At 38.0% G+C, this 63,224-nt stretch overlaps 2 protein-coding genes across 3 annotated transcripts; one reads left to right on the forward strand and one right to left on the reverse strand.

Annotated features, from left to right (window-relative positions):
• Positions 1-16,413: 16,413 nt before the first annotated feature.
• LOC139714794 (uncharacterized) lies at positions 16,414-42,003 on the forward strand. Its single transcript, XM_071626449.1, has 5 exons — positions 16,414-19,679; positions 25,298-25,361; positions 26,287-26,385; positions 33,085-33,261; positions 40,757-42,003. The coding sequence occupies exons 1-5, from the start codon at positions 19,522-19,524 to the stop codon at positions 41,966-41,968; spliced, it is 1,710 nt and encodes a 569-aa protein (XP_071482550.1). The 5' UTR covers positions 16,414-19,521; the 3' UTR covers positions 41,969-42,003.
• Positions 42,004-54,962: 12,959 nt separating this feature from the next.
• On the reverse strand, positions 54,963-60,537 carry LOC139714793 (uncharacterized). 2 transcript variants are annotated; one of them, XM_071626448.1, is made up of 6 exons: positions 60,405-60,531; positions 59,665-59,713; positions 59,048-59,197; positions 58,215-58,571; positions 57,271-57,357; positions 54,963-56,761 (listed from the first exon to the last, which is right to left on the reverse strand). In XM_071626448.1, exons 1-6 carry the CDS (start codon positions 60,506-60,508, stop codon positions 55,925-55,927), a joined length of 1,584 nt encoding a protein of 527 aa, XP_071482549.1. In that variant the 5' UTR covers positions 60,509-60,531; the 3' UTR covers positions 54,963-55,924. The 2 variants fall into 2 exon arrangements, with proteins under 2 accessions (XP_071482549.1, XP_071482548.1); XM_071626447.1 differs by lacking the exon at positions 59,665-59,713 and having other exon boundaries at positions 60,405-60,537.
• Positions 60,538-63,224: the final 2,687 nt, after the last annotated feature.

The raw sequence follows: 63,224 nt of genomic DNA on the forward strand, positions 1-63,224 counted from the left end.
AGGCGCAACGGGCGCAACTGCAGGCAAAGTACTGGCAGCAACATCAGAAGAATGGCATAAAGATTAAATGCGAGCGAGCGAAGAGAGCGAGCTTGAAAATTTTACATTTTACAGTCTAAAAACTGCCGTTCTTAGCCATATTTTTTCGCTTTGGAAATTAAGGGGGGGGGGGCGCACCGGGCGCAACTGCAGGCAATTACTGGCAGCAACATCAGAAGAATGGCATAAAGATTAAATGCGAGCGAACGGAGCGAGCGAGCTTGAAAATTTTGACATTTTACATTCCCCAAACTGCCGTTTGTAGCTATATTTTTTCGCTTTGGAAATTAAGGGGGGGCGCACCAGGCGCAACTGCCGGCAATTACTGGCAGCAACATCAGAAGAATGGCATAAAGATTGAATGCGAGTGAGTGAAGAGAGCGAGCTTGAAAATTTTACATTTTACAGTCTAAAAACTGCCGTTCTTAGCCATATTTTTTCGCTTTGGAAATTAAGGGGGGGGCGCACCGGGCGCAACTGCAGGCAATTACTGGCAGCAACATCAGAAGAATGGCATACAGATTAAATGCGAGCGAACGGAGCGAGCGAGCTTGAAAATTTTGACATTTTACAGTCCCCAAACTGCCGTTTGTAGCTTCAAGTATATTTTTTCGCTTTGGAAATTAAGGGGGGCGCACCAGGCGCAACTGCCGGCAATTACTGGCAGCAACTCCAGGAGAATGGCATTACGACTAAATGCAAGCGAGAGGAGCGAGCAAGCTTGAAAATTTGACATTATTTACTGTCCACAAACTGCCGTTTGCAGCTATTTTTTTTTTCGCTTTGAAAATTAAAGGGGGGGGGGGACGCCCGGTGCGCCCCACCCCCTGGATCCGCCACTGGTAGTCAAGGGTGTGGGTTTATGTTCATGACTGGGGGAGGTATGACCAGCGAGGTGGCGTCGAAGTGACCAAGCGTTGAAAGGACGTCCAAAATCTGCACTTTAGAGCATCCCCTAAACTAATTGTGCGTGTTTGTTTGTGTGTGTGTATATTATATACATGGAAAAGTTAGGAATTAACCCAGGTCAAGTCTTTTTATTGGCAATGCAAGACATTTATATATATATATATATATATATATATATATATATATATATATATATATATAGACTAGTATGTAAAGCAACACTGCAAAATCAATGATCTAGCTTTGATATAACGAAGCGTAACGTACAAAGGTGTACATTCTACATCACATTGCGCAACATTGTAGCAGGGAGGTGGAAGCCCCTGATTGTAGCGACTCTTCGTTCGGAAGTACTGAGTACACTGCGCACATCCTGCTTATATGCAGAATGCCAACCAGGAATCACAATCTTTTGTCGGGTCCGGGCTTTTTGAACAATGTTTCACACTATATACCTATTTAATTATGGTTAAAAGAAATCATAGAAAGATATCTTATTTCTGGATCACCCTTTCATTCAAAAGCAGTTTACTAACACTTGAACTACTATTTCGGGAAATCCTTTTTTTTTTAACCAGCGCATTGGGAGGGGCCGCACCCCCCCCCCCCCCTCTCCGTAGTTACGCCATTGCTTTTGGGTGACATAATTGGACAGATTTCTTGAATTCTAACAAAAAAGCAAGAAAATCTTTTCATCGCGGGAATTATGATTATGTGGGGTGGGGCAAATGGTGCGCTTGCCTTCCAATATTTTCATGGGGGCAACATTTTTGTTTTCTTTCAAAAGCAAGAAAATCTTCTCATTTCGGGAATTATTGATTACGGGGGGGGGGGCAATTAATATGCTTGCCCCTCCATTTCTTTTTATTTTTTTTTATGAGGCTAAGGCTCGCTCTTGGGCTGGCAATATGGATTGGTCAGAAATAACGTACATAGACCCTACATACTTGTAAGTAGCACACGTACATGCAAACGTGTATAAGTGCTCCGTATCGTACGGATGTACAGTATGGTCGATAAATAGTAAATACTGTAGAATACTAATAGATAAGTATAAAATCAGTGCTGCCAGAACCAGGGGTGCGAATTGTTTTGTGTGTGTGTGTGTGTGTGTGTGTGTGTGTGTGTGTGTGTGTGTCCCTGGTGCAAAATATAAAAAAAAGTAGAAAAGAATAATTATTTAGCGTCCGGCGTTGAGGTCGCTCGCAGACTAATTTTTTTTTTATTTTTTTTTTTAAAGGATCTGAAGGGGGGTGCGTTCGCACCCAACGCACCCCCCCTGGTGACGCCCATGTACTAGTAATATTCTCAAAGCTGCGGCGATGAATGGTACATTTCCCCCTTTCATGGGTAGCCGTTGGCCGAAAAATCGGTCTGCATAATTATTTCTTTCTGCAAATTTCTTTGCAGAAACGCATGAAAAACAGCCCCATCACCCCAATATTTTGCATATGTTTAGTTCATGTCACGCACATTATTTCACAAAATAACTACAACTACTTGATCGGACACCATCTTGGGTATGTAAATTAGGGACAAAGGTCACAATTTTCTCATCCTGTATCTTGGTGAATACATGTCCTATCTCTCCCATATTTCGCACACGCAAAAACCATTTCACAAGAATCATCTCACAAAATAACTGCTTTTTGCACAGATGCCATCTAGCCTGTGCAAAGTGGAGTCAAAGTTCGACATACGTACTACACCAGGTACTTCTTTCTGTATCTTCATGATCGTACGTGTTATCTCTATGGGAAGGAATTTTTCCAGATATGAAAACTGACATGATTGTCTTTATCGAGTACTAGCTCACTTACCCTTAACTGAATTTCTCCCACATTTTAATATGTTGTAGCTGACACTTTGAGATGTAGTGTGAGCGTCCTCCGTGTTTTCACCCGATGTCGGGATTAGAAGTGAAAATTGACATGATCCCCTTTATCAAGCACTTGCTCATTCACCCTTCAGTGAATTTCTCCCAGATTTTAATATGTTGTAGCTGACACTTTGCGCTATCGCATGTGTGCCCTTCGTTTTTTCAAGCAATGTTGTGATCACGTTAGAAAACCTGGTTGAAATTAAAGCCTATCTTCGATGTACTGAGATATTTCTTTCTTTCTGCAACTTTCTTTGCAATAACTATTAAAAAACGGCCCCTACCACAACCATATTTTGAACATGTTTACTTCATATCATATACATTATTTTATAACGTAACAACTTCTTGATCGGACACATCTTGGGTATGTAAAGTATAGACACAAAGGTCATAAATGTTTCACCCTGCATCTTGGTGAACACCTGTCCTATCTTTCACATATTTTGCACACGTATAGACAATGCCCAAGAATCGTTTCACAAAACCATAGAGATTGTAATTTGTCATGACTGACAAATTAAGGTGTTCCGATTTTTTTTTTTATCAATGATTCGTTTCCTGATCGCAAAAGGATGACCATACAGGTTTCAAATGTGTCTAGAGACATTGGCCGTGTGATGTTTGCATTCTCATGTAGAAAAAGGAGTCATATCTGCCATTTTTCGGTATGTATAAATTAGGGTCAAAGGTGATAGATGTTTCATCCTCTATTTTGGTGAATACATGACCTACCTTTCTCATATTTTACACACGCAAAGACCATGTTACAAGAATCATTTCATAAAACAACCACTTTTTGCTTAGATGGCATCTTGTCTGTGCAAAGTGCGTTCAAAGGTGGTGTACTTCTTTCTACAGGTATCTTCGTTATGACGTACATACGGGAGGGAATTTTTCTGGATGTGAAAATTGACATGATTGTCTTTATCGAGCACTGCCTAACTTCAACACCCTCGGTGAATTTCTCTCAGATATTGATATGTTGTAGCTGAGGCTTTGCGCTATCGTATGAGTCTCCTTCGTTTTTTCACACGATGTCGGAATCGCGTTAAAAACTTGGTTAAACTGAAGGTTAACTTCGATGTATTGAGATACTCTTTCTGCAACTTTCTTTGCAGTAACTCAAGAAAAACAGCCCTTAACATCCCCATATTTTGCACATGTTTAGTTCATGTCACGTACTTTATTTCATAAAACACCACTACTTGATCGGACACCATCTTGGGTATGTAAATTAGGGTCAAAAGTCATAAATGTTTCATCTTGTATCTTGGTGAACACCTGTCCTATTTTCCCCATATTTTGCACACGTATAGACGATGTAGGAAGAATCATTTCACAAAATAACGACTTCTTCCTCAGATGCCAACTTAGGAGTGTAAAGTCGAGTCAAAGGTCATATGTATTTGTTGTTGTATCTTCGTTATTTAGTGTATACAGAATTTGGCACCAAAGATGGCAGATGTGACTCCCTTTTCTAAATAAGAATCCAAACATCACACGGCCAATGTCTCTAAACACATATGAAACCTGTATGGTCATGCGTATTGCGACCAGGACTCGAATCATTGATAAAAAAAAATCGGATCACCTTAATTTGTCAGTGATGACAAATTACAATCTCTAGTTTTCTTTATTTCTCCCCAAAAGTTGTGTAGAGGTTAGCTCAGAAAGTGCATTGCCTATGAATGTCAAACTTATACCATATATATATCGTGTCCAAAAGACGGCAATCGAACTAAAATCAGAGTGATCAGTCGACCGTGACGTCACTATGACGTCATTATATGAAAACACATTTTCATTCATATCTCATTATTGGAATGGAATTTTTCAATGAAATTTACGTCACATAAAGTTCAATTAAAGGGAATTCTACTCATGTTTTCGAAATTCATCCCATCGTTAAAAACGTGCGCGTACGCGCGCGTTGAAATATTTGTATGCTCAAATCGAGCTCAAAATTTTTTTGCACACGTTTCAGACCATTAGGAGCATTTTTTGAAAAATTGAAAAAATCGGACGGACGCGTACGCGCGCGCGCATATACGCACGCACAGCTCATATGCAATTGAAATTTCCAGTTTTTTCACTTTGATCGGATGTCTGAAATGTCAAGGAATATTTCTACCAAGTTTCAAGTCAATCCGACTCAATATGACGTCATACGGGCCCGTCAAAGTTGAAATTCCGCGCGCGCGTCAATGGCGATACACAGTGCAACTATGCCAAAAAACTGCCAATTTTAAATCCGATTTTACTCGTCAGGATGGACGGTGACCCCCCATTTTCTTTACATATTTTGAAAGCTGATGAGTTGTACATGTCATTTCATGGGATGGCAATGCTGACAAACTGATTAAAAGATATCAAATTTCTTAATAAAGTAAAAAAAGTAAATTTTCAAAATAACGTCATCAAATTTCAAGTTCATTCGAGTGTATCTCACTAGTCCTTTGTCAATTTTCACCCAGATTTCAGTATGATGTAGCTTATTTAATGTTCTTTCAAACATAAAATCACGACATTTTGATTGGATAACGGTATCACCTCGTAAAAATGGATTGAAAGTAACCTTGTCAAATTTGACCAGTTTACGTGTTATCTCTATGGGAGTGCAGTTTTTCTGGAAATGAAAATTGACATGACTATCTTTATCGAGCACTAGCTCACTTACCCTTCGGTAAATTTCTCCCAGATTTTGATATATTGTAGCTGAGACTTTACGCTACCGTGAATGTGCCCTTCGTTTTTTCATACGATGTCGGGATCACGTCAAAAATTTTGGTTGAAATTCAGGCTTATCTTCGATGTATTGAGATATTTCTTTCTTTCTGCAACTTTCTTTGCAATAACTCAAGAAAAACACGCCCTATCACTTCTATATTTTGCACATGTTAAGTTCATGTCACGTACATTATTTCATAAAATAACAACTACTTGATCGGACACCATCTTGGGTATGTAAATTAGGGTCAAAGGTCATAAGTGTTTCATCCTGTATCTTAGTGAATACATGTCTTATCTTTTCCATATTTTGCAAACGCAAAGACCATGTTACAAGGATCATTTCACAGATTAATCACTTTTTACTCAGATGCCATCTTGTCTGTGCAAATTGAGGTCAAAGGTCATATGTACTTCTTTTTGTATCTTCGTTATGACGTGTTATCTCTATGGGAGGGAATTTTTTTAAATGTGAAAATTGACATGATTGTCTTTATCGAGCACTAGCTCACTTACCCTTCTGTGAATTTCTCCCAGATTTTAATATGTTGTAGCTGAGACTTTGCGCTATCGTTAAATTTCATTTTGTTATTTCATACGATGTCGGGATCACGATAAAAAACTTGGTTGAAATTAAAGCTTATCTTCTATGTATTGAGATATTTCTTTCTTTCTGCAACTTTCTTTGCAATAACTCAAGAAAAACACGCCCTATCACCCCCATATTCTGCACATGTTTAGTTCATGTCACGTACATTATTTCATAAAATAACAACTACTTGATTGGACAACATCTTGGGTATGTAAATTAGGGTCAAAGGTCATAAATGTTTCATCTTGTATCTTGGCGAATACCTGTCCTATCTTTCCCATATTTTGCACACGTATAGACGATGTCGCAAGAATCATTTCACAAAATAACCACTTTTTCCTCAGATGCCATCTTGGGAGTGTAAAGGTGGGTCAAAGGTCATATGTATTTGTTGTTGTATCTTCGTTGTCTGGTGTATACGGAATTTGGTACCAAAGATGGCAGATATGACTCCCTTTTCTAAACAAGAATTCAAACATCACACGGCCAACGTTTTTAACAACAGACGAAACCTGTATGGTCATGCCTATGGCGATCAGGACTCGAATCATTGATGAAAAAAAAATCGGATCACCTTAATTTGTCAGTAATGACAAATTACAATCTCTAGTTAGGTGATCCGAGTATCCTCTCGGATCACCTATTGTATCTGTACGGATTCTTTCTTCTTCTTCTTCTTCTTTAGGTGATCCGAGTATCCTCTCGGATCACCTATTGTATCTGTACGGATTCTTTCTTCTTCTTCTTCTTCTTTCTTTATTTCTCCCCAAAAGTTGTGCAGAGGTTAGCTCAGAAAGTACTATGCCTATCAAGTTCAAACTTACACCATGTATGTATCGTGTCCCAAAGACGGCAATCGAACTAAAATCAAAGTGATCAGTCGACCGTGACGTCACTATGACGTCATTATATGAAAACACATTCTCAATCATATCTCATTAATGGAATGAAGTTTTTCAATGAAATTTACGTCACATATATTTCAAATTATGCGTATTCTACTCATATTCTCAAAATTCACATTTTCTCTTGGTACGTGCGCGTACGCGCGCGTTGAAATATTTGTATGCTCAAATCGAGCTCAAATCTTTTTTGCACACGTTTCAGACCATTTGGAGCATTTTTTGAAAAATTGAAAAAATCGGACGGACGCGTACGCGCGCGCGCATATACGCACGCACAGCTCATATGCAATAGAAATTTTCAGTTTTTTCACACTGATCGGATGTCCACAATGTCAAGGAATATTTCTATCAAGTTTCAAGTCGATCCGACTCAATATGACGTCATACGGGCCCGTCAAATTCAAAATTCCGCGCGTGCGTCAATGGGGATACACTGTGCAACTATGCCAAAAAACCGCCAATTTTAAATCGGATTTTACTCGTCAGGATGGACGGTGACCCCCCATTTTCTTGACATATTCTAAAAGCTGATGAGTTGTACATGTCATTTCATGGGCTGGCTATGCTGAAAAAATGATTAAAAGATATCAAATTTCTTAATAAAGTAAACAAAGTAAATTTTCCAAATGACGTCATCAAATTTCAAATTCACTCGAGCGTATCTCACTTAAATTTCGCCAATTTTCACCCAGATTTCAGTATGTTGTAGCTTATGAAATGTTCTTTCATCAATGTAATAACAACATTTTGATTGGATAACGTCATCACCTCGTAAAAATGGATTGAAAGTATCCTTGTAAAATTTGACCAGTTTACGTGTTATCTCTATGGGAGAGCAGTTTTTCTGGAAGTGAAAATTGACATGACTCTCTTTTTCGAGCACTAGCTCACTTATACTTCGGTGAATTTCTCCCAGATTTTAGTATGTTGTAGCTGAGACTTTGGGCTATCTTAAATGTGTCCTCCATTTTTTCATACGATGTCGGCATCACGTCGAAAAACTTGGTTGAAAATGGCACGAGGCTTCGATGCAGCGTCATTTTGCTTAATACACAGGGCCTATGGAGAATGAAATAGGTCATTGCGTAGCGCATCCGACTCGTAATCCTAAGGTCCCTGGTTCGAGGCTCAGCCCTGCCAATTTTTTTTTTAATTTTTTTAAACACTTTTTTCTTCTTTTTCTTTAGTTAATCTTAATCTCCCTTTCCTTACTTTATCTTTTTTCTGATTTTTTTATGCTTCTCCTTCAAATTTCTATAAAATAACATAATTTTTTCTTTATTTTTCTTTCTTTCTACTACTTTCTGTGCAATAGATGAACAACAGCAATGGCTATTAATCCCATATTTTGCACATGTTTTGTTCATGTCACGTACATTATTTCATAAAATAACAATTACTTGATCGGACACCATCTTGGGTATGTAAATTAGGGTCAAAGGTCATAAATGTTTTATCCTGTATCTTGGTGAATACATGTCCTATCTTTCCCATATTTTGCACACGCAAAGACCATGTTACAAGAATCATTTCACAAAATAACCACTTTTTGCTCAGATGCCATCATGTCTGTGCAAAGTGGGGTCAAAGGTCATATATTCTTCTTTCTGTATCTTCATTATGACGTGTTATCTCTATGGGAGTGCGGTTTTTCTGCGAATGAAGCTATGACAATCTTTTTCGAGCAATAGCTCACTTATGCTTCGGTGAATTTCTCCCAGATCTTAATATGTTGTAGCTGAGACTTTGGGCTATTGTATTTTACCCTTCGTTTTTTTCATACGATGTCGGGATCACGTTAAAAAACGTGGTTGAATTTAAAGCTTATCTTCAATGTATTGAGATGTTTCTTTTCTTTCTGCAACTTTCTTTGCAATAACTCAAGAAAAACAGCGTCTATCACCCTCAAATTTTGCACATGTTTAGTTCATGTCACGTACATTATTTCATAAAATAACAACTTCTTGATCAGACACCATCTTGGGTATGTAAATTAGGGTCAAAGGTCATAAATGTTTCATTCTATATCTTAGTGAATACATGTCCTGTCTCTTCCATATTTTGCACACGCAAAGACCATGTTACAAGAATCATTTTACAAAATAACCACATTTTGCTTAGATGCCATCCTGGCTGTGCAAAGTGAGGTCAGTGGTCAAATATACTTCATTCTGTCTCTTTATTATGACGTGTTATACGGAATATGGTACCAAAGATGGCAGATCTGACTCGCTTTTCTAAATGAGATTCCGAATATCACACGGCGAATGTCCCTAAACACAGATGAAACCTGTATGGTCATGCCTAAATTATATATTTGTTGCTGTATCTTCGTTATCTAGTGTATACAGAATTTGGAACCAAAGATGACAGATTTGACTCCCTTTTCTAAATGAGAATCCAAACATCACACAACCAATGTCTCTAAACACAGATGAAACCTGTATGGTGTTGCCTATTGCGATCAGACCTCGAATCATTGATTAAAAAAAAATCGGATCACCTTAATTTGTCAGTGATGACAAATTACAATCTCTAGTCTTCTTCTTCTTCTTCTTCTTTATTTCTTTCTCCTCAAATCTTGTGCAGCGGTTAACTAAAAAAGTCCCCCACCTATCACTTTCAAACTTATACCATGTATGTATCATGTCCTAAGGACGACAGATCTAGTGTATCAATGTGATCAGTTGACCGTGACGTCATTATGACGTCATTATCTGAAATCACGTTTACCTCAATATCTCATTAATGGAACGGAATTTTTGAATCAAATTAAGATATCATATGGTTCAAGTCAAGGTCTATTGATATATTTCATAAAATTTGGTCACGTTCATAGTAAACGAGCGCGTACGCGCGCGTTGAAATTTAAACATGCTCTAATCAACCTCAAAATTGTTTTGCACACGTTTCAGGTCATTTACAGCATTTCAAAAAAAATCGACGGACGCGTACGCGCGCGCGCATATACGCACGTACAGCTCATATGCAATAGAAATTTCCCGTCTTATCGCACGGATCGAATGTCTGAAATGTCAAGGAATATTTCTACCAAGTTTCAAGTCGATCCGACTCAATATGACGTCATACGGGCCAATCAAAGTTTAAATTCCGCGCGCGCGTCAATGGCGATATACAGTGCAACTATGCCAAAAAACCGCCAATTTTAAATCCGATTTTACTCGTCAGGATGGACGGTGACCCCCCATTTTCTTTACATATTTTGAAAGCTGATGAGTTGTACATGTCATTTCATGGGGTGGTAATGCTGACAAAATGATCAAAAGATATCAAATTTCTTAATAAAGTAAAAAAAGTGAATTTTCAAAATGACGTCATCAAATTTCAAGTTTATTCGAGCATATCTCACTAGTCCTTTGTCAATTTTCACCCAGATTTCAGTATATTGTAGCTTATTTAATGTTCTTACAAATAAAAAATTACAAAGTTTTGATTGGATAACGGTATCACCTCGTAAAAATGGATTGAAAGTAATCTTGTCAAATTTGACCAGTTTACGTGTTATCTCTACGGGAGTGCAGTTTTTCTGGAAATGAAAATTGACATGACTATCTTTATCGAGCACTAGCTCACTTACCCTTCGGTAAATTTCTCCCAGATTTTAATATGTTGTAGCTGAGACTTAACGCTACCGTAAGTGTGCCCTTCATTTTTTCATACGCTGTCGAGATCACGTCAAAGATTTTGGTTGAAATTCAAGCTTATCTTCGATGTATTGAGATATTTCTTTCTTTCTGCAACTTTCTTTGCAATAACTCAAGAAAAACGGCCTCTATCACTTCCATATTTTGCACATGTTAAGTTCATGTCACGTAAATTATTTCATAAAATAACAACTACTTGATCAGACACCATCTTGGGTATGTAAATTAGGGTCAAAGGTCATAAGTGTTTCATCCTGTATCTTAGTGAATACCTGTACTATCTTTCCCATATTTTGCACACGCAAAGACCATGTTACAAGGATCATTTCACAAAATAACTACTTTTTACTCACATGCCATCTTGTCTGTGCAAATTGAGGTCAAAGGTCATATGTACTTCTTTTTGTATCTTCGTTATGACGTGTTATCTCTATGGGAGGGAATTTTTTTAAATGTGAAAATTGACATGATTGTCTTTATCGAGCACTAGCTCACACGGCCAATGTCTCTAAACACAGATGGAACTTGTATGGTCATGCCTATTGCAATCAGGACTCTAATCATTGATAAAAAAAAATCGGATCACCTTAATTTGTCAGTGATGACAAATTACAATCTCTAGTTCTTTCTTTCTTTCTTTATTTCTGGACAAAAGTTGTGCAGAGGTTAGCTCAGAAAGTGCATTGCCTACCAATGTCAAACTTATACCATATATGTATCATGTCGCAAAGACGACAGCGCAAGTAAAATCATAGTGATCAGTCGACCGTGACGTCACTATGACGTCATTATATGAAAACACATTTTCATGCATATCTCATTAATGAAATGGAATATTTCAATGAAATTTACGTCACATATATTTCAAGTCAAGCGGATTTTACTCATATTTTCAAAATTCATTTTTATTTCAAAAAGCGCGCGTACGCGCGCGTTGAAATATTTGTATGCTCGAATCGAGCTCAAATTTTTTTTGCACACGTTTCAGACCATTTGAAGCATTTTTTGAAAAATTGAAAAAAATGGACGGACGCGTACGCGCGCGCACATATTTGCACGCACAGCTAATATGAAATAGAAATTTTCAATTTTTTCACAAGAATCGGATGTCGGAAATGTCAAGGAATATTTCTACCAAGTTTCAAGTCAATCCGACTCAATATGACGTCATACGGGCCCGTCAAAGTTGAAATTCCGCGCGCGCGTCAATGGCGATATACAGTGCAACGATGCCAAAAAAACGCCAATTTTAAATCCGATTTTACTCGTCAGGATGGACGGTAACCCCCCATTTTCTTTACATATTCTAAAAGCTGATGAGTTGGACATGTTATTTCATGGGTTGGCAATGCTGGCAAAATGATTAAAAGATATCAAATTTCTTAATAAAGTAAAAAAAGTAAATTTTCAAAATAACATCATCAAATTTCAAGTTCACTCGAGCGTATCTCACTTATCCTTTGCCAATTTACACCCAGATTTCAGTATGTTGTAGCTTATTGAATGATCTTTCATTCATATTCTTACAACATTTTGATTGGATGACGGCATCACTTCGTAAAATTGGATTGAAAGTAATATTGTCAAATTTGACCAGTTTACGTGTTATCTCTATGGGAGAGCAGTTTTTCTGGCAGTGAAAATTGACATGACTCTCTTTTTCGAGCACTAGCTCACTTATGCTTCGGTGAATTTCTCCCAGATTTTAGTATGTTGTAGCTGAGACTTTGGGCTATCGTAAGTGTGCCCTTCATTTTTTCATACGACGTCGGCATCACGTCGAAAAACTTGGTTGAAAATGGCACGAGGCTTCGATGCAGCGTCATTTTGCTTAATACACAGGGCCTATGGAGAATGAAATAGGTCATTGCGTAGCGCATCCGACTCGTAATCCTAAGGTCCCTGGTTCGAGCCTCACCCCTGCCAATATTTTTTTTTTAAATTTTTTAAACACTTTTTTTCTTCTTTTTCTTTAGTTAATCTTAATCTCCCTTTCCTTACTTTATCTTTTTCTGATTTTTTTATGCTTCTCCTTCAAATTTCTATAAAATAACATAATTTTTTCTTTATTTTTCTGTCTTTCTACTACTTTCTGTGCAATAGATGAACAACAACAATGGCTATCAATCCCATATTTTGCACATGTTTAGTACATGTCAAGTACATTATTTCATAAAATAACAACTACTTGATCGGACACCATCTTGGGTATGTAAATTAGGGTCAAAGGTCATAAATGTTTCATCCTGTATCTTGGTGAATACATGTCCTATCTTTCTCATATTTTGCACACGCGAAGACCATGTTACAAGAATCATTTCATAAAATAATCACTTTTTGCTTAGACGCCATCTTGGGTGTGCAAAGTGAGGTCAAAGGTCAAATATACTTCATTCTGTTTTAGCTTTCTCTCGCACTTGTCAATTATAGACCACAAAGCACAGTCGTTGAAATTATCTAAAAGCTGATCTTCGATGTATTGAGATATTTCTTTCTTTCTGCAACTTTCTTTGCAATAACTCACGAAAAACAGCCCTTATCACGCCCACATTTTGCACATGTTTAGTTCACATCACGTACATTATTTCATAAAATAACAACTACTTGATCGGACGCCATGAACCTATTGACTGTGTAGGCCTACATGGAATCTTCCTCGTCTAATTATGTGTGTTGTAATGAAATGTAAAATAAGTAGACTAGAAAAAAAAAATCATGGTTATGAAACATCAATTATTAAAAAAAAAAAGTTTGTATTTCATTGTCTCTCACCTTTTCTCCCTATCTCTCTCTCTCTCTCTCTCGCCCTGTCCTTTCCATTTATACCTGTCTCTTTCCATTCCTAAAATGTAATGCTGATAAAGATATTTTCCTATGTCATAACAGGCCACGTGATAATGACTTCTCACATTCATGTCTAAGGGACTTTCAATCAGTGAACCCTTTGACACTATAGTAACAACTTCATTCGTAGATTTTTTTTTTCTCCCAGTATATTTCATTCTAAGCAAGTTCACTTTTTAGGTGATCCGAGTATCCTCTCGGATCACCTATTGTATCTGTACGGATTCTTTCTTCTTCTTCTTCTTCTTCTTTATTTCTTTCTCCTCAAATCTTGTGCAGCGGTTAACTCAAAAAGTCCCCCACCTATCACTTTCAAACTTATACCATGTATGTATCATGTCCTAAGGACAACAGATCTAGTGTATCAATGTGATCAGTTGACCGTGACGTCATTATGACGTCATTATCTGAAATCACGTTTACATCAATATCTCATTAATAGAACGGAATTTTTGAATGAAATTAAGATATCATATAGTTCAAGTCAAGGTCTATTGATATATTTCATAAAATTTGGTCACGTTCATAGTAAACGAGCGCGTACGCGCGCGTTGAAATTTAAACATGCTCTAATCAACCTCAAAATTGTTTTGCACACGTTTCAGGTCATTTACAGCATTTCAAAAAAAATCGACGGACGCGTACGCGCGCGCGCATATACGCACGCACAGCTCATATGCAATAGAAATTTCCCGTTTTATCGCACGGATCGAATGTCTGAAATGTCAAGGAATATTTCTACCAAGTTTCAAGTCGATCCGACTCAATATGACGTCATACGGGCCAATCAAAGTTTAAATTCCGCGCGCGCATCAATGGCGATATACAGTGCAACTATGCCAAAAAACCGCCAATTTTAAATCCGATTTTACTCGTCAGGATGGACGGTGACCCCCCATTTTCTTTACATATTTTGAAAGCTGATGAGTTGTACATGTCATTTCATGGGGTGGTAATGCTGACAAAATGATCAAAAGATATCAAATTTCTTAATAAATTAAAACAAGTGAATTTTCAAAATGACGTCATCAAATTTCAAGTTTATTCGAGCATATCTCACTAGTCCTTTGTCAATTTTCACCCAGATTTCAGTATATTGTAGCTTATTTAATGTTCTTACAAACACAAAATTACAAAGTTTTGATTGGATAACGGTATCACCTCGTAAAAATGGATTGAAAGTAATCTTGTCAAATTTGACCAGTTTACGTGTTATCTCTACGGGAGTGCAGTTTTTCTGGAAATGAAAATTGACATGACTATCTTTATCGAGCACTAGCTCACTTACCCTTCGGTAAATTTCTCCCAGATTTTAATATGTTGTAGCTTAGACTTTACGCTACCGTAAGTGTGCCCTTCATTTTTTCATACGCTGTCGGGATCACGTCAAAGATTTTGGTTGAAATTCAAGCTTATCTTCGATGTATTGAGATATTTCTTTCTTTCTGCAACTTTCTTTGCAATAACTCAAGAAAAACGGCCTCTATCACTTCCATATTTTGCACATGTTAAGTTCATGTCACGTAAATTATTTCATAAAATAACAACTACTTGATCAGACACCATCTTGGGTATGTAAATTAGGGTCAAAGGTCATAAGTGTTTCATCCTGTATCTTAGTGAATACCTGTACTATCTTTCCCATATTTTGCACACGCAAAGACCATGTTACAAGGATCATTTCACAAAATAACTACTTTTTACTCAGATGCCATCTTGTCTGTGCAAATTGAGGTCAAAGGTCATATGTACTTCTTTTGTATCTTCGTTATGACGTGTTATCTCTATGGGAGGGAATTTTTTTAAATGTGAAAATTGACATGATTGTCTTTATCGAGCACTAGCTCACTTACCCTTCGGTGAATTTCTCCCAGATTTTAATATGTTGTAGCTTAGACTTTACGCTACCATAACTGTGCCCTTCGTTTTTTCATACGTTGTCGGCATCACGATAAAAAAAAAACTTGGTCGAAATTAAAGCTTATCTTCTATGTATTGAGATATTTCTTTCTTTCTGCAACTTCCTTTGCAATAACTCAAGAAAAACACGCCCTATCACCCCACATGTTTAGTTCATGTCACGTACATTATTTAATGAGATAACAACTGCTAGATCGGTCATCTTGGATATGTAAATTAGGGTCAAAGGTCATAAATGTTTCATCTTGTATCTTGGTGAATACCTGTCCTTATATCTTTCCCATATTTTTCACACGTATAGACGATGTCGCGAGAATCATTTCACAAAATAACCACTATTTCATCAGATGCAATCTTGGGAGTGCAAAGGTGGGTCAAAAGTCGTATGTACTTGTTGCTGTTTCTTTGTTATAGTGTATGCAGAATTTGGTACCAAACATGGCAGATATGACTCCCTTTGCTAAATGAGAATGCAAACACCACACGGCCAATGTCTCTAAACACAGATGGAACTTGTATGGTCATGCCTATTGCAATCAGGACTCGAATCATTGATTAAACAAAAATCGGATCACCTTAATTTGTCAGTGATGACAAATTACAATCTCTAGTTTATTATATTTTTCTCCAGTAGGCCTAAAAACCAGTTAAGTTCGACTCCATTAAAAGAGAAGCCATAAAGGTCACCCCCCCAATCTATGGTACATTACCAGTAGGATCTACTAATTAAATATAGTCGTATAATGAGTATTTTAAAGTATTTCTATGAACAGTGGCGCGTGTATGGTATGCATGCTGGAGCAGCCCAGCGCCCGCACTGCCCTCCAACGTAGAGGTCCTATCTAACGTTGAGAGCTGACTACGTAAACGAAGTGTAGGCCTACTGACTGAGTTCTGTCAAATTGTGGAATTGTGAGGTAAAATATCAGTGACAAGCATAATTCTATTTATAGTCGCAAATTCATTAACCCGATTGATTCGCGTGTGTCACCAGTGCCTGCTGTTGTGTTGTCGCTTTCTTGTTTTATGATACAGTAGGCCCAACTGTTCTCACTCGGTGACTGCAGATACAGTCATGGTGATCCTGAGTGCGGATGCCAACGTACATACAGTACGCCTGCCTGATCAACTGAAGCCGAGAGCAAATGTGTATTGATTGTCAGCTCCTTGTTTAATGCTATATTACTACTACTAGGGTTGGTCTTGACGTTTTGTTGTCAATAGACTCGCTATAATGATAATAATGATAAAAAAGTGTGTTCATGTTAATTCTGTGCACGATAAACTGCTATAATAGGCCTGGTAGGGTCACATACAAATTATGTTGTATGATTGATGTGATATGGTTTTGCGGTTTGTTTACAAGCGGAGCTCGCGCGCTGGGTAGGGGATCCCATTCCCAGGTCAAGGTGTAACCCTGCGCGAGGTCGACAGGTCCAGCCTTGTGATGTGCGCGGCAGCTCCCGCAAGTCGGCACCAACACTGGAGAGACTGCGCAATAAGCCAGTTGGCAGTTCAGTTACCAGTAGCTCATGGGCATATTGGTACAAATGCCCTTTCTTTTTTCTCAATAGGTTAGGCGTTTTTAAAGCAGCATGATCGCATGATGCATAGCCATGCCCACAATTTATGGAATTCATGTTCAATGTACAATTTGTGTGTTATGCAGAGCATGTGACAAGAATGGTCTGTCAATTGACACTTCGGCAGGCATTCATTTCGACATTGCCTTGGTTTGTGTTGAATGCTAATAAATAAACTTTTCCCACTAGCATTACTAAATACCAGGCTTGCTGTCGGGTGGATATATGCTAGTAAGCATCATTTACAAGGGTTACATGAATAATAATTTACATCAGGGATATATATCTCCGTGAATTAAAAAACAAACATTCCTGATTGTACAAATGACCTGAAAACAATTCTGCTCATGTGCAGAGTGGAACTGTAAACTGGCTTATAAATTCAGATACCTAGACTTCGACCAGTAGTGGTTTGCTCTTTGTTGGCAGAGTTGGTATAATCACGCTTTTTTGGCATAATTTTCGACATTTCAGCATCTAGCATTTAATATGCTAGACATGATTTGGCAGTTTTTAGCATACGATACCATACAAATTCTAGCATATTGCTGCAGAAAGGAAATCTCCAGGAAGTTTGTAGGTACCGTACTGTGGTACAGACCAGTTACCTCTTTGTGGTTGGTTTACAGTGTATTGTTTGATAATTATGATATTGTTAGTTTGAAATTGACAAGAGTTTTGAAGATGTGTGGGTTTTTTTTTAAGCTTATTTTTATGTTTCTTTGGTTTGCCGATTTAACGCAGCATTTGAGGACTTTGATGATTGGGCACAACATTGTGATTTAGTTAGAACCATAGTGCGACTGGGCACCACAATTCCAATTCAAATTTAGTTGTATTATTTGTTTGTTTTTGCTTGTCAGCTGATGAGGCATCACAATAAGTTAACATATGACATAATTTCATTGCAATTTAGCATACTTTTAGGCCACTCCACGCACAACCCCATGTTTTTGGCTGGTCTCATGTCGATGTTGTGATGTCAAATTACCGTAGGGTGTACCTCACTTTCTCCAGGATGCAACAGTACCAAGCTAGGGATGGAATAAAGGAGAAATTTACAAAAATATTCCATTTGCACTTTGTCTGCTTCAACCTACATGTACCTACAGATACTGAAGGATGTTTTATACTGAATGCAGGCTTCAAGTCTGACAAGACTATGCATGCTAGTAGATACTGTAATACGCTTGTAACTCTCAGACTTTACGAAATAAAATCTTTCAGCTTATTTTTAATGTCAATGACCCCTGTTAATGAGACTTTTATTATGGGGGAAAAAGTCACTTTGAGGGCAGAATAATGAAGAAAGAGAGAAGTAACAGATTTCTTCTAGAATATTGTACTGCACGGGTATGCAAGACTTGAAATGTCGGGCCTATCAGTGGTATGATTTTCTGTATCGGAACCCCTTTACAGACATGTCTACAAAAACTATTAGACTGGCCGGGCCAATTAAGTTGGTCTTTACATGGCTTAACATCAACATGTTATCCACATCTATATAGTACCTGGTACTGTTTCTGAAGTCTATCATCAACAACCAAAAAGCTTGTCTGAGGCTTACTGTACCTGACGTAGCAATTAACAAAGGCATCAACAGCTAGGTATCAAGTAGTGAAATGTAATCCATCTTAGGAAGAGGTGAGTTACACAGTAGCTCGTTTTAAAATCATTGGGCAGGGGGTTGCTCTTGACAAAATTGGTGTGCTAATGAAAATGTGGACTATGTTGTTAGTCAAAGTTAAGGGTTTTAGGAACTTCAAACTTTTGAATAATACATAAATTTTTGTGCAAGCCTTTTCACAAGTACGGTAATGAATTGTTTAGGCCCTTATTCCAGCCATATTTACTGCAGGTTGTTCCTGGCATACTTATCAGGAAGAACTTTCCATTTTTTATTATTATTTTAAACTATTATAATTAGTTTCCAGTCAGGACTGTTTCTTTCACATACAAGTGTTGTCAATACTTTGCAACCGTATTCAATTTGAAGAATTTGTTTTCTTCCTGAAAACCTACCGGTAATTAAAAGCTATCGATCTCACCAATGAAGGACATGTTTTCAATAGGGCCTACTTTATTTTACTTTTATTGGTGGTATGCATCTAGGGAATGTCTCCAATATTAGTTTTCTGGTCAAGTCCAGGTAGGATGAGTAATGCTTTTTTTTTTTTGTAAAATATTATTAATGCATTTTAAATCAGTCTATTGTATTCCCTAACGTATGGAAAGGGAGCTGTAGAGAACCTTGATTCATATGAGGTCATTGGGATGTTTGTGCGTGCCTTCTTTTTGTGATGGCCTGGAATAATCATGACATTAGGAAGGAAAAGTCACACAATTCACTCCAATAATAGCAAGACACAGTAGCATAGGGTAGGATTACTGATACTGTATGCTGAAAAGAAGGTTGTGTGCTTCTTGTTTGCAGACTGTACCCTGTATATGAATCATGGGAGGCTTGGACATGGAGCTGCCACAGGATCTAGAGAGGAGCAGAGTTGGTAGGGATCTCTGCTGCCACCTGTGCAAGCACCCCTACAGGGAGCCCTTCTCTGGCACCTGCAAGCACCCCTTCTGCAAGAGCTGCCTGGTAGTACACTTTACCAGGTGCACATTTGAAAACTTATGCAATGTGCAGAATCTCTCTGATCACATTGTATGTACAGTCCCAAAACTTTCTTTTGAGTATAATTTGCCATTCCCTCCGTAACCTCACACTGGAAATAGATGATAGATAGTATAGGTAGATAGATAGGTAAATAAATAGATGAATAAATGGATGAATCTCCCACTGGAAATAGATTAATAGATCAATGAATGAATGAATAAATAGATTGATAAGTAAATGAATAAATACAATTTAAATCGAAAGGAGAGAACTATTTGCAGGGAAGTCAATAACTTTGTAGTCTTTGTCAAAGCCCCTGTGACTGTAGTAGATCATATTTGCAAAAGAAGAGAATAGAGGGTTGTCTCGATGGTAGTAAAATAGATTCTGAGTAGATATCCCTGCAGATCTTGCATGTCTTCTTGCTGTGAGTTTGCTGACATGCAAGATTACCGTAGTTGATCCTTAGCTCAGGTTATCCTCTCAGCTCCATTCTCTCTCTCCCATCTCCCATATGGGACTGTCAAACAAGCAGCATACTTTTTCCTTCCAACAACAGCATTTTGGTCAACAAAAATTATGCATGGTACCATAGTGAACATCGCTTGATCCTACATCCTTTTCTTTGTCTGGCTTGAAGAGAATGCAATTTAACTTTTGCATTATATTAGTACGGTACTATTTTGGGCAAGGCATGAAAATGCAAAGACAATTGTGTACTTTCCCATTTTCTAAATAAAAAGAGATCTGAAAGAAAAAAAAATGAAGTAAACTTAGGGGTTACCATGCACTATACGTCTTTTGCCACTTCAGAGAAATCACAGAGAACCATTTGTCAAGCTGGAATGCATTTGATGACCTGAATTTGCGACAGAATGCTAAAGTATATTCTGTGTGGTCGGTTAGGCGTTGCATCAAAATTATGACCAGCAGGATCCCTCAGGATCCTGATTCAAGCAGGATCCTGAGGGATGCTGCTGGTCATAATCTTGATGCAATGCCTTACAATGAGTGAAGATGCTAGTGAAAGTGAGCTCTGAGTATGACAACTTTCTGCATATTAAAGTTACAAAGATCTTACAAAGATTGGCAAGCTTACCTTTTCTGTGTTCCAGACAACAGGTGGAGGTGGGCCACTGTTGGACTGGCTGTAGATTTAAAGAAATGACTTGTCAGGAGAAACCCAGTGCTATTGTTTTACATTTTGTATTTTATTTGTTTCTTTATCTTTCCTTTAACCCATGGAACTTTGCAATTCTGCACTTTCTCAGCAGAGTGAAATCTTGGATTAAAAACAAAATAAATACAAAGTATAAAGAGGCACATTATCATTAATTGTCACATTTCTACCTGACTTACTGTGATTTCTGCGTTTTGTATTAAAAGATGAAAGTAAAAATGTGATGCTTTGATACATACTTTTGGAAAAGGAGTGATACTAAGTATACATGATAGTATTAAACAACATGAAATGGACTATTTGTAGAGCATGATGCAGCCTGTGTACCTATCATAATCTTGAAAAAGATGGGACTGATGTTTAACTCTTTATGTGCCACGTGCGCAAGTCTGACTCAGTCGATGGCATGCCAACTTTGTAGATTCTGCTCAAACGCTTAAATCCGCCCAAACCGATCAATAAATTTGCCAAATGCCACGGTTCAATGAAAGCGGTCCTCGTGCTTCCGTTCCTCTTAAACATATAATGGCTTGTATTTTATGTGGAGATTGACTATCAAGCGGTGTTCCCTTCTGGATTTGCAAGTAAATTCTAAGTTTTTGCCACTGTTTTGTGTGCAAAGTCATGCCTTGTCAGTAATGTAGCTACTGGTCATTCGAAAGAAAAACAATCATAGATTTGCCATACAATTTACATCAGAGCAAAGCGTGACATTTTCTGTACAACTTTGCTCACTTTATGCCCGGGTTGACAGAAATCTATAGGCAAGTTACAAAGATTTGAACAACAGAATGCTTTCCCAGAGCATGACTGCATTGGTGTATTGGAATAATATGGCACACAGGGGGTTTCCACCATGCATGGCAATATTGGCATAAGAGTTAATTCTAGTTGACCATAGGGCATTTAGGTGGCTCATTCAGTTGGTATAAGGTACTGTATACGCTATAATTTTCGCGTACATAAATTTTCGCGAATTGCCGATGTCACACATTTTCGCGAGTGGTTAAATTCGCGATTGGGGGACCAGAGAAAATATGAAGTGGCAAAGAAAGTGTGAATTTTCAACTTACTAGCATGTAAGAATGATACTAGTTATACACTGCATGAAAAAGACTTGCTAAACTCTGCGAACTAGTAAGTTAGAATTCAACATTTTTGAAGTGGAAAGTCTATCGCGCTAGATTTCTGACAAGTGGTCCCCTTGCGATAATGGATTGGCTCTCTACAGTATTCGTAAGTAGACGTGGACGTGCGTAAACAAGCTTAGCCAGTATGGTCTGTTCAGTAAGCCGTGACATGGTATTCTAGTACTGAAATGTTCGTATCATCAAGGCAAGGGATTCATTTTGGAAGGTAATATTTTCGCGTGTTGTTAATTTCGCGAATAGCTCCCGACTCGCGAAATTCGCGAAAATAAAACCCTCGCGAAATATATAGTGTATACAGTATTCACCTTGATCTATAAAGTTGAATGGTTCGGGTTTGAGCACAGATTCAAATCCAATGGGTCTTAATACTGAGCATTGTTACATGTGTCATCACGCCGTCCTCTCTATTAGCTCCAGGCAAAATGCTGTCCCTCAGATGGGACATATAATGGAGGTCCCATGTGTGAGAGTCACAACCCATGCACATAAAACATCCCACTTAATTCATTGCATTCCTACACATACATGCAACTGGAACCCATGGAAAACTAACTAGTGCAGCTGAATAAATAGGCTATCCAGCCATCTACTGGTATCCAGATGGAAAGTAAAAAATAAACAAGCCAAATAGAAAATGCAGGAGGCCTCCATCTCAAGCCGGTGCTTGATCTTGATAGCGATCTTGTTAAATCAGAAATGACGTACTGTACGGTAAGGTTCATCATCGTATTCTAAGCATGGAGTCAGCTGAAGGCTGGGGGGAATTCCCGAGTACAGACATGGAGAGTGCGAATGTGATTAGCTACACATAGTGCGTAATGTCTGTGTGCGTGCGTGCGTGTGTGCGTGCGTGCATGTCGGAAAGGGTCAATGTACAATACAGGGCTTCTGTGAACCAGGAATATAGACACATGTATGCAAAGTCACACACAACCACACACATTTTTATTTAAGGACCATTAGCTTTGATTGATTTGAGGGATTAAAGGGTTGATAGTCCCAGCTCAGTATTTCATCAAAGTACATGCTTGTGCAAATTAAGAGTCTGAACTTGTTTATCTGGTAAAAACTTATTTTTAAAGGGAGGAAGTGTACATTGTAGTACAAACCTGATGGTTACAACAAAGTGTTACCATTCACCCAAACAAAGCAACTCGAACTATCATAATTATGTTTGTTTTGTTTTTTTCTTTAATACCGGTACTCTGCTACTGAGAAGACAATATCTGGTGTACTGAACAAAATGTTTTAGTTGCCATGATTTTGAAAGGGTCCTCTTACTCCTCACTTTACATTTGACATAATGTGGATTGCAGATGAGTGAATGCAACAATATTAGTAGAACACATCGGTGAAAGTTTGGGGAAAATCTGCCAATACGTTCAAAAGTTACCAATTTTTGAAGTATTTGTGCAGTCCCTGCTGGATGACAAGACTACTAAAGTGTATGATGTCACATGCATCCAACAATATAAGGAAAATAGAAGAAGAATTTCATAAAATTTCACTTTTTGAATAATAAAGTGCAATTTTTTTTTTCAACTTCTTACTGACATATCTTAAGGGTAACATTATTCACCCTGCCTTCTGAGAGTGTAAAGTCTAGTGTGTTTCTGTTACGTGAGGAAAGTGAAAATATGTTGAATTTTCTTTATTCTTTCTTTGTATCTTTGTACTCGTGTGACATTACAAGCTATAGAAGTCTATTCATCCAGCCATGACTGAGCAGAAACTTAAAATTCATAACTTTTGAACAGATTGTCCGATTTTCCTTAAACTCTCACTGATGTTTTCTCACTGATATTGCTACATTCACTCAACTCACATGTGTATGAAGGGTGAACTTGTCCTTTAAGAAGTTCAAAAAGCCATGCAAGACAAATGTTATGGTCACAATTCATGATTCCTTTATTTTCACATAGTCTGAAAGGCATGCAAAACTATTTATCCCATTTTATGAATGATAAAATGTTCTTTGAATTTTATATACTCAGAATTTTTGGCCTGTATCGTGAAGAGAGAGCATCATAGGTCACAGTGAAAGAATGACAATATAACTCCAAAGCTTGGTGTAATTAACAAGTAAAACAATAAAAAAAAAAACATATTGTCCTGCTGATGGATAAAATGATTTTATAGTTTACAGGGAGAGGGACAGAGGGGGCCGATTGTAAAGGCATTGCAAGTGAATGATTCTTCAGTTGATTTTTGTTTTGTTTTTATGCCTCCGCCAACGAAGTGGCCAGAGGCAAATGTTTTCGGGTCTCCCGTCCGTCCGTCCGTACGTCCGTCCGTCCGTACATCCGTCCCGTTTTGTTTTTGTCGATATCTCAAGAACCGTGTGGTGGTTTTACATCAAACTTCGTAAGAGGGTATATCCTGGGGGACAATACTTTGTTTGGATTTTAGGGTCATGGGGTCAAAGGTCAAAGGTCACAGATTATTTTGTGGAAAAAAAGATTGAAAATTCATGTTTTTCTCCATATCTCGCAAATGGTTCAAGGTATCTTCATGGAACTTAGTATATATGCTTGTTCCAATGGGCAGTGATTATCTAGGGAAGTTGGGGGTCATGGTTCAAAGGTGAGGGGGTCAAAGGTCATGGTCAACTCCTCAAAATATCACTACTTTCCTTAAATATTTATGCAATGCCTGAAGTTTTTTTTTTTTTTTTAACATGATGTATACATGTATTACCAAATATATATTCAATGGGAAGTTTCTTGCCAAAAGGTCAAAGGTCAAGTGAAAGTGCTGAATTGCACTTTTTCCTCCATATCTCAAAAGTAACTCAAGGTATCATCATGAAACTTACATATTTATTTATGTTCAACCTAACAGTGATTCTCTTTGGAACTGTGAGGTCAAGGGTCAAAGGCCAGGTTTAGATAATGCTATTTTCCCATTTGATACTGAAATTATACTTTTTCTCAATACCTTGAAAATTACTCAACTGGTGCAAAAACTTATAAAAGGGTCAAAAGTCAAGTAAACATCATCAGTTCCTCAAATACCTGCACTCTGACGTTTTCATCATTCATCCAATTGAACCTAGTTCTATGAAAGTGAACATTCAGCACATTTGTGTCAAACCTGTCATTTTAATATTTTGCCAATTGTGTGAAACTGTCATCACACATTGTCAAGACATTGTACTATAGACCTATTAGGAGAACCATGCATTATGGCGGAGGCATATCAGTCGCCGTAGTGATATATCTAGTTTATTTGGTATATTTATCATGTTTATTTATTCATATTTTGATTGGTTGTTTATCTTACTCAGAGACTTGCCTGCCATCAGTGGTGTCCTGTGTGATATTTGTGATCGTCCGCTCAAGCTGTCTGAGGTATTGCATGATTTCTTTTTGTAAAACTTTCTCAATGCACATTTTACCTGTTGACAACAAAAATTTTATTTCTTTTGTAATTCATCTGATTCACCTTACGTATACAGTACCTTGTAATTTTGTCATCCCACTGTTTGCATCTTCACCAAGTCATTACAACATGAACCAAATTTTTATTGCATTTTTATGGTACTCATGTGACTGTTCATATGAGGAATTAATATGACAGGGCATTATATCCACAGAGCATGTTTATATTTTGCTGTCATGCCACTAACTTGAAATCTCATTGGTATTTTTAATAGACAAGTAATCATCAGGGTTGTAGGATTAAATCAAAGGTCAAGGGTCCCCCTGAAGGGCCAGTATTGAAAATAACACTTCATTTTATGCAAGAACGTAATTCATATTTGTCAAACTTGGTGTTTGGTTTTAGCACATGCAGCAGGTTGATAAGATCTTGGGCGAAATTATATTGAATGATGTGAATGTACTGCATTTTCAAAGCAAATTGAAAGAAATACAGACAGTATATTTTAAAGGGATAACGTGAAACTGCCTATTGATTTCATTTGCAGCTATTCTCTTAACAGAATTTAGGCAAAATGGGAGCAGTCAGGTTCAGTTTTAATACATCAGTTGATATTGCCATACATGCTCAATTGTTAATTCTTTTGCGTTAAACTTATGACAGGTTAGTAGTAGGGTACTGTACATGAAATGAGATTGTACAATGAATGAATGAGAGATTGTACTTTTACAAAACATCTGGGACTTTTGGTACATATAATATACTACTTTGGTTTACATGACTATTGTGATATGATCACAATTTTTTCCATCCTTTTTGTCACAGAATTGGTTGTTATACATAATTTTCATTTGTATTTTATGTCTTTCTTGTGTTTTTCTTGTCCTTTTATAGTTGAAACGAGACCAGGTAACCCAGCGGAAACTTCAGAAACAAGCAAAGTGCAAGTGCAGAAATTGTGACTGGAAAGGCTCATACACTGACTATATCGAGGTTTGGGCAGCTTTTGGTTTCATCTTGTTATCCTCGATTTTGCTTGCTTGTAGTCACCTCTGTGAGAGAGGCCATTATCTTTTCCAGTATTGTTTTACTTCATGTCATTGTCAATTTTCCAATCTCAGTTTATTTGCATATTTCTCAAGACAATGTCATACAAAGAGTACAATTCAATACAAATATTAGTACAAATTGGGTAAAACTTTCACCTGAATGTGCAAATGTCTTGATATAACAATAAGCGTAGTGGTCTGTTTACAGTACTTGGTGACTATAGTCTTGCAAAGTAGGAGAAATGTGATGGCAGGCCTACATACAAGGAAACTTGTTCAGTCACAGGTCCAAGAATAATGTTTGAATTGTAGAACCTGGATACCTATGTAGACCATATAATTAGGCAGAAACAAACAAACAAGCAAAGTGAAGTTGCTGCATATCATAAAACTTTTGTGCCTTTTTTTTTTGGGGGGGGGGGGGGGGACTGTAGGGGCCTGTATGGTTGCACTTTTTCCCCTGGTATCTATCTGTTTCTATTTAGTGTTTGTGTTCACCTGTATGTTACGGATGAAGACAGCATTTTCAATGTCAGAAGTGAGCCAACAATAACTTAAGGGACAATTAATGTGTGTTTGTGGTTCTATCTGGAATACTGTCTAGATTCTGGAATTTCTTCTGTTGTTGTTGTTATAGGGTTCTTTATTATGAGATGGGGAGTTCACATACATTTTGTATCTGAACACAAGGGGGTGCAAATCATGCTGTATTGTGGAATGCTGGAAGCCGTTACTAAGACCCCATTTACACTGCAGGGTTGGCCCCAAATGCAGTACTTGGGCCCACATTTTGTATTTCAGCACTAACAATTTTGGGCCGCCCTGTCTTAACATTTCAACATTTCATCATAGTAGCGCTGTCAATGTAATATAAATAATTTTTCAGATCAGTAGTATGCAAAGGTTGGCATGCTACTGGTGACAGTGACTTCATAATATTTCATCTCTCAGTATCATCATGTGATGAATTTGGTACTTGTACTTCATCTGAGCTTGCATGCCTTTTCATCAAAAGTAGGCTAGCACAAGGCCTGCCAGAGACTTATGGAACCTCAGAATGCTGTATAAGGTGACCAAATTTAGTATACATTTAGAGATCTAGATATTAAATTCAGCATTATAGTGTACTCCTTGTTCACTCAAATGGTGTATTAGAAACTCGTTCAAGCAATGCTGCCTATTCCTCTCAGTCATAGGCATTGTGACTTGTGTTGTTGTGAACTCTGAAGAGGGTTAATTTTGCAAAATAAATGACTGAAGGTTTGTTCAGATGGTGATACGATCTGCCAAAATTGTAAGACTGCTTTATCAATCCTTATCATTGTTTTATCACAGGGTGTTTTAATGCATGTGTTCATGTATAATTTATCGCCATGAATGTCAATGTGTTTATAAACTCTTTATGTGCCATGTTCGCATGCTCGACTCAGTCGATGGTGTGCCAACTTCGCATATTCCGCTCAAATGCGCAAACCCGCCCAAATTGATTTATAAATCACCAAATACCGCAATACAATAAAAGTGTTTGTGGCAATTCCATTCCTGCCACTTGAAGCTTGCATTTTATGTTAGTGATTAACTATCAAGGGTTGTTCCCTACTGTATTTCCGATTAAGTGCTAAGTTTCTGTCGCTGTTTTTTTGTGAAAAAAGTCATGGCTCTACAATAATGTACAGTAGCTACTGGTCATTTGATAGAAAAGCAATCATAGATTTGCCATACAATTTATATCAAAGCAAAGCTTCCCATTCTCCTATGAATCTGCCCATAAAATTTCCAGGGAAACAAAAAGGTTACACATATTTGAAAAACAGAACAGTTTCCCAAAGTATGACTGTTACTCTCTCAGAATAATATGGCACACAGAGGGTTTATATACCACTATGTGGCGCATAATGAGTAAATGGTTTAATGGAAGATCACATGACAGGAAACAAGTAATGACAATTATGTTAGCCTTGATGGAAGCAGTGAGTGATGAGAGTGAGTTGTGGCTATGGTTCAGAAAATGGAAGAACAAGCCTTGAGAAAGGATTTTTTTTTGTTTTGACAAAATGATGTCAAGTGAGTGGGATTTGCATTAGTTCTGGGCAAAGATAATTTGATTAAATAGACAAGATTGGAAATGGATCCTGGGCTTTGAGGATGTGCATGGAGGCAACAGCATTTGGTAGAGAAGTATGGGAGGAAGGGTGCTGTAGTTGGAATTTTGCAATGAGAAGGAGTTGTGTATTGTGAAAACATGATTCATGGAAATGAAGAACAGAAGGATGATATTCAGTGCAGCAGGGAATGAGATGGAGATTGATTTTATGTTGGATGGCCGCAAGGGAGACAAAAATTGTTTTGGTGGATGTGGAGACAATCCCAGGAGAAATGTAGCTGAGATTGGTGATCACTGATTTGGATTTGAAGAAGAAACTTTAGGAAGTTTGTGAACTGCGACGAAGGGATGGTTGAGAGGAGAAAGGTGTGGTAATTAAAGTGAGAAGAGACAATTTAAGCAAAATTTGAGGAGAGAGTTGGAGAGGGAGTAAACATTAATGCACCATATTAATTGAAATCTTATTAGGAAGGGGTATCAGAAGTATGATGTAGTATACATGTACAATGTATAGGAAGAAGAAAGGCAGGAGAGGTGAGGCAGTGCATAGTGGTGAGAAGAGGAGGTGAAGGATGTGATCATGAGGAAGACTCAACTGTGTGTAGTAAAGAGGATTTAGCAAATGAAGGCCAGGTGTGAAACATGACGCATTGGGGAAAGAAGATGGTTGAGATATCTATGGGGTCATCCCACTAGACCGATGCCCACGAGTGATACAGCCCACGAGTTCGACAGTGAAAACAGGTCCATTAGTCATACAGCCCATGTTATGAGTTCAACACTACAATTGTAGGAAACTAAAGCCAGTGAGTTCGACAGTAGGCAAAAGCAGCCCCCATGTTCGACAGATACAATGTAGATGCAACATGAGGCTTTACGTGTCGGTCTCATCGGCCTTGTTAGCTTATACTGTCGAACGAAAGTTGGGCTATATGACTCATGGGCTGTATGACTCGTGGTCTGTATGACTTGTGAGCTATATGACTCGTGGGCTGTACTGTATGACTTGTGGGTGTCAGTCTTGTGATTTGCACCCATACCAAGAGATGTAGGAGGCTGAGAAGTTGGGCAAATTGGATGATAACACAAACAGAGTGTTTTAGCTTTATGAAATTAAAATGTAAAATAATGGAAGAAATATTGAGGGAGGAAGGTGTATGAGAGGGAATAATAGTGGGTTGAATTTAGTGAGAAAGACACCTGGAAGAATTTAGAGAGAACATGGGGGGAATTACATTGTATGAATGATGAGAATGACTGGATAAAAGGCTGGAAGCCGCTAATAATATGGTGATGGGGCTGGTGGAGAGGGTCATGGGGAAAGTGAAACAGCTGGAACCTCTGCTGAAGTAAGTGTAAAAATGATAATTGCAAGTGGAGAGAGAGATAGGGGTTGCTCTAATGATGGTGCTCTGGCAAGGTATGCCAGAAGGAAGATGAGTGCTTGATAATGGGGCATTATTAACCTGTTAAGGATGAGTCCTGAGTATACTCGGGCATGTGTCTATGGGAAATGTGTGTTGTAGCCAAGTCGAACAGTCCGTCCTCAGTGGGTTGAAGTTTACTTGTAGTAGTCCGTAAGGGAAATGGGGTTGTGATAAGTTGTGGGGCGTACAAGAAAGTGAGGTTACTGGAGCATGCAATGAAGATAATGGAATGGGTGTTGGAGAAGAGAATTCGGAAAGTTGCAGAATTGGACAAGATGCGATTTGGTTTTGTGGCAGGAAAATGGACAATATGTAGTGTTCATCCAAAGGAGATTGCAAGAGGATTACCAAGTTATATGGAGAAGGAGTTGTACATGCAGGGGCGGATCCAGGAATTTTGTAAAGAGGGGGCGCCTTTATAAAATTAAAGGGGGCACGACCCCCCCCCCCCCCCCTTCCCCCATTTTTTCTTGTTATTTCTTTTGTTTTAGCAAAAAATAAAGGGGAAATGCACGCTTGTGGTGCGCTCCTCCCTGGATCCACCACTGACCTATGTTTTGATTGATCTGGTTAATGCAAATTTTGTGGGGTTCCGAGGAAGGTGTTTGAGTGGCAAGGAAAGAGAAGTGTATCAGAAGTAATGATGAGAGCAGTGATGAGCTCGTGTACAGGGATATAAAGACAAGAGTTCAAGTTTTTCAGTGAAGGAGCCATGAAAGTAAGAATGACCGAAGAAGAAGTTGAAAAAGCAGTTTAATTGCCTGAGAAAGGAGGATACCCCAACTGCATGATGTGGAAAGTGAGATTGATCCGGTAAACTCGCAGATCCAGCCACCCTGTTATTGGAGACAAACCTGGATTTAAAAGAAAAAAGAAAAAAGGAATAATTGTGATGAATATGCCTCAAACCCAACATACAGCATTTGTGCCTGAAATTGTTGTAGTTGGCAGGTTTCCAGCACTCACATGCCTTAATATCTTTGGTTAGAAGCAAAGTTGCCAAGTAATTTCTAGCTAGCATTAATGCAGCATGCATAACATATTACTTTCATAGTGCTACTGCTATAGTAATAAATGAAAGCAGCAGAATGAAGTGGTTTTCATGCAAGGAAATTGTACTGAACAGGTGTTGTGCTTGACTGTAGGAATGCAAAATAATACTACAGAAATCACAGTCATATCAGCCACATGTGCCTTTTGAGAAAAAAACAATTGTGGAAGTCAGTTACTGTGCATTACAATTTATGTATCTTGCCTATATAAGATGGCTCTAGTCTATAGTCACACAGATTTCGAGTACATTATGCTATAGTGCAGCACAAAATAAGACATACTCGGGGATATCGTATGGAGGTAGATCATATATCTAGCCAGTATAAATACCACAGCATCACACTCTGAAACAACGATTGTAGCAGAACAGATAGGTATTTATGGAGGGAAATGGCACACTTTAAGCACATACAAGCATACAAGTCCTATACTTGACCATGTACAAAGTGCATAGAAGGCATGAGCACGTGTACACCTACGCTGTAGGCCTACATGCTCGGAAACAACCACGTGTTCCTCGCTGAATGGAATCACACTGCATGAGTACTCCCCATTTGCAGTTTGATAAACATCACTACAGAATGGAAGTGATTTATGATGAACAACATCCACTCTAATAAGTCTTACCCAGCTCAAGGGTCAATGTCTGGTGGAATAAAGCCATCATTTTCCCGCTATTTCGTACCTCGTGACAAGCCTGTTGCTTATATTGCAATACAGTGCAGTTTCCTTCCCTCATTCAAGCCTCCACATCTTCTGCACATGCTCCAAAGACCTTGAAATGACCTATGCAAATGTTGCTGTGGGACTGCATAGTGGCACGCTTTATTCACATGCAGTGGCTAAAAAATTTCCGCTGCTGGAATTTAAGTAGGCCCATCTCCTCCCCGAGTGAAGTGAATGAGCAATTTTTTTTTTCTTTTCATTTCACCCCATTAGCCATTAGCTTTGTTAATGCAGTATTATATCTGCCAGCATTTTACTAGATCATGATGCGTGTCAAGATCCGTTATGAGAGCTGGGAAGTCTGACATGCTTAGTGGTTCAAGTTCGATATCATGTATCAAACTCATGATTTGCTTTGATGGTGGGAATTTTTCATACAGGAGGGCAAGTGGTGTGAGCTGTAATGTTTGGGGTATATGGGAGAAGATATTGGGATTGCAATATGAGAGATGTCTCTATGATGTACAAAAAAAAAAATATAAAGAGGAAGGAAATATATAGTACAGAGGAATAATTATAACAGAGGGTGGCTAGTATTGAGAGAGAGGAAAAATTGAGGGAATACAATAAAAAAAAAAAATCAAGTACATTGAATCGTATAATGCAAAAGCATGACAGATGGATTTAAACCCAGCCAGGGTCTTCACTAAAAATGTCATTGATAATTGAACACAAGCTGGTTGCTGAATGTAATACAAACTCTTTCAGACTATGGAAAGTGACAGAACTTATTAGATTTAAAGATAAATTATTTGAGGTCAAATCTGAAAAGGGAGGTTCTTGGTTATAAAGATAATATATAGCTCATGAAATTGGATATTCCTATTAAACCTGCTAAATAAAATATGATAGAGAATCAATCACTTAGGAATGTTACTTTTCAGAAAAGGAACTTTGAACGTTTGGTCTGTTCAATTCCACTTATTTATGTCCTCTCTATAGAAAAGAAAAAAGAGAAATGTAAAACTCCTTGTAACCACTGTGAAGAGATCATATATCCAAAGCTATTGTTTACTAAAGTTTATGTAGGGTATGTGTTCATTTGTACTTTACGGTATCGCATGGGTGGAAATGGAGAAAATCAAGTGTTTCCTGAAATTAAGATTCAAGGAAAATAAACCCTTACTCTATGGGTTGGAAGTGTAAAAAAAATATGCATGTGACTGTACTAATTTAACTTATACGCTTCATCATACAAGCTAAAATTATTCATAGGTTGCCTCCTCAAATATTCCATTGGAAATGTTACATGAAATCGTTGGAAGCGAAGAATTAATGCCTAAATTTCTCCAAAACTACAATTTTGATGCCATTCATGTTGATGCTCTTTCAGAACCATGAACGGGTGTGTGGGAATGTGGAGCGCATCCAGTGCAAGGTGTTTGGCTGTGGCAAGTGGCTACCCAAGAACAGAGCCCTGGAGCTGCATAGAGCAGACAACTGGTGTCCCATGATCCTTCTAATGAAGACTCGCCTCACACAGGCTGAAATCCTCCACCTCAGCATGAGGGTGAGTACCAAGGAATGCAGAACCATTTTGAAATGGCAGATGACCCTTCGTTATAATTTTCTTGTGGTAAGACATGTACTTTAATACTGAACATCTAGAAGAAAAAGCTATAAATGTAGTCAGAGTTTGTTCTCTTGTCAAAAAATTTACCAAAAGTAAGAATAGCTGATGTCATGGCATTCACTGCCAGGAGTAGCCACAAAAATTTGTATGTAATTGCCCCTATGTTGAAGGCGAAAAATTATTTTCTTATCTTGATATCAATACTTTTGTAATGGTAGCACTAACAATAACCATTATAATGACATTAAAAAAAACAATAACAAAATATGAGGCATTTACCATAATTTTTAATAGATAATTTTCATGGTTATTATGTTATTTTTTGTTTTGTTTTTGTTTTCCTGGGAGGCATGAGAAAATGATTGCTGGGGGGGGGGGTTAGAAATGAGTCGCTGTAACTTGGTAGGCTTGACAGATAATGCTCAAGTGAGATTCTACACCGCATTCAAGTTCAGTTTTAAATGAACTTTAGGAAATCTGACCAACAGAATGGTGGATGTTTCATCAAAATCGGACATTAAATAATATAAAGAAAGTAATGACATTTGAAGTTTCACATTCGTCACCAAATGATACTTTTAGATGCAAGTCCGGTGAGATAATAGCAAACTACTGTAGGTAATCTGAGGTAATCATGTCATCAATTCACAACTCTCCCATTTGTTCACACAAATATATCAGAAATAATGGGTCAATAATTTAGCAGTATTTTATCAGAACATATTATTATTATACAGTATCTGATTGAGTCGTGAAGCATCATGATATATTTCCAGCATTCAGCAAAGAAGGAAACAAAAAAGACAAATCCAAACTGCCATGATTTCTGCTCAGAAAAGTGACAAGTTACATACTGCATGTGCCTCTATAGCTGTGAATTTATGTGGTGATTTAGGTGCAGAGGGGGAATATTGATACTATATGATATGATACACATCTTGCTGTCATAATTTGTTAATGTATCAAAACTAGAGTCTGTAATTTAGAAGAGTTGCTTGCTTTCCTCTCATATGCATCAATATCTCATGCTATTAAAGTCATGCAGAGGGATGTTCCTGGCCTCAACTGACAAAAAAAAAGGGGGGGGGAATGAAAAGTATTAAGCTCTTTTCTACAATCCAGCAATCTTTGTTCAGTGTGCTATTTTATTGCAGCTGGTTTTGGCTAAAATTTTGCCTGCATTGGTCAATATAGAGCAATAGACATGGAACTCTATTATTGTACCATACCAATGTAACCACCAGCAAGCTTCAGCTGCACTGTATAGTGTCAAGCTCATTTGCATGGCTTGATCAAGCATGAAGGACAAGACCGAGAGGGAGAATGTATTTACACTTTATGATTTGTATTGGATTTCTCTCTTTGTTTTCCCCTAGAGTAGGCTCAAAGTCCAAGTTGACGTAGGCAACAGAACTTGAAAAAGTGGAACAGTCCAAATTTCACCTGACTGATCATCCTGTCTCGGGACATTGTGTGTTCAGCTACTTACATGTAACTCCACACACTGTATCATGAGTCCTGTGTGTTATCACGCTGCATCGCATATCAATACAGATCATACATACAATATGTAGCTTGTGTGTATGATTGATCAGTCGTGAATTAATACCTGATCACGTGTCATGATGATTTGCATTCAGCGCTACACGCTACATGGTGGGAAACCTACTTGCCATGATACACACAAACGCCTACATACAAAATACCCTAGCTCGATGATTATAACCCACCGTCAAATCTTGCCATACATAATTTCATACACAGACAGGACTGTGAGCGTTTTGTATGTCTGTGGACTTTGCACCGCAGTGCACACACTCTGAAAAGGAAGTTGGTGAAATTTCCGTTTCCTCTGCAAAGAGTTCAAGTTCTCATGTGTAGCCTTCTTCCCATGAGTGAATAAAAATATTTATCCCTTTCTTTAATACTGTAGGGAAGAAAATATCACCAAGAAAGAGTCGAGCTTTGACTGAAAGATGTGAAATTAAAAGAAATATATTGTTAGGATTTTATGAGAAGCTTTTAGGAAGTCAAAATTTGCATGACATAAAATCCGAGACCAATAATCACAGTTTAAGATGGCAGTGATATCTCTAGTAAAAGGACTCTTTTGCTTTGTGCAAGTACGAAAAAACAAAACAAAAACAAAACAAAAAAAAATTATTATACAAAGGTTTTTTTTTCTTTCTTTATCATGCAGATTACCAAAACTAGTGCAAACAAAAAGCAAATATTATCAGTGGTCATGTGCATATCATTATTGAGCAAATGATCATACAATGTGAGAATTGTAGGTCATTATGCTGTATGGTACTATACCTGTAACAAAGTGACATAATACAGTATGCTGATATATAACAGTACTAGCTTTCATACATTGAGATGCCCAGCTTCAAAATGCATCATTAACATAAAAAATGTAAGTGATTACTAAGTACATCCATGGAAAGCCATATGTTTCTGTATGTCTGTCCATCCATCTGTCTGATTGCCCACCCATTGAGCTCTATCCATCTCAGATTGCATTCGCAAATCAAGAAAATCTCTAACTGGATTTCCATGTAGGGGCCTACCTAGCCCAGGTATGCTACATGGAGTGTATCATTTTGCTTTAATAGAAGACTGTTGACAAAACAGCTCAAAAGGTCAAAGGTCACTGAACTTTAGCTAAAAGTAGCAGTTTCAGCTGCTACCTCCGCTAGGAAGATCCAGTCACAATGCAATTTAAAATTTTAATTGCAGGTGAAAATCCAGGGTCAAGGGTCATAGTGTACAGCTCAAAATCTCAATTTTAGCCATCAGATGGGAATTTCCAGTGGTATTAATCAGGTAACAAGTACAATTGTAAATGACCAAACAAATAGTTCCATATAATGATGGGGGGAAAGACAAAGGGGAAAAAAGATCCACCTTTTATCTCCAGTAATGATGTCATCTAGTACCATGGAAATTGATGAGTTAATTGTTAAATATTTCTTTCATCCATACACGTAGCAAGTTGGAGGTTGATCCCGGGTCTTTGATTATAACTCTTTATGCGCCATGGTGGAAACCCCCTGTGTGCCACATTATTCTGTTATGAGACAACAACATAGTCATGATTTGAGAAAACATTCTGTTTTTCAAGTCCATGGAAACCATCTTTAGATTTCTGTTAAGCTTGACATGCAGTGATCAATGTTGTAGAGAAAATGCCAAGCTTTGCTTTGATGGAAATTGTAAGACAAATCGATGATTGTTTTTCTTTGAAATGACCAGTAGCTACATTCTCTGTAAGGACATGACTATGCACACAAAACAGTGACAGACACTTCAAATTTACAAGCAAATCTATTAGGGAACACCGCTTGAGAGTTAATCACCACATGAAATGCAAGCTATTAGTGAGACGAACGGAAGCGAAAAAAAGCTTTCATTGTACTGTGGCATTTGGGGATTTATTGATCAGTTTTGGCGGGTTTATGGGTTTGAGCAAAATATGCGAAGTTGGCACGCCGTCGACTGAGTCGGACTTGCGAACATGGCACATAAAGAGTTAAGATAGATGAACATCATGAACATGTAAATGAAGTTTGATGTACCCACATGACTGTACAATGTATGTCTAATATATTGACTGCATGCATAGAGTGGACGGGGGTCTCCCACTAGACCGACACCCTCGAGTCATACAGCCGACGAGTTCGACATTGAAAAAAGGTCCACGAGTCGTACAGCTCATGAGTCATACAGCCCATGTGTTCGATACTAGGCAAATAAAGCCCATGAGTTCTACACGAGATAAAAACAGCCCATGAGTTCGACCGATACAACAAGGGGCTTAATGTGTCGGTCTCATGGACCTTGTTAGCTTAGTGTCGAGCTAACGGGCTGTATGACTCATGAGCTGTATAACTCATGGGCCGTATGACTTGTGAGCTGTATGACTCATAGGCTGTATGACTCGTGGGTGTCGGTCTCGTGACGTGCTCCCGAGTGGACGAATCCTAGTAAACCATGTGCAATGGTTATATTGCTCCCGTTAACCCGTTGCTTCCGCAATTCTCTGAGTGCCTTTAATGCCCCCAAACGAGATTCTTTTCGCCCGTCGACAGAGAGGCACACAGGTTGGTAATCCAGCTGTGTGAAGGCAGTCAAGCGGTTCATTGTGTCCCCCTTTCTACGGTCAACTACATGTGCCCGTGAACAATGGAAATATCGATCGGGTGCGAGGTATGAATAGAGCGTGCGCTGATGAGCTCTCAGAATCTTTAGTTCTACACAAAACCAGGTACCTGAATGAGGTGACTGGGGTCAGCGAACCCGCATTTCTAACGGATCTCAGCCTTGATCATTATGTACATGTTCGTACGAGTTTACAGCAGAACAAGCAATAAACTAAATCAGGAAAAGGTACATAATACTGTAAAACCCCCTTTTTTTTAAACAGCAGGAGAACAAATCCTGATAGAATAAACTCTGATCTTTTTATCAAACCCATTTTGGTGAGCATTTTAACACAAAGAAACATGAATTTAGGCCACTGAAGCAGGCACCCTTGTCTTCATTTTGGGAACCTGGTAAACCAGGTTCCCGTATATCAGTTGCTCCCACGGGAACCTGGTAAACCAGGTTCCCGTAAGGAACGGGTTAAAAATATGTACAAAAAAGATATAGAAATGTAATACCCTCGTCACACTTATTTGGAATCAGCACGAATCAAGCAGAATCAGCCGGAATTAAAGATTTTCGAAATTTGGGCCACATTCGAGAGAAAAATTCAAATTCTAACTGTTTGACAGCGATTGACTGTTCGAATACTTGGAATGCACTTCGAACCCTTCTCGAATCATTCTTGCACATTCCGGATGAATCAGCTCTCGAATACTGCTCGAATGTACTTGGAACGCCGTAGGAATATTCAGAATACTGTCAGAATGCAGTCAGAATCTTTGGAAATCACTTCGAATGCTGCACGATCGTGGTTCGATTGCTGCCCGAAGTCTGATGGTCGGAAAGCGCCTTGCATGCAGTACAAACTCATTTCGAATCCGGTCAGAACGTTCCCGGAATGGCTACCAAATATACTTTGAATGTTCACGAATTCAAACAGAATGCAGCCCGAAAAATTAGAATACACTTAGAATGTACTTAGAATGCAACACAAATGTCCTGTGTGTGTCAAGAATGTCGCCAGAATGGTCTCCGATAGCGTATAAAATGGTGGTTTCTATCAGTCTCAACCCGATCGTCCTTGGACCATATATTGCTTTGGCCTTTTAGCTAGATTGCTGTCCTCCGGCAAGACCTCCTTGAAAGAGTGTTTAGGCCAGTTACCCCCCGGGCAATCACCCCAGACCCTTCCTGTGACCCTAACCCTACTCCTAGTACTGAACCTAATCCTAACCCTAACCCAAACTCTTATCTTTACTCTAACCTTTTCACTCACCAGTATTTAACTGGGGGTAATTGTATGAGCATTTGAGATATTTGGGCAGAATTTGAGGTGCAACACCGTTCCGATTCTCCCTCAAATGAGGTCAGATTGTTTCAAATGCTGTTAGAATGCCGTCGGAATATTTAGAATGTCGTAGGAATAAATTTAGAATGCAATCAGAGTCCAGTTAGAATACCCTTGGAATAAAAATCGATATTTCTCCACTTCAAATGCTCCTCAAATGTTTTTAGCATGCTTAAAACATTCGGGCTGGCCACAAGAATGGGCCGGAATGTTTGGAACGCACTCAGAATGTCGTCAGAATTTTTAGAATGCACTTCGAATATGCAGGAATGTAGGAAGAATTTTAATTCCAACGGCATTCTGGCTCATTCTGCCTCTAGTGTGACGGGGGTATAACAGTGGGTACCAGTAAGTGAAAAACAAGAATGACAAACAGTGAGATTTCCAACAATGAAAGGGCTTTCTTATGAATTATGTTTATTGATACATACAACTGTAGTGGATTTTCAGGTAACTTACCTCATTGTGTAAACTTTCCCCTCTGCATGATGCTCAGCAGAGTTTGAAGTATATCCACCTTGGCTTGGAAGAAGGGGTCAGCAATAAAGATGACTGCAGTAGCCATGGAGGATCGATGGAAATGAATGTGGGACAGCAACAGTCCTGTTGAAAATGTTGATGACTTGGCTGTTTTTTTCTCTTCCCAATAGAGATGGATGAAATAGTGCAGAAGCTTAAGGTGTTTATACATGTAATTCCCATCATATGGTTGGAAGTTATGACTCATGGAATGGAATGTTGTCAGATGTGTACCACCAGTGGGAGGATGCCCAGGCACCACTCTTTGCTCTGTGATTAGAAAGACAAGTGGCTGTGACTGAAAAGGAGAGAGGATGAAGCAGCAGAAGCACCCTCCCCCCTCCCCCCTCCCCCCCGAAAAGAAGCAAACTTTTATTAAGTAATGGGAGAAGACAAAACAATAACTACCACTTTTGAGAGAGAAAGAGAGAGAGATGGAGAGAGAGAGAGATTGACGCAAGGCTTGATCACCACATAAGGAAGGATTTGTTGTGATGACATCATTAGCACATTCCAACAGAAAAGGAAATTGATTCTTTTCTCTGAAAGAAAGAAGAAGAAACCAAAGTCATCAGTGCAGCATGCCAATGAATACTGTATAGGTTCCATCAAAAGAGGGTGCTATTTCTCAAAAATAACCAGTCCTGGTAAGAATAGTTGTTTCAGTTTAAACTAACAGATGTTTGCATGACAACAATTTGTATCTCTTCAGACAGATTAATAAAGACACAGAAAATTGTGTTTACAGCTAAGTGGTAGTGGGTTTTGATATGTGATATATGTGTAGTATGAAAATGATATCAGTAGTAATGCAAGACAAAAATGGGATTATTTTAGTGAAATTCTATTTGCACTGATGACATTATGTACATTCAAAGGCCCATGTGTATTATGAAAGGTGTAAATCAACAGATGATAAGAAATACAGGACTGTGAGCTAGCACTGCAGTAAAGCTTTCAAGACTAACCCTGAACCATACAGCTTGAAATTTATGCACAAACTCTGTGCAATAATCTATTTCTCCTGATTTTAATTAAGAACTATACAGGAATTTCATAAAATGACAAATAACAAACCCAAAAGTCCCTTTCCTTCAGTGAGAGCTTGTCCTCCGGAAGAGGATAATGTCATTCATTGAGGAGATTTGGTTAGAAATCATGTCACTCAAAATCTTAATGGAATTTTCTGTGTGCAGGTAGAATGTGATGCTTTTCAGTCTTATTGTATTATGAGAACTGACCTTTCATTTCTTTAATAGTAACAGCAAAAGAGACTTAAGAAAATGCATACAGGTAGAAATAGTGGTATTCTCAGTAAATGATCTTCTGCTAATTATTTTCTTCTTCTGCCCACCTCCCTCCTCACATGATGTTATAGCCATTGTTTATTTGGTTTGTTTATGTTTGCTCCAGGAAAGTTGGGAGTGGACCTGTGGACTTGTCCTGCGGAGCGAGAGTCCTGCTGTTAGAACGGTCATCAAAAGATTGGAAGAAATATTTGGTGTCCTTGACCCTACGGTTCCTGTAGCACTCGATAATGATGAATACACAGCCTCAGCAAAGCATGAGATCACATCAATGTCTTCAGATGGGTCAAAGGTCGAATACATCACAGACAACAAGGAAAAAGAACTTGCAGCTGGGCAGAATAGAAGTTCCACATCGATGGAGAAACCTGATGCCCGCAGTGGTAGGAACAGCTTTTCTAATGAAGGCGGGATGTCTACCTTTGATGCGCAAGGTGCTGCAGGAATGTCGAGTGGTCAAACTGACCGTCACTTCAGCCATGTCCAGCCTGGTATCAATGTGACCACTGAAATACGGAGAGTGGAGAGTGATGTGAAGAAAGCTTCGGTAGACATTGCCTCACTCAGCAGAAATCTGGATAATCTGAAGAATTTGCCAAGGGCTTTTGCTGCACTGAGTGACAAATTTACTCTTCTTGAAGGGGTGATTGCAACTGTCAACAATGATGTAATCTCCATGAACATGAAGATGGACAACTTTCCGCGTCCTGGCAAGTTAGCTATTGTGGATGAAATCGAGAGAGTAGTTTTTGACATCAAAGAGCTGCAAAATCATGTTTTATCACTAGCGCAAGCAAAGCAAAAGATGGAAACAAGAATCCTGGACCTTGAGTGCTCCTACAGTGGAGTCTTTCTCTGGAAGATTGACAACTACAGCCAGAGGAAGAAAGATGCAGCAACAACCAATAAGAAGTCCATCTACTCCCCACCCTTCTTCACCAGCCAGTATGGCTACAAGCTGTGTGGTCGAGTTTTCTTGATTGGAGATGGTGTTGGTATAGGGACCCACATCTCTCTCTTTCTAACCATCATGCGAGGGCCGTATGATGCTGTGGTGCCATGGCCTTTCAAGGAGAAGATCACCTTCCAGCTGGTGAACCAGGCTGACCCCGTCAACAGGAGCATTGTTGAATCGTTTCGGCCTGACCCAACAAGCTCCTCATTCAAGCGACCAACTTCTGACAGAAACATTGGAGCTGGATGTCCTCTCTTTGTCAAGATACAGCAGGTTGAAGATCTCAATCAAGGCTTTCTGAAGGATGATATCCTCTACTTGAAGATTATTTCTCAGACATATGATGTACCAGAATTCAAGTAAGTATACGACTGTGAAATTCAGACAGAATGCAGAAAATCAAGGTATGTGCGTTGTACATAGTTCTGCATCTATTGTACAAACATTTTTCAGTCCTACCTGTCACAGTGAAGCAGGATGCACATTGAATATCAAATATCAGAGTTTGAGAAAACTGCGTAGTGTGATAACTATGCAGGGAAAGATTAAATCTTGATATCGAGATTGATCATTTTGTTCACAGGATGGTCCTTTGCTGTTGATCATACAAACTTCATAAAGGCAAGCTGCAGTTTGCATGTGTCAATTTAGTGTTTTGTATGATACATGGTGAATGCTCTGCACCTCCAGACATTCATGAAGAACGCATGAAAGTCAAAAATTTACCACACAGCATTAGTCAGTGACTTCAAGCCTGGAAAGTCAGCTGTAAGTGGTTACATTGGATTTCTATGTTCTTCAGTCTTGCTGAAGAACTGTGATGAGCTGTAATGTGAAGCTTACCTGGTCACCAAGGAGTCTTTACCTTATAAATAATTTTTGAGCGACATCTTGCATCGAGCACCTGCCAATTTTTGTTTTCTTTATTTTTAACACATCAATTGAGGTCCATAAATTAAATTTCAAAGTAATGGAGAAGTTGTCCTGTATTATATGTTTAAGATAGACTTCGATGAAAAGAAGGAGCACCATGAGCACCATAAAGAGAGATCTAGATGAGTTCCAAGAGTTCTTCAATACTCTCAGTGTGCTGCTTTACAGCACACCAAGAGTGCTGCTACCGGCACGGCTGTTCATCAGGGCGTCAGTAGGAGTGTGCCTGTATCACTGGTTATTACTGGTTGTACTGTCAACTTTACTTAAAGGGGAAATCCAGTCCAAATATAAGTTAGTCTGATAAAAAAGAGTAAAATATTACGAGTTCAATGGTATAATTTTGATCGAAATCAGATGAAAAATAAGGAAGTTCGGACATTTTGAAGTTTCGCTATTTTTGGGGGAAACAGTTCTTGAACAGTCAATATGAATGTGTAAATAACAAAGTGAGCATGTCATTCCCTCACAACTTACCATATAGTTTGTACATAGGATTGTGAAATTTCCAGTTTTTCATTCAAATGCAATTATCCCCGAGGCTCAAATCCTTGTACAAAGTCTGTATATCTAACTGATCACTATTCTGAAGGTATTCAACGAGGAATAACGTTTCAGACTTCAGTGACAAAACTTTAATTTTCGTCATTTTTTTTTGTACACGATCAATGGACAATTGTGAGGGTATGACATAGTTAGCTCACTCATTTGCATATTCATATCCACTGTACAAGAACTATTTTGCAGAAATTATAAAAACTACAAAATGTCATAACTTCCTTATTTTTCATCCGATTTCAGTCAAATTTTTACCATTGAACTCGAAAGATTTTACTTTTTATGCCTCCGCCAACGAAGTGGCCGGAGGCATTATGTTTTGGGGTCGTCCGTCCGTCCGTACGTCCGTCCCGTTTTGTTTTTGTTGATATCTCAAGAACCATTTTGTGGTTTTACATCAAACTTGGTATGAGGGTATATCCTGGGGGGATAATACTTTGTTTGGATTTTAGGGTCAAAGGTCAAAGGTGGTTATTTTGTGAAAAAAAAAAGGTTGAAAATTCATGTTTTTCTCCATATCTCGCAAATGGTTCAAGGTATCTTCATGGAACTTAGTATATATGCTTGTTCCAATGGGCAGTGATTATCTAGGGAAGTTGGGGGTCATGGTTCAAAGGTCAGGGGTCAAAGGTCAAGGTCAACTCCTCAAAATATCACTACTTTCCTTATATTTATGCAATGCCTGAAGGTTTTTTTTTTTTTAACTTGATGTATACATGTATTACCCAATATATATTCTGTTGGAAGTTCCTTGCCAAACGGTCAAAGGTCAAAAGGTCAAAGGTCAAGTAAAAGTGCTGACTTGCACTTTTTCCTCCATATCTCAAAAGTAACTCGAGGTATCATCATGAAACTTACATATTTATGCATGTTCAACCTAACAGTGATTCTCTTTGGAACTGTGAGGTCAAAGGTCAAAGGCCAGGTTTAGATAATGCTATTTTCCCATTTGATACTGAAATTATACTTTTTCTCAATACCTTGAAAATTACTCAATGCATAAACTTATAAAAGGGTCAAAAGTCAAGTAAAAATCATCAGTTCCCCAAATACCTGCACTCTGACATTTTAATCATTCATCCAATTGAACCCAGTTCTAGGAAAGTGAACATTGAGCACATTTGTGTCAAACCTGTCATTTTGATATTTTACCAATTGTGTGAAACTGTCATCACACATTGTCAAGACATTGTACTATAGACCTATTAGATAGGAGAACCATGCATTATGGCGGAGGCATATCAGTCGCCGTAGCGATATATCTAGTTTTATCATACTATCTTTTATTTGAACTAGATTTCCCCTTTAAGTCGACCTCACATAAAGTCTAATAATCATTTTTAAGTACAGGTAGAAGGCCTTTTCAAGTCTTCTTCTCTTTACAGTACGTGTATATTTTATCGATTTCAATTTTATCTAAGTTGAGGCGATGTCTTCAGTCTAGAATAGATTCGACTTTAGGCAAGGTTGACAGTATGTCGGCTTAAAGTACACGTCCATTAGTGAATGCTCATTTGTGCTGTACATAATACCAGCAATTGTATAATATGCTTTCTGTGTTTGTTTGTGTGTGTGTGTGTGTGTGTGTGTGTGTGTGTGTGTAGGTGTGGTTTTCATTTCATTGTTTTTGTTGCCTGATTAATGGAGATTCTGTCATAGAAACCATGGCAGTAAAACATTTGTGCATGAAGGAGGTAAAAGAGCATAATAGAAACAATTTTCTGTGTATGTGGAGTTTTTTTTTTTTTGGGGGGGGGGGGGGAGGGGGAAGGGGAAGGGGGGGGGTGTAATTGCCCTCGGGGCTTATTGCCCTGACATGGATGACGATATAGTTGGTGTTTGATGGGGGTGTTTTGGGAACGATTGTTAGATGTGATATAAATGTGTGTGCACCTCCTAGAGATATACAGTAAGATTTTTAAAAAAGATTTATACCTAGTTTACACGTACTTTAGTTTTGGGCCATTTCTTAACTCATCTTTTCAAGTGTGTTATATACATTGTATTTGTACAGGTAAATTTGTAAACAGCATAGAGTATATACAGTATTGTATTATGTGTGTTCAATACATTGTACATATCTTTGATTTTGTTCATGTGCCTGCCTGTTGGCATTTGTCATCAAAGTTATTGTACAGCCGTACAAATATCTCAGTTTATAGTGTAACAGTTTTAGTGCTTATCATGTTTATATTTTTCAAGTTTTTGCATAATTCTGCCAATTGATGTTTTTATTGGGTTTTATAGGGTCAATATGACATTCGGATTGTTACAGTGTGTTGCTGTATCAAAAGTTTACATACATGTATATATGATTTTCACTTTGTACGTATGCATTGGAAGATTGTGGTAGCATGCGTGATTTAGCACATTGGCAACAAATGTTGACTTTCTGTCTTCTGGTGTTGTGCTACTGTATATACCAGGAATTGTATATCCAACATCCACAGCTCCTTCTTCCTACTGACAAATGATTGATAATGTGCTCTGAAGTGTATTTTTTTTTTCAATGTTCTTTTAATATTTCTGGTTTGTTTGTTTGTTTGTTTTTGAGGGGAGCTATATACCATGCAAACATGTATATATGGTAGGTAGACTCATATAGACTCGTGTAGGTAGACTAGTACAGTGTATTAAAGTTCCAGTGTATCCTCTCTCTATATATTAGTTTATAACCAGAAAATTTGTGAGTTTTACATCCTTCTTTATGCGCTTTACCAGGTTACAGCGTTTGTATTGTACATGATTTGTCTATATTGCAATCCATTACTGTCATTACCCTTATATTACTCTGCTTTTTGATAGTTAGGAAAGTGTTAGTTTAGGAATAAAGCCATGGGGTTAACCATTTAGGAAAAGTCAGAGGAAAATTGGGGACAAGTGCTTGAACAAAACATGGGTCAATTGATTAATTGATGTTTTTAGATGCCTTAAGAATAATATGTAAATAAACTATAATAGTGAATAATAGTAAATAACGAAGCTATTTTTGCAAGTCCCCTTTGATATCATTTCTTTATGTCAGTACCCCAATGTAATGAAAAACCTTCATGGTATGGGTAGTTGTCATGCTTTCTGAGTTCCCATTTCAACAATGCTGCCTATTATACGTGACATACATGTACATGAAAAAAAAATCATAAGCTTTAAAGTTTAATGATATTGATTTTCAAAGTAGTTCACACCCCTGTCAGAGTAGTTGAAGCACAGTACATTATGGTTTTGAATGAGCAGAGAAAACCAATGCAAATTCAGTGATGTTTACTTTGTAGATTATCATATCTGATACATGCATTTACATTCTTTGTGGAATATGATACTATTGTGTATTCACGCCCTGTTACAAGTGTATTGTGGACACTGTATGCGAATCTCTTGTATATGTGTAGATATTCATGTCATTAAATGTAGAAAGTAAACCTTGTATACAAAAAACGATCAACTGCAATGAAAACGAAGTACATTATCTGTATTACAAAATTGATACCTATTTTGAATATTTAACCTGTTATCTGTGTTGGACCCTGTACCAGAGCAAAATGAGTTTTGTATTAATTGGGCAAGTCCAAGATAATGTCCCCTCAGATGCTCAAAATTCATCTTGATCTAATCAAAAAGTTATTGATATCATGTTGTAGCCAAAGAGTTAAATCATATATTTCCAGCAAAGAAAATATTGAATTATGCAAATTTATGCAAGAAATATGGCCTTAATTTGCATAAATTAAAAACAAACCTTACGTATGGGACAAATTAAAAATATTCATCTAAAATCAGTTGAATTTGTCCTTGACCTAGTTCCTTTATGGACATGACCCCTGTATGAGCTAGTATAATTTCCAATTGGTAAGACAAGGTCAGCACATTAATTATGCAAATTATGCACTTTCCCAGAACGAAGTGTCCCATACTTAAGGATTTGAGTATGTTTTTTTAAAGTTTTTTCTTAAGATTTCTAACATTGACCAATCAAACTTTAGGAAGTTCTAATTTATTAATTTTAACTCCAGATTAGCAAAACTAAATGTCAAAATTTAATTAGTCCTTCATCTTGTAACTAATTAAAGTTTGCTTACGTATGGGACAAATGCCTTACGTATGGGACATTACATGCAAAGTGAATGGGAAAACCGCCTTTCGACATGGATGCTATTATGTCCTTACATTTGTTTGGTTAATGGATATCTTTGCACCTACTCTGAAGGATATGTCTATATATCTGCCTCTCCTACTCAGTTGACCTCAGAGAGAGTGTAAGAACAGCATTATTGAGTCTTTCTATGATTAAGAAAGGAAAATAAAGAATATTCATTTATACATGTATTTTATTATTTTCATTACAGGCTGGGCAGCTGGCCTTCAATTAACATTCCTCCTTTTAACATATTGATATTGGACATTTTCTTAATTCAGTTATCATTTTCAACTTTACCTCTCTACAAAATGACTTTGTCCAAGAGAATGGGATTCTCTGAGTGTCATTTTAGGTGCAGTATACTGTTCAGCATGTACTACAGGCTGTACAGCCTCAAAAGGGAAATCAAAACAATTGTGCTTGTGGTGCTCATCAATGACAACATTACCGATCTTACTGAAAAGAAAAATTAATCAAGGTGACAGCAGGTAACTTCAATGTCATTACTAGAGTTGATAGCAAAGGAAAAACCCTACGAGAATACTTTTTATTTTGATATGTGTTTAATATTTCAACTGCACACCCTCAGAATATATCATGACTTATCAAGGTCATGAACATGATTTCTGACAATCCTGTAAAATGAAGACTTTTGTAGTTTACATTGCCATGAACCACAATATCAATACTGGTTCTGTGGTTGGAGTGCTAAAAACACAAATTACACAAACAAATAGGGAATTCAGTTTTCTTCTCTATTTTGTGTTTGAAGAGACAGATGTGCTCTGAGACACCTTCATCAACTCATACTTACTTTGTAGACGGTCCCCACATCTACATAATTATCAACATGCATTCCAACCTGGTAGTGTATGATCAAATGAGGTTATTAGAATTTATCAAAATTGTAAGTTTCAGATCAGTGAATTACTTAAGTGTTTCATATCTAGAATTACATTTTCTCTTAAGATTTGAACATACAATTAATGATAATCTTTCCTGTATCACTACACAAGCATGTACAAAGTAAACACAAATTTTGTCATCTTTGGTAGCATAGACCTGAAGCCAAGCAATTTGAAAAAAAGTGTGCCAGCATTGGTACTTATACATTCGTCTTCTCTTTGTTCTACCACAGCTTTTAAAATCTAAAAGTTTCATTAAAATTTGATTGATTTTGCAGAAGCTAAAATTCACATGGCAAAACATGATGATTACAGAGCAAAATGAGTTACTCTTGTTGTTGTTGTGTTTTGTGTTGCATTTCAAACAATTATAAAGCTCTATAAAAACTTAGACAACTTGCAAGGTAAGCCTAGAACTACTGAAAGTACCCACTTCAAACTGTATAAAATTTGCAAATTACACTGTACATGACATTTGATTTTACAGTTAAAATTATTAAGACTACAAATTAGTCATAATGTGCACGTATGCTACATCAAGGTCACAAGCTAGAATTTGCACATTTTTTTTTCATTTGATAAAAGATATTGACCAGAGTATTACAAATGGGCTAGAAATAGAGTGTCAGTATATGCATACTGTATCTGTATACCAGACATCATGAGGACAGTGTTAATGCATGATGGAATCCATTTTGAACTAAGACATTTAATTGTAAATTGGTAATTACTTTTATTTGTCTTATTTTAGCTTTTGTTAGGTACGTGACCCGGGGAAGTACCCACTTAGAAGTCTATTTCATTTGTTACATGTTGTAGTATGATTTGTGGAATTGAATATGACACTATGGGGAAATTTAAGGTCATTCCCATGAATACACTTGTGCACTAAAGACAAATGTCCCATACGTAAGTTGAGCCATGTCCCATACGTAAGGTGTACTTTCGTTAATTAAACCAACTTCATGAAAATATGCTTTATTCTTTTGCAGTGAAACTTTGCTGAAAGATACTTCAGTATTGTATCTTTCTTCACTTCTAAACAGAACTTGATCAGTAAGATCCTTTAGAGAATTTTCAATTCAAACTTTATTTTGAAAAATCCAGTTTTTCTCTGGTCCCATACGTAAGTTGCCATATTTTTCTTAATAAAGTAATTAACCCAAGGTCAAATGACATCAAACTTAAACACAATATTCTTCTCAGGGCTACCAGTCCTCCTGATGATAAACAGTAAAATCCAAGTGCTCCTTCATTATTTTTCAGAGGTTTGAAATCTCTGAATGTCCCATACGTAAGGTGCGCGATATCTTGGACTTGCCCAATTGCAAATATAACCTTTGTTTTCCTAGGTGTGGAAGTCAGTTTGGAGAGCTAGGGGAGATTTTTATTGATGAAAAAAAAAACAAAAACAAAAAACAGTCCAATGGAAAATGATTGGGGTGTGACCTCCACCAAACGCGTTTCTTCAAAAGAAAAGAAAAAATATAGATTTTTATGAGATCTTAAGCTAAGGTCATAACTTGAAAAAACAAAAAACAAAAAAATAAAAACAAAAACAGAAACAAAATTGATTTGCCAAGTGTTGAAGTGCAAACAGAACCCAGGATTCTTTTCTCTCTGTGCAACAGATTTGTAATACAGTACATTGTAACGAGATTGGGGCTGTCTCAATCTTGACCAAGTAATAACTTCTCAAGGAATACCTATGATATATAATGCTTGCTTAAAAAGAAAGAAAGAAACAATAACCAAAACAGGGTAACCGTTTTATGAGTACTAGTATTGAACACTGCCAATTTAATCTCTGGCTTTCTTTTTGTAAAGTGCCTATGAATTTTGTGTATACAGTATATACATGCGTATATTATATTGCATCACAACCATTATTATTATCTTAGCATATGAGATTATAATTATAACAATGAATCACAGAATCTGAAAATAGAGGATGAATGTACCTTTGAAAGTCAAAATCATTTTTCCCAACACACTTGACTAACCCCGTGACCAGTGTTTATATACGCGTGGTACCAGAAAGCAATGTTTGATGTCTATATATATACAGGTGTATTTGTCTTCTTTCTTACATATTGAATTCTATTAAATATACAATTGTATATGAATTAGTTTCCCATTTTTTGGTGTGTTTTCATGTGATCGTGTACAAGTGGTCTTCATGATTATTATTTTATGTGCGTAATCGTGTGATCGAGAGCGTCTTACAATATGCGTGGCTTTATGAAGGAGTATGTGACACGGAGCTGGCCGCGGTATGATGACGAATTTGCGATTATGGGATGTGTGTGTATCTCTCAAGATTTGTAACTAACATACACAAAACCACACACTAAATACGAACACGGAAATCGCCAAACTAGAAATACCATGTATGGACTAAGCAGCTTACAAAAAGGAATAATGGTGCGATGAAAAAGGAAAACATACATCCGGTGTTTGTCTAGGCTGGCTAATCCCGTACTTGTAGTCATGTTGAGGGGAAACTAAGGGGGTGAACATACAACTACAGCTGTATAGCATTGCAAATTTTCACCTCGAAGAAATGTACCATGGGTCAAATCGAAAAGCTTTATCCAAAGAGACACCGTATCCATACCCCAATTCCCATAATTTATGCAAATTAAACGGGAGAGTAGATACAGTGTTAAATTCAATTTGGGGATTGAAAAAAAAAATAAAAGTCATGGGGACATCGTAAAGGAGCAAAAATGTTCCTTGATCAAGTGCTAAGTAGAGAAAGTAGAGAACACGACAAATAAAATCTTCCTCAAAATCAGCCCTTTAATTTGCACAGTTAGATCATGTAAATCATCAGAAAAAAAAAAATCATCATTCCAGAGTTGTTTAAATGGTTGAAGTGGCCCCGTTGGGGCAACAAGACAGGGTTGCAAAGGCCCGTAACTTAGTAATTGACTTATTAAATTCCGAAACATATTTTCCTCCTTTTCCGGAAGTACATGTAGTGATATTCAAACTGCGGGAATCATTTTTAGACCTTGTAAAATTATTGTGCATGATTATGTTTTAAGGTGGTCCCCAAATATACGTACATGTAGAGCTTGGATAATGGCATAACAGAATCTTGAGATTGATAATAACCACCGTATGGACGTTAATTTAAATGTTCGATACATCTATTAATATTGAAGTGTGACCGCTAAGCACCGCACGGCAATTTTCTATTCTAATGGACCATCTTTAATGGAAATGATTTATGTTTGAGTTGATGTCCCATTTCCCAGGTCTGAGCTGGAACTAAACCGCCATATGTTTTTAACGGACCTTGGCGATGATCGAGCATTTTCTACGACCTTTCAAAATAAAAATAAACCACCTGCTGAATAACAGCATTCCTGCACTTGTTTTCCTGATTAGGTACGGTGTATGCTATACATGTATTCTATGTGATTCTATTATTTTTGTTTAGGAATTTACTAGTGTTACATATCATAATCTTCATTAGCTCTCACTATGGAGACGTCAGTAATTTTCGATCACAGTCATCCCGCAGTGAAATTACATTTATAGTAATAAATAACGTTCTCAGCTTATGTCATTCTGCTTACCAAGCAAGTACATGTATCGTTTTTAGCTAGGTCACACAGATTTTTTTTTTTTTTTTTTTAAGGATCCGTCTGTAATCCTTTGTAAACTTCAGACTGTATTTTAAACTTCACTTCTAAATTGGTTGCTATAATATGGACGAAAAACAAAATTTGCAAAGTGTGAAGGGTGAGAAATCTATCTGAACCCTGGATTTTTTTTCTTCTGTACAATGGATTTGTAATAAAGAGATTTTTGAATACGAAGCTTTGCGAACTTCAATAATCACCTGATCCGCAGGTATTATGTATGTACGTGAAAGTTTGTGCACATCTGGTCCATTGGTGCAGAAAATAATCACTTTTGGTGTGTCCATATGACACGAGCCATTGTGAATAAATTATACCCTCCTTGAGCGTAAATACGAAGACATTACTTCAAGTTTGTGGGTATAAAGTTATAATGGAAGGCATTGTGATTTTTACGACATGCACGTCCTCTTTCAGCACCTTTTGTAAATTCGCAAACTACTGACCTTTCACACAGTGCTGTCCCAATTGTACACAGCATGCTTTAAAAACAAAACAAAAACAAAAACAATAATTGGACTGCTGAATACTTACATTTTGTTTCGTGTATGTATTTTTTCTTTATTCGCATAACTCGCGTATATATCATCTCATCAAAAACAGTAATGTATTTATCAACACCGACAGAATATACAGGTGACATTTCAGGTGTGTATACAAAAACGAGTCATGTGACTATAGATATCTCACAAATTGATATACTGTGGTTTGCATAGTATTTATGAATTTCGACACAAAGGAGTTGGCATTTCATACGATACAATATTGTCTTCTCGCAATTATTCTTCACGGCTAGCACAGTGTGTCGACAAGTATCAATAGTTGCATGTATTTCTGTGACTTACCAATGATCCCAACCTGAAGCACCAGCAATTTTTCACCTAATGTAAGTTTTATACTTGTCACTTTAATCAGTGCCAACATTCCAACAGGTAAATGATTTAGATGTATAAAGAATATTGCATAATCTTCCAATAATATTTTATTTTAAATACAAGTCAGTCTGTAAATGCGCTTGAAACTGAGATCTCGGAGCAAATTATATGTCATCAGGCTCTTGACACCTACTATGCAGTAATAGGTTGTCGATTTCAAAATTTAGCTTATTCAACTCATTTTACTTACTATCTTCGTAAGTTTGAAATTTTGAAAAACGAAACAAACACATAAACACAAACAATACCGCAACACCACGGCCTGTACCATATTCAGATTTTTTTTTTTTCCAGAATGCATGACTGCGGTGATAAATCGAGGTTTCTTTCTTACAAGCAACCATTGCTTCCTTTGCGCCATCGTTAAACAAATCAAATAGATGTTCAACATCTATACATAATGCCACGTACAACTGTCGTATATAGCTATACATGTATACACTGTAGGCTATAATAGAACCCATGAAAACATTCCGTTTATAAATATTTAATTGCTAGGTGCAAAATATCGAGAAGCTTGGTTGTAAAGGACTTCGGATACGTCCTGATGGATGTAATAAGACAGATGTTGAGAAGCACATTATGTGATTTCAAGTTCGGTGCTAGTGCTGGTGCTCTAGTGCTATCTCCTCAAACAGCTGCCTTAAATCGAGCTCCAACACCAATGATTAGATCAACGCAAGGGATACTGATCATAATTATCGATCTCTTACACTATAGTGTACTTTCACACCATTGTGAAGGCCACGGGATTGCGCTGGCATTATACAAAAACAAAAAGAAAAAGAAAAGTGATGACGCTTGATTCAATAAAAAAAAAGTAGTCTGACTGCCTGGGTTTGGACACATGATGGGGAGGACGGATGCCACAATTTTCATCATTTCTGTATTTAAAAAAACAACAACAACATACAATTCAGTTAGTAGACCTTCATTTTGCTCCAAGGCTAAGATTAGTAGCCATGCCTAGTTTTCGTGTATGTTCCGCATTATCTATACACGTGCAATATGGATCCATTGGACGTGATGGGTCTCGCACATAGCAACGCTAGTTAACACCAACACCGAACTTAAAAATGACAAATTTAATAATCCCCATATAGGATGGTGTTAGCTGCTGAGGAAAAACACTTCAATTGCCGACAAGAATAGTAGAGCTCGGTTCAGTAGACGACTTTTTTTTCAACATTCATAGCTACCAAAATTACGTTATAATTTTGAGGTCAACCTGCTAATTAACACGGACTGATTCAAACTTCCTATGGGATTATTGCTGATGCTAGTGTTGAGATATCACTAACACCAGCGTCTGGCACCGAACCTGAAATCTTTCATTTTATTTTTCTAAAAGAAGCAACAATTAAGAACCATAATATTATGCAACTATAATAAAATGTTTTGCCAAAAAGCGACTCAAAGGCAGGATGAAAACGTGGTGCATTGACATTTCTTTTCTACATTTATGCCAAATCGTATAGTAGTAAACACCCCACATGAGTGTGTAATCGTACACTGCAGACACAACACATGGCATCGTGACCAATACTTCAGGTATATAGTAATCAATACAATAATTTCAGGGCTCCCAAAAGACAATGACTTTACGTATGTTCTGGTAGGTCTGTCCACAAGGCTACATGTCGAATTTGTTTATTGCTGTGTATAACGAGCTCAGGTAAAAGTATAACAAAGCAGTTGGGTCGCATATCTAGAATTTTTTAGAGACGACGTTGTTGAACAGATCTGTCTTTAATACCCACACTTCCAATAATGTTTTTACCTCTGCTTCTTAAATTGCAAAGTTTTGGAACATACCGGGAAATAAATACTATGTAGATGCTAGCATCAAGAACTCACTTTAAATACAGTTTGAGCTGAAATAAGCACACACCTTGAAGAAAGAATACATCGAACACTATTTGTGTACTCTATTGTGACGTATTATGTACTTTTTCGTAAGTTTTCATGCATCCGTTCAGGTGTTTCAAGATAATGGATTGATTTAACAGTACGAAGTATCATAAAAACGGACAAAGTTTTATTGACAAACATTGGGCAGAGAGGGAGCAAGACGTAGAGAGTATACGGGAGAGAGAAAACATGCTATATAATAGTACAGGGTTAGCCCGAACAAACCCAACAAACACATATACAAAAACATTATACATATACAAACACATACATACATACAAAACATACAGAAACAAAACCTATATCAAATATTCCGAATCACCCTGCTCTGTTGAATAATTTGCACTACACGAACATGAAAGTTTGGTCGTATCATAATTATTTTCTTTTATGTGTGGTATCATTATACCACTCTCTTACCTACAAAGTGTACATCACAATAATCTTAAAACGTAGTCGCAGTACAAATCTATTGGGTTCATGGAGCACTCGTTACTTTTGTCTAACCATTTGGAATTGATAGTTGTTTTTAAACCAACCAGTGCATGTGTCTCGGTAACGCTAAAAATATAGATTCATTAGAATTTGCAATGTTATGAGAATGTCCCTTGCATGGAATTCGTAACAGCGTAACTTTTACGTGGTTTGTATTATGTTGGAATAAAAACAACACAGGTGATAAATACAGTATCTGGCCAAGAACAATTCTGACATCGTACATGATGCTTGTCTCATAGCTTAGCCGTACCAGCCACACAGGGTTATAATGTGAATGTATTCCTGGAATGTGCATCGTTTTCATTTACAAAATCAGGAATATTTGGCACACTGGAAAGTAAATAAAATACAAATCACTTTTTGAAGAAAAAAAACCCCTCCATTTTTCTAGAAGAGAATGGAATAGACACCATGAAATACATTGAATATTTCATTTTTCGTGCAATATAACATACGGCATACCGTAATTGCCAGCTGGTATGATGAAAATATTACCGAGTCTCCGGGAACAACAACTGGTTCTAACTGAGTAAATCTCTGGTCAGGTATAATACGATTTGACAATTTGAGGCTGTCCACAATACTGGGCACTCTAGATTACCATATTTTTTTTTTCTGATGTTCGTGTTTACAGAAACAGCTAAATAACTAATTTAAGCCATCAATACACACATAATCAAAGGAATTTAACAAAATAAAACTATAATTGAATAAATAAAATAAGTTTCAAAATTGATGCTTTCAATCTGCCACTCTTCTTTCGTGATGGCTAACAAACGTGGTATCTCTGTTTAACAGTCATCTTCGGTGCTTCCTTGTAGAGAGAAGCTGACACGTTTTCTCGCCAGTCCGCCATTCGCTACCCGCCTCAGGCTGGGTATCTCCGCCTTCTCTCTCGGTCCCGTCTCACTCGAAACCTTTGCATTATTGTCTTCACCCTGTGACTGTTGAGCCTCTGGCGATATCTCACGCTGGTTCTTCAAAATGGAGGCGCCGTTCATTCGTTTCGTGTCGGCATAGATGTGGCCTGATCCTTTCTGCAAGCTGCCATTTTGATTGGCGTATGTGAGGTTTTCATTGAGGTCGGCTCCTACAGTTCCGCCGCATTGCACTCTGGGTAACACTGCCAAAATATTGCCGAGGGGGAGTCTTGAAATCATACTGACAATTGTTCTCGACAAGTCGACGCACGATGTCGAGTTTTCAAGAGCCCATCCAATGAGGGACGCATTCAAACACGTCCCTAGGAGTGCCGTGCTGACGTCACAAATTGACCACAGAGCCAGTGTCACTACGACAAGCGTGATGGTCGCAGACACAACAGCGAAGTACATCATAGATGTCCATACCATTAACAATGCCATATCTAGTATTGTTCTAGATCCTTGATTATCAACACCATCGGTAGAATCTACGTCAGTTTCGTTGGGTTCATATTGTGTTATGATGTCAGGTTCCTCCTCCTCCTTCTCATCCTCTTCGCTTTCGACATTGTCATTTGTTTTGATGATGTCGGCAAGGTCGACTTCCTGGGCGTTGGCCAGCGTTCTCTCGGTGTCGAGTGTTTTCCTGATGATGTCGAGTCGACGGTATAGCTCGAGAAACACGGGACGATCTCGGGGATCCATCTGCATGTTGGGATCGTGAGAGAGAGGAATGACACAGATGATGAACAGGTAGGTTTAGATCGTGGTCAACCTGTTTCATTTAACTGATGGAGAACAAAGAAAGTAGGATTGTGGGAGGGAAGAAGGATGAGACTAAAATAATTATGTATAGGATCGAGGGGAAGACGCACTTTGGGGCCAGGACTGACTGGTGGGTCGAGGTGAGGAAAGAAACTTTCTAGTCTGCTGTGGATCCGTTCACGTTTCTACTTGCCGATAATGGCAAGATTTACACTTGCCGAAAACGAAGGGGAACCTTGCTTATTGTTATCACAGCGAAATATTTTTATTACATGCATTATCTCCTCACGCCTCAGAAACATTTTTTACAATGTCTTTGCACTTTGCCTATCCTAGGGAAAAGACGGTGTTTTGTTTTATTTTGTTTTTTTTGTGTTTTTTTTGTGGAGGGGGGGGGGGATTTAGAAACTTTGTAATCCTTATTCTTCCAATGAATTAAATGATCTCACCGAGCAACAATCCTCAGCAATGTCCAAGAAAGGTTGCGGAATACCCGGACATATCTCTTGAAACAGCTTAAGGTCCAGCCCAAATTTCTGAAAGAAGGAGAAGGAGAAGGAGAAAGAGAGATATGATCGCAAGTCACAACTGTCAACATTAAAAGAAGAACACAAAACTAAAGGCAAATACGCCATCTTATTCGTGCGCCACAATCAACATTCTGAGATGATATAGTTTTGAAGACAACGCATTTCGTGGTGGACAGAACAGAATCTGATTATATATGCAGCCACGGTAACAGTCTTGGTTGTACATTCATTTGCTTTCACACACACTGTATTTTAAAGACGAACTTTGTGACAAGTAGCATCCAGCAGGTACATAACAGGGGATGACGATCAAAAGCTGCAGATGGCCCACGTAATACGTCATTTAAACCCTCTCATTATTATTGTCGAGAAAAGGCATTTGCGTAGGAACTTATACAGAGCGCCATCTACTGCCAAAGATTTGCATGAACTTGAAAGGGTGCTTTATTCATTCATTCATATTCCACAAAGTGGACATTATAATATCATATATATATATCACAGAGTACAATACAACAAAATATCGTGATTTTTTTTTTCTTTTGCTTTAAATTGAAGGGAACTTTGGGACGGAAAAAGGGGAAGTTTGAAAAAAAATATACAGGAAAAATATTAATGTAGCACAATCGTGAAAACTTGGATAGAAATTTAAAAAAAAAATGAATAAGGAAGTTATAAAATCGTGGAGTTTTGCTAATTTTTGCCAAAGAGTTCTCTGACAGTTGATTTGAATGTGCTGATGAGTGAGCTGATGATGTCATCACGTCACGATTCTCAACTGAAAACCTCCCCCCCCCCCCCCCCCACACACACAAAACTTGATAGATTGATGTTTTAGAGAGAGTGCAAGGTTCTCGTCTTACCCCTGTTCTGGGGAGATAGTCCGGGCAAGCCGATATCCTGGCGACGATCTCACACACTACGATGCCGAATGAGAAGACGTCAACTTGTCTGGTGTATTCCTCGCCTCGTAACATCTCGGGAGCCATCCAGTACGCCGCACCGACCACCGACATCTTGCGAGGTATGTCCATGCAGGCCGAAGGCATAAGGTTTGGAGCCGAGAGGTCCGGTTCGGTCCACTCATTCTCGTCGCCTGCATCGGGCGTTCGGGGTGAGTTCGGTGGTGGGTTTGGCATTACACCGAGGACGCGAGCAAGCCCGAAGTCGGTGAGAACGGCCTGGAGAACGTTGTTCGGTTTTTGTCTGATCAGACAATTCTAAAATCGAAATAAAGACAACATCAGAAGGTCGTCAAATGATTCGTTACTTTCATTCTCACGAACTCCATGACAAAATAGATTTTAGGATCAGATTAATATTCTTAGTCCTAAAATATGACAGAACCATAGATATGCCAAAAATCAATTTCGTGATGTTATTCACATTTACTCCTCAAAGATGGAGGAATAAAATTACGAGAAAGAGGGAGAAACTGAAAAAACCAACAACAGGAGTGTAAAAGGAAAAATTATGTTTATCTTTGAAGTGAAAAGGAAGATGAAAAAAAAAAGGAAGACGACGAAGGTCACGGAGAGAGGTAGATTGAGAAGAAAGAAGAAACAAAAGAATAAAGAAATGATTGAAGATTACATACATGACTTAGGAGGAAACAGGAGATGAGGAAGAAGAGAAGAAGGCGAGGAAGAGGAAACCAGGAAGAAGGAAATGAAGATGACCAGGAAACCAACATTACCCCTGATGTGAGGTCTCGATGACAGATGTTCTGCGAATGAAGGTAGGTCATCCCACGAGCGATGTCTGTTGCCACGTCACCTTTCTGTCGCCATGACAACGCGAAGTTTGTGTCCGCCAGGATGTCCGTTAATGCCCCGCCCGACACGTACTGCAGAAGATTTAGGGACAATGTTTAGTGTTGCTTTCAGTTTCAAGTGACCTGAAACCACACAATTGTATTCTGAAAATTTGATGGACTGTTTTAAGTTAAAGATGGAAGCTGTTAGTAATGATCATAGATATCATCATCATATGCTCACAGCTACCGTTTTATCATTCTAATTACAATATACCTTGCTATAAACTTTGCCATCATTTCATTGCCATCGGATATTATGGTAATTGTTATCGTTATAACTTCGGCTAGAGTCTATAGAGTTACAAAGCGCCTCTTCATCATGGCCTGATAAATGAAGACCGCTACATCTATCAAAGCGTCATCAATGAAACGAGTAATAAAATCTCTGATATACATCACATTTGGTCAAAGGCGAATTGTGATTGTATAGATCTACTGTTCTTTTATTTCACGCGTGACTACAATATGACATAATGCATTAATACAATGTCTATTACCTCCAGAACCGGATGAATATGTCCGTCCTTGACACAGGCCCCCATGTACCTGTTCATAGAAATGACGCGAAAATAATATGACCATTGGAATAAGGATAAGACATGATTGGTGATATGCAGCTGCTGTCATGGTTAAATAGAAAAGAATTTCGTAGAAAAGCTAGGAAAGAGGAAAATATTTTAGTACATACCTGCAACCGAAAGCATCTTATGCACCTTTAAACGTTTTTGTGTTTGTTTTTTTTATTCATACTTATATAGGCAAGTCCTTTTTTCTTTTACTTTGGCAACACATGGGTAAAAGATTGTATTGGGGACCATTCTGAGCGCACATTTAGCCATATAAGTGAGTTTTTTTTTTCTCTAATCACGGTTACTATGGTCACGAAAAAGGCACCGTTAAAGCAGAAAATCAACCTCGATTTGGAAGCTATCAGAAAGATTTAACGTGTACGTAATTACTATGGTTTATAACACATACGTCCGGAAGTTAGGCTACTGTTACTCCATGTACTAATGAAATCTTTTATGTACATGGGTTGTCAGGCATTTCACCACTGTCTCGTGGCCGTCTTGTTTTCATAGAATCTTTCCTTCTTGCTTTTCATTATCCGTTTCTTATCCTTTTATGATATCTTTGTGTGACTTTGTGTGAAGCATTGTGAAATCAAACGAAAACGTGACGCTGCCACGAGTTATTTTCTCGCACCTGGCAGCGGGGTTTCGATCAATGAACCTACCTGACAACATTCGGATGCTGGAGTTTGTTGAGCAGCTCAAGTTCCTGAATCATCTTGTGCTGGTTGGCGCGCCAAATCTGCTGCTTCCCAACCTTCACCACCATCACCCGCCCGTCCGACTTGTGGCGGATCTGGACAAGAAAATATCAGACACAAAAAAGATGACGGACTGTAAACGTTATGCAATTGAAATCTATTTTCTTTTCATGAGCAATGTGTGATGCGACGAGTTCGAGAATTGTCGTTTGGCAGATTATCCCAAACAGTGTTGTCTGCAGCCTGCATCTACATTGTCTCTGCACACCACTGTCAGTCACACAGGGAAGATCGAAGTGGAGAAATCGGTATACAAAATAAAATAGTCGCCTTCCGCCCTCTCGCGGCCAGAAAACATCAGGCTAACAAAGGGGGGGGGGGGGGGGATTTTCAGAGGATTGTGTATTCCTATGAGCGTGAGTGTGAGGGAGGATGTGTTTGTCTGTGTGTGTGCCCTGGAAAGGGGGGGGGGGTATTCTTTATTGAAGGCGTTTAATAAATTGCGACCCATTTTTGCTTATTCAATGCCACAATCATGCGGACCAATGATCCTTGAAGTTCCTTCCATGCAAGGGAAAGTCTCGGGGCGATTCATTATTCAGAAGATTATCATTAAATAAATGATCACTTAGCCGTGAACAGAATCGTTTCCTGCAGTGTAATTTCATGGAATGATTTAACATGAGACAAATTGATGGACGATGCAATTTATAAATTATTAATCACTCCGTACATTTTTTTTTCATTATTTATCCACCCATCTATCCATTCTCTTTGTCCTACTCGTTCTCAGGCTGTCTTGCCACTTCTCTGCGGCGTTTTCTTTCTGTTTTCTCCCTAAATACTACAATATATTCTGTATATGCGTCAGATTTTCCTATCAGTGCCCTTTCTTTCTTTTTCTTTCTTTTTTTTTTGTCCAAAGCCTCTTTCCTCCTTTTTTTTCACTCTTCTCTCTCATTAATGGTTATCCTTCTGGAGTCTGGATGTTGTTTTTATTTGCTGTTGATTTCCCCATGGAAATGAGCCGCTGTCCATTTCAGTTCTTTGAATTGGAGTAACTACGTCTGCGAACTTTTTCTGGACTGCATGAGGCTGGTGGCTATCATACCAACATACACCCCCTTCTATTCGGAACTTGCTCAGCGGCTCTGTTTTCTCTTAACTCATCATCCCACGACATAATATTAGCTTCTTGAAAGACTGTAAAAACGAATTCATTTTATATTGCGTTTTAGTATCAGTCAATCCGTTCAAGCTTTCATGCGACATGAGAATTATTCTCAAATCAGGCTTTGATGCACTGAACGTGTTAAATACCTTGCATCTAATTCTTTCAACATTCACACTTTAAATTCCTTGACCACTGCATCCCATTACAAATTTACAGACTACAGAATGAATGCATTTTTAGCATGTCACTGCCGCCGAATATAACTTATATAGCTCAAGTTGACAATTCCTAATACAGTTCCAAGTATTATCTCATGTCTTTGTCAATCATAGCAACATCTTTGTTTCAATTAGAGGGAACAGAGAGCATTACATGCTCAAGAAAACTTATAATTATGTGCAATGTTCAATGTGTGATGAAATTGAGTGCCAAGAAGATATATTCCCGCCTCTCTTTCTCTGGGAAAGTTTAAGTCAGATGCGACGTACAGTGTCTGTCTTCTGATTAACCTCACTCTCCCCATGTGTATAGTCGAGAGGAGATGTGTTTGTTGTCATGGACACATCCTCGGAAGAGACTGGCATCGCAGACAGCGAATAGGAGAAGAGGTGAAAAGTGGGGCGATTGATCGATTATAAAGCCATCGAGAGAGGGACGAGTGTCGTCTGGCCCTTTGGGATTCCTTTCCCATACAAATCTCCTTCATGAACTCCGCTGAATACTCGTGTGGAGTCACCAAGGTAATTGCGATCATTTTTCAGTTTTATTTGCCCGTAAAGTTCTCGCCTCTTCCAGACTCTCCACACCGACGAACAGTTTTCCATTCGTGTTTCTTTGTCGTGGTGTAAATTGGAGCTTGATTTACGTCGTGAAACGATCTTGTGCGACGTGCCATATCTTCCGCGCATTTTGTTACATATGCAGTTGTTTAATCAGTTCATATCAATGAATGTCTCTTTTTTCTTTTAAAATGGCGTTATTGGTGACAATTTATAACTCATCGTTCAAACAGTCGGCACTTTTATCGCCTCGCAAGAGCAGATGTTCCTTTAAATATTTACGAAAAATCTGCGACGGCTATCTGAAGGAATATTGACGATCCATTCAATTACTTTTCAAACATATTACTATTTCGTCTTCTTAATTATTTTCTTTACTAGCTTTTATTGTTCTTCCCTTCTCCTTTGTTCATATAATTCTTTCATTTTTCCTCCTCCTCCTCCTCCTCCTTATCAAATCATCGTCATCTTCGTATCCTCATCATCGGCATCTCATCTGCAGCAACTTGTTCTGTTGTCCCCTTCTCTTCTTCTTCTTCTGCTCCTCCTCCAGACCATGACTCTTTCTGTTTCTCTCTTATCATGAGCAACTGCTTCATGTATGTGACATCAATTCTTACATTTTAAGTTGGTCATAACAGAGGGATAGGCGCACAGCTTATGTAAGCCAAAAACATTGGTGTCTTAAGATTTGTCTATTTTCGAACGATGAGAGAACGGTGCAGAGAGACGTGCCAGGGAGTAGAGTGAAATGTATACAGCTAACCTTAGCCCTGGATATCAAGTCACAGGATGTATAGAGATCTTGGGGAAATCCGGATCCTTCCATCT

The sequence above is a fragment of the Diadema antillarum genome, unplaced genomic scaffold, assembly GCF_040938485.1.
Source record: "Diadema antillarum isolate AM-2024a unplaced genomic scaffold, OU_Dant_1.0 seq00002436_RagTag, whole genome shotgun sequence".
Lineage (NCBI taxonomy): Eukaryota > Metazoa > Echinodermata > Echinoidea > Diadematoida > Diadematidae > Diadema > Diadema antillarum.

Coding starts and splice junctions, on each gene's coding strand:
- LOC139714793 (XM_071626448.1), bottom strand. CDS start 60,508: ATGGTGGTGAAGGTTGGGAAGCAGCAGATTTGGCGCGCCAACCAGCAC. Junction 59,198..59,664: donor ATATTCATCCGGTTCTGGAG/GTAATAGACATT, acceptor AATCTTCTGCAG/TACGTGTCGGGCGGGGCATT. Junction 56,762..57,270: donor TTGCTGAGGATTGTTGCTCG/GTGAGATCATTT, acceptor CCCAACATGCAG/ATGGATCCCCGAGATCGTCC.
- LOC139714794 (XM_071626449.1), top strand. CDS start 19,522: ATGGGAGGCTTGGACATGGAGCTGCCACAGGATCTAGAGAGGAGCAGA. Junction 25,362..26,286: donor GTCCGCTCAAGCTGTCTGAG/GTATTGCATGAT, acceptor GTCCTTTTATAG/TTGAAACGAGACCAGGTAAC. Junction 26,386..33,084: donor CATACACTGACTATATCGAG/GTTTGGGCAGCT, acceptor ATGCTCTTTCAG/AACCATGAACGGGTGTGTGG.